This window comes from Dama dama, chromosome 5, assembly GCF_033118175.1.
Source record: "Dama dama isolate Ldn47 chromosome 5, ASM3311817v1, whole genome shotgun sequence".
Lineage (NCBI taxonomy): Eukaryota > Metazoa > Chordata > Mammalia > Artiodactyla > Cervidae > Dama > Dama dama.
Window position 1 is genome coordinate 65,163,681 of NC_083685.1, and position 72,089 is coordinate 65,235,769.

Genomic DNA, 72,089 nt, shown 5'->3' on the forward strand with positions numbered 1-72,089 from the left:
GTGGCTGCAGTCTGATGGTTGTTAAATAGCAGGTATTCATCTCCTTCCTGTGTTCCTTTAGGGCTCCCAGGCTCACTGGAGGGCTGCAATCCCTGATGACTGTGACATCCTTGTTTACTGATATGGCAGGAAATATTCCATTTCTCAAGCCCCTGCTGAAAGTGCCTGGCCAGGATGCCCTGGACTGACTAGCTACCAAGGAAGTTGTGGCTCCTACCCCCAGGAACCCTTGGCTGGGGGAGCCCCGGGTCCCTTAGGAAGCCTCTGTAGCAGTTGGGGGAGCCCTGGGTCCCCCAGGAACCCTCTGTAGCAGTGGGGGAGCCCCAGATCTCCTAGCAGTTCTCTGTAGTTCTCGGGAGCCCCAGGTCCCCAGCAGCTCTCTGCAGTGATGAGAAAATTCTGGACAAGGCCCCAGAAGTGAAGCCAGTGTGAGAAGCTGGGACCCCTGGAGGTCTAAGGGAGCCCCTGGAGAAACCACAAAGCTAGTCTGGCCCCCAGGAACCAGTAGGCTGATCAGGGACTGAGGGGGTTCCTGGTACATGGGATTCTGGTGCCCAAAGCAAGACAATCCCAGGCAAACTGGACAATTTGATCCCCTGGCAGCTTGCATCTTACCTTCATCCCCATCTTACTCGGGAACTCGGTTCCAAGGTGGGGCAGGGGGCACTGTCCTAGGGTGGAGCGACGTGGTTCACTGGGGCATTTAAAACAGCAGATGGGATGCCCCTGGCACCAGGACCTCAGCCGGGGCAGTGTGGCAGGCAGCTCTGCCGGCTGCTGGGGTGGGGGGATGCTGGGGAGCGGGAAGCAGGGCAGGTGGCTGCCTGGGGCTTCGCTTTTGTTTTTCTACTGCCCTCTTTGCCATTCAAATCACCATCTTGGAAGGAGAGTGCCTTCAGAGGAGTGTCTCCTGGGAAAGGTAAAGGACAGAGTAGAACTTCCCTGATGCCTGCTTTACCCAGAGAGCAGAGGGTTGGGGACCCCACATCTTTGGGGGCCCTACACCAGGTGGGGACAAACAGCCCTCCTCCAGGCAGAACCACAGAAAGTCCTGCTAGTCCTCCCTTTCCGGCCAAGCCAGGATGTGTCTCCAGCCTGGGGAGGGGGGTGCAGCCAGGCATCAAGGCTCATCCCTCCCAGCGAGGCCCTCACCTGCCCTCTCAGCCCTGTCCCAGCCTCTCCAACTCCTGAAAATTCAGCCCCTTTCTCTTTGGCACTTCACCCCCTTTGATTTCTTTCTCTTCAGGCCTCTTGCAGCCATCCTTCCCGGTGTTCAGATGAATAAAGTAAGGTCTTGGCCAGTCCTTTGCCCCAAGCCTCCTTCCTGCCTCGGAAATTCTTTAAAATTCCAAGAGAAAGAGGCTAAGACTTTTCACACAGGAAGGGGTAACTTTGATTGCTAGGCTGGGACTCCCATGAGGTAGAGCTTGGTCTTCCTCCTGTCCCACTCTCTCTTGGAGCTGGGCCTGTAAATTTGCAATCAAAGAATACACAAACAAAGAAGACAGCTTTTAGCAAGGTTGGCATTCAATGACCAGGGAGGCTGAGAGAGGAGATACTCACACTTCTGATTTATTTACAAGTCCCATCTCTTTAAAATTTGGGTTTAGTTGGCCTCTTTGATCTCCCTGGAACCATAGCCTCAGGCCATAGTGCCATAATCCAGGCCTCCTAGTGAGATGGGAGCTGTGAGCACACAGCCAGCCAGCCTCCCTCCCGCTCTGAAAGTAAAGCTAAAGTAAACTAACTGTGTTAGTCACACAGTCATGGCCAATGCTTTGTGATTCCATGGACTGTAGCCCACCAGGCTCCTCTGTCCATGGGGTTCTCCAGGCAAAAATAATGGAGTGGGCTGCCATGCTCTTCTCCAGGAGATCGTCCTGACCCAGGGGTCGAACCCAGGTCTCCTGCACTGTAGGCAGATTCTCTACTGTCTGAGCCACTGGAGAAGCTCTAAGGAAGTCCCTTGGAAGCTCCTAAGGGAGCACCAACGTGAGATGAGACCCAATTTAAAGGAACCTTCTCCATCTAGGCAGAATCTGGGCTTTGTCTGTGCTGTCTCAGGAAAAGCTACTTTCTACTCTAGAATCCTGAGGAGCAGGGCTAGATGGCAGCCTGTTTAACTGAGCATCTACTATGTGCCAAGCCTTTTATATAAATTGTCTCGCTGATCCATAAACATCCAGTTTGATGATATTAGACAGAATGAAAATACAGTGATAAGACAGAATGAAATAAAATAATTCACCTAAGTTCAACCCCCCCATGAGAAGTAAAACCAGGAACATCTCATCCGGTCCTTAAGCCTGTGACCCTCTTTCTATTATACTATGCTATGCAGTTCCTGGTAGAAAGAAGATAAAGGAGTCAAAGTAGAAGAGGGAAAGGAGCTCTTAAAAATAGAGTTGTGTTTGTAAATATTATGGATTTTCACTGGGTTTTGGGCTCAAAACTGGCTCGTGAGATTTTGAGTAGTTCCTATTGAACATTTTGAATTCCAGCTACCCCTCCCATGTCTAAATGTATATTCCATGATGGAGTCTGTTGATTTAAACTCTTTAAACCTACTTGTAATATAGCATCAACCTGTATTATATATCTTTTATTGTTAACCACCTGCTCTAACAGTAGTACTTGCTTTTATTTGTCCTACAACTGCTTTTTCTAAGTTTCAAAGGAAACGTTTGTTTGTTCAAGCATTTTAGAATATTCTCTTTCTCTGAGATGTTCATGATCTCTTAAATTTCAAACTTATTCTCTCTTCCGCTTTCATCTTCCAAACCAGAGGTTCCTTCCTTTCTGTCTGGCTGAGCTGATTCTCTGGCCTCATCGCAATGCCACCCTTCCAGTCCCGTCAATGTGACTTTTTGTGCCGATAATATCTCGGGACAGTTTCCCCAGAGTGGTATTCTGGGTTAACCTCTGGTCAATGAGATGCTCATGTCAGCTGTGGTGACGTGTTGAGGCCAGCTGGGCACATGGTTGTAATGAAAAGCCTACTATTTCCTTTTTGTTAATCAGAGGCTGATCAGAAGAGAGCATGCCGACAGGCCAATCCCCCCCAGAAGCCTGGGTCACGTCCCCAAAGTGAGTGGGGTGGAGGGTGGTTGGCCCTCAGCTCGGCCTGCTCACGGCTCTGGGATTCCCAGGTCAGCCCTGCCGCGAGGTGCCGCCTTCATGCCCCAGACAAGTGACAGCTTTCCACCTGTCTCAGAGCTTCAGTTCTTCTTAAATACTGGAAGCTATGAATGGGATTCCCTCATAGCTCACTTGATAAAGAATCCACCTGCAATGCAGGAGACCTGGGTTCGATCCCTGGGTTGGGAAGATCCCCTAGAGAAGCATTCTGGCCTAGAGAATTCCATGGACTGTTTAATCCATGGGGTTGCAAAGAGGCGGACACGACTGAGCGAATTTCACTTTCATGATTGGCCAGGGGCTGCTGAATATCAAGGGAGAATGGATCGTTCCTCAGTCTGGGGCTCAGGGCCTCCTGCTGACACCCTGACAGCCCATGCTGGGGTGAGGAACAAGCAAGTCTGAATAATTCTGTGGCTCCTCTGGGCTGTGATGTGGGCTGCCCCTCACTGAGGCTTCAGAGCCTCCTCCCATCCAAGTTGAAACCCGTGGCCTGAGGTTCAGAGTGAGTATCCCGAGGTGGTGGATTCTGCAGTGTTTGGAGAAGTTTCAGCGGTAGGGGCTGGTCTTGCCACCTGCGAGTGTGTGTTCTGGTCTCCTGGAGCTGTCATCTACCTCTTTCCAGCACCAAGGAGCCCAAACTAGATGTGGGAAACCCTGGTACTGTGAGTTGAACTGTGTTCCCTGCCCCAAATGTATGTGTTGAAGTCCTTACCCTCAGGACCTCAGAGTGAACCCCTATAGGAGAACAGGGTTGATGCAGAGGTGGTTAAGGTGAGGTCATGCTGGAGTGAGGTGGGCCCCTAACCTGATGTAACTAGTGCCCTTATAAAAGGAAATTTGGACACACATACACACACACACACACACACACACACAAACACACACACACACACACACACATACACAGAACATCACGTGAAGATAAAGGCAGAGACTGGTGTGATGCTTCTACAAGCCAAGGAACCAAGCCAAACCTCACCAATAAACCATCAGAAGCGAGGAGAGCCAGTGGGAACAGAGCCTCCCTCATGGCCCTTCAGAAGGAAGCAGCCTTGCTGACTCCAATTCTGGCCTTCCGGGCTGGGAAACAATGGACTTCTATTGTTTAAGCCACCCAGTTTGTGGTGCTTTGTTACTACCATCCCAGTAAACTAGCATACCTGCATTAGACCATTTTCTTGACTTCAGAATTTCTCAGAGCCTTTAATAGAAATTAGATTTGTGTGCAGTGATTTCCAAATTTCATCTTAGGACACTTTTGGTCCACTGGGCATCTAGGAAGGCTAGTGTGAACAGGCACACACACGCTCTGGAATACACTCCTTGTGTGAGTTGTCTACGTTCCTCGAGTCTACCCAATAGAAAGAAGAAGATGCTGTTTCTAAACCACCTGGTGTCTTGGGTCTTGGCGCCCGAATCACTTAACTTCTCTGTGGCCCTGTTCCCACCTTCATGCAGCCAGAATAGTAGACTACTTGGAGCCTGACCACAGCAGATGCTCTGTACACATCGGGGGACCACCTCCAGTGCTGTTTTCAGAAATAGCCCCATAACAGCTCTTGGGTGGGAGACGTGATGGAGCTGGGTCTCCCGCCAGTTCTGCTGTGGAGCCTGGAGCGCCTGGAGGCTATGGGTGGGGAGAAGCAGCACTTGTGTCTGGCTTGAATCTAGTAGCAGCAGGGGCAGCCAGGCCCCTCTCTGAGAGGCCTTAGGGGAACTTTCAGGAGGCAGATTCCCGTGGTCCCTAGGGCTGGCCTGGGGACGTCAGCCTCCACCACTGCCCCTCTGCTTGCCAGCATCCAAAATGGCTTGCTCTTCACCCAAGGCCTCCATTATCTGGAATGTCCAAGCTTCCAGACAGAAACCCAGGCCAGGGAACTCTTGGAAGGGGCCAGGGCTGGCAGCCTGGAAAACAGTGGTGGTGAGCCGAAAATAACATTCACATACACAGCCAGGGAGTGTCGCTTCCTGATTCCCACCTCAGGATGGATGTGGCAGATAAGTGGGAGGAGCAGGAGATGTAAGGGCAAAGGGTTGAGGGCCACTGATTGTTATGCTGCAAATTCCCCGCCTCCAAAAGCACCCAGCTGCTCCCAGGGCCCCGAGTTCAACGCACAATAGCTTCGAAGCCAACGTGCAACCGTCCACACCCAGCCAGGGGGAGAGAGGCTGGGGGAAGGCTTGGCAGCAGCTGTGCCCATGAACGCAGTGACTTCAGGCTGGTGATCCCCTCCCACCCCAAAGCCCCCAAGAGACACTCCAGCAGCAGAGGAAGAAGAGGGTGTGTGAGGAGATGAGAAAAACACAGTTGGAAAGGCAGGTGAGGCCAGACTGCTGGGGTCTTCCAAGTCCTGACTTGTTTATTTGTAAAGGATTTCAGGCTATTCCTAGGGCTGTGGGAAGTTATGTTCTTTGCATAAATGAGTGACGTATCAGAGCAAGGCTTCTGATGCTCCGAGCGGCCGAGAGTGGAGGTGGAGACCCTGGAAGGGACCGAGGACAGGAGGCCCCAGGGTGCCTCCCTGAGAAGCGGGGAGAGTGCCCCCGAGAACGCTGCAAAGCCGAGTGCTGGAGGATGGCAGCGGGCAGTGTCCACGCTCGTCCCTCCTCACGCCTTCCAGAACAGCTGGACTTAGAGGCCTGACGATCTCATGCCGGCGAGATCCCAGTGCAATAGAATGCTCTATCTCTGCTGGCGAGAAAAGGGCTGACCCTCTTCTGCTTGCTTCTGACAGAGGCAAACTCAAAACTTTGATCAAGGGGTTTCTAAGAAACTGCCAAACCCTGTTTCAAAGTACTTGTAAAACTGCTCTGGGAAACTATCTGATAGTTTCTTACAAAATGTGGCACATACCTATCCTATCATCCTAGGTATTTACCAGAAAAAATAAATAAAATAAAATTTTAAAAAAGAGGTCTCATGAAGACTTATCCAAAAATGTTCACAGTAGCTTTATTCACCAGAGTCAAGGTCTCTATCAACAAGAGAGTGAATAAACAAATTGGGTACAGTTCTACAATGAAACACTGCTTAGAAATAAAAAGGAACCAGCTACTGACGTGCGCAACTTAAGGAATGTCACAGACATGTGAACAAGGCCGGATGTAAGTGAGGACTTACTGTATAAGCCTATTTATATGAAGTTCAAGAACAGGCAAAATTAATCTAGTGTCATAGAAATCAGAGCAGTGATTGTCTCTGAGAGTGGGGGATTAATTGGAAAAGGGCAGGAGGGAGCTCACTGGGGTAATGGAATTTTCCCACATTTTATTTGGGTGATGGTCACACCACAGGGCCATAGAGCACTTTTTGTTTTTAACTCGGCATCTGGCAGGAATGGCATTTGTTGAACCATCCCCTGGGAAACTTTATTCAGACTCCTCTCCTATATTTGGTCTAGGTTCAACGAACTTATGTATCAGAAAGAGGAGAAGATGTTGTTTTAAAACCACAGCCTGAGCCTCATGTTTTGGGTGTTGGACCCCAAGTCATTTAACTTCTCCCTGCCTCAGTTTCGATTTTTACATTTTTTACAGTTCGAATAGGCAGTCCACTCAGGGTTAAATAAAAGGCATGATGAATTACACCAACTTTTCTCAATAAAGAAAAATTACTTAAAAATTTAAGCAACATCCGACTTCCAGTTTCCATTCCAGCATGTAGGAAGCTTAGAAATTGCCATTCTGTCCTAACAACAAATAAACACCTGAACTGAAAAATCAATAACTGTTCTCAGATCCACAAGAGAAGTGAGGTCACAGAACAAAGTGATGCCCTCCACATTGGCGAGACTGGCAGCAAATACCAAGAATCACAACTTGCTGGAGTAGAGACCAGTACTGGGGGAGGAAAGCCTCAGCTGTAACCGGTGAAATGCTCAAGGCTCCATGTGGACAACTCTGAGAGTTAAAAATTCACGGGAGTGGAGGGACATACTTTTGTGAGATTTATCTCCTGGAGCTCTATCAGGTTCTGACAGTGATTATCAGAGGGGAAAATAATCCCCTTGTGTTTCCAGCAGCGGGAGGGGGAAAAGAACCATTTTGAAATATGCCAAAGCACTCTGCTCTTCTTAACAGGGCCTGACCTCAAAAGAAACTGTTTAACTAGAGCCTAGCCTAAACCTCCTAGCCTGGTTTAATCAGAGCCTAACCAACTTGGAGGAAGGGAAACACCCACATCCAGCCCTCTCTACACATCCTGTCCCACCTAATGGGGTAACACTGAGAAGCCCGGTCTTGAGGCATAAGCTCACCAAATGACTGAGACTTACCTATAGGACCATAGACACTTCCCCCCCACACCTTGTCACCACAACACTTTGGAGGTTCACACCAGAGTGGTTCTTTTACCCACTACATCATGCCCAGCTATCAAGAAGAAAATTACAATACATACTAAAAAGCACTGATGGAAGAGACAGAGCAAGCCACAGAACAAGACCCAGACATGACAGTGATGTTGGAACTATCAAACTGGGAATTTAAAATAACTGATTAATATGCTAAGGGCTGTAATGGATAACATAGACAGCGTGCATGAGCAGATGGGCAATATAAACAGAGGGGGAAATCCTGAGACATGTTAATCACTCAGCTGTGTCCAGCTCTTTGTGACCCCGTGGACTGTAGCTCTCCAGGCTCCTCTGTCCATGGAGTTCTTAAGGCAAGGATACTAGAGCGGGTTGCCATTCCCTTCTCCAGGGGATCTTCCTGACTCAGGGACTGAACTCAGGTCTCCTGCATTGCAGGTGGATTCTTTATCATCTGAGCCAAAAAGGAAAAACAAAAAAAGAAATGCTAGAGATCAAGAATACTGTAACAGAAATGAAGAATACCTGTGATCGGCTTCCTAGGCTGGACACGGCTGAGGAAGGAGTCGCTGAGCTTGATTATCTCAATAGAGACCTCCCAAACTGAAAAGCAAAGAGAGCAAAGAGTGAAAAAGTGCCATACAATCTTCAAGAACCGTGAGACAACTACAAAAAAAATGTAATAGATAATGGAAATACCAGAGGAAAAGGAAGGAATAGAAGAAACATTTGAAACAGTAATTATGAGGATTTCCTGAAATTAAAGTCAGATGTCAAACCACAGATCCCAGAAGCTCAGAGAAATCAAGCAGGACAAATGGCCAAAAAACTACACCTAAGAATATTATTTTCAAACTATAGAAAATCAAAGGTAATGAAAGTACCAGAGGAAAAAACCACCTGCCTTACAGAAAAATAAGGATAATAATATATAATATATATAAATAATATATAATATATAAATGTATAAAATATATAACATTAATATATAATTAATATATAATAATAAATAAATATAATAATAATATATCTGACTTCTCAGAAACCATGCAAGCAAGAAGAGGGTTGAGTGAGACATTTTAAATGTTGTGAGAAATAAATCTCCCACCTAGAATTCTGTACTCTGGAGTTATCCTTCAAAAGTGAAGGAGAAATATAAAGACAAAAGTTGAGAGAATTTGTTGCCAGTAGACCTGTCTTACAGGAAATGTTTGAAGAAATTCTGTAGAGACAGACAATGATATAGATTAAAAATTCAGATCTACATAAAGAAAAGAAGAACTTTGGAGGAAGAATAAGTGAAGGGAAAAGATTGTGTCTTATTATAGTTTTAATCTGTATTCCCTTGACTACTATTTAAGTTAACCTTCTCTTTTCCAAATTAAAAAATAAAAACAAATTAAACAAGATTAACTGTGGTTCTCCCGAGCTATTAGCTCCATCATGGTCCTCCATCAGACCTTGATCAGGGCTCAGAGTCCCCACCTTTTAGAATGGAGTGGGGTTGGGTAGCCTCTTCCTTACCTCTCTCCTCTTCCACGAAGAGCCTAATCACCTCTCACTTGCTTCCCAAAGAGCCAAAGGAACAACCAAAGAGAGAGGAGGTGAAAGACGACAACACAAGTCTCTGTGTTTGCAGGATTTTCTACCTGCTTGGTGTCATGCAATCCTTAAAGCCGACACATGTGTTGCAGAACAATCCTGTTCTAAAGATGAGTGATTTAAGTGTCAGCTAAAGTGTCAGAACCTGGATTTGAACCTTGGTCTCCTGGCTTCTCCTGGCCTCTTCTACCCAGGAGCTTTATAAAACAGCAATGGGAGTGGTTCACCTCAGTTTCTGAAAACACTGAGTTTCAAGGATGTCTGTCAGAGGCAAAGAGCTTATTTGCATGCAGACAAATGGGCATAGAGTCCCTGAGAGAGCCAGCTGTAGGCAGAGGTCAGTGAATGCCCCTGAGCAGATTCACGCTGCAGAAGGAAGGCTGTGGGCTGGCTCCAGTTCATCCTGGCAGGTGTGATGCTGAGACGGGTGCTCAGCTGGGGCCCTGGTGGTCTGCATCTATGAAGGCCACTTTTCTCTCTTTCACCCCTGTTCTTCTGGGAATCCTCAGGGTGGAGGCAAGCACATTCTAGAAGATTAATCTGGAAATATCTGGAGAAACAGGATGAGAGAGTTCTGGGGTGCGGCCTTTGTCAGAATCAGCCCTGTTCAGCAGACAACAGGTTACTCCTCTCTTTCCTCTTAGCCTCTGGTGCCCCATGTGGCACAAAATCCATTGAACCAGAGCCCAGGAATAGTCACACTCTTGCCTTCTTTCCCATAACTCACTTTGGGGCGTTTCTTTTTTTTTTTTTTTTTCATTTTAATTGTTCACCAGGTAATTGAGGTCTAACTAAAGATCAGAACTTTATGGCTATTTTAAAAGACAGATTTTAAGCCCAAGGATGGGAAATATGCTTGAGAATAAAATGAATGCATTCTATGGATAGACTACTGCATGGGACACTTGACAGGGATGATATTGAAGACACCTAGCAACCAATAAGCACAGACACTGGTCAACTGTAACAAGGCTCTGAAGCACCAGATGTTAACCCTTTCATTGCTGGATCTAGGGGAGATGGCTGGGAAAATGGGGGAACGGCCAGGGCTTCAGGGGAGGGGGAACCCCTGGGGGCTCAGTTTATTCACCAACTGGTACAAAAGTATTTCTGCTGGTTTTTTGTTTGTTTTGTTTCTCGGCTGTGCTGGGTGGCTTGTGGGATCTTACTTCTCTGGCCAGGGATGGATCGAGCCTACACCCTCGGCAGGAAAAGTACCTAACTACTGGACCACCAGGGAATTCCCGGTATTTTAACAATGGGTTTGCCTTCCCCTAAGTAGAAAGCTGAATCCTAGTGCTGAAGCTGGCCATTTGGGGATGGAGATGCTAAACCTAAGAGAAATTAAGAAATCCAGTCAAGGTCATGTAACAATGTCCCAGCTCAGCCTATAACCTTGTCTTTAGATCCTCAACCTCATACTAGTATAAGCATCCCTCGTAACATTCCAATGTTTCATATTTAGTCTATCAACTCATAGACCTTATCAATACTATAACATTTTAAGTTATTTACAATATAGGAAGCAGGCTAAGATCATGTCAATATGTGAAGTATTACCTAGACCAGGGGGTGGTAAACATTTTCTACAAAAGGCCACCCTGCAAATATTTTTTGGTGTGTGGCTCACAAATCTCTGTAGCTCTGTTGCTGTAACATTAAGACAGCCATACAGATGAGTCAATGAATGACTGTGGCTGTGTTCCAACACAATTTTATTAATGGGCATAAAAATGTGATTTTTGTATGATTTTCATGTGTTGCAAAATATAATTATTCTTTTGATGTTTTTAACCATTAGAGATGGAAGAAAACTGAAAAAACATTCATTCATTAGAAAACCTCCTTACCTTGCAAATCATACAAAAACGTGGTGGGCTGGATTTGGCTCATGGGCTGCACTTTGCTAACCCCTGGGTTCAAGGTTCACCATCTCCCCGGCACAGTATTAACATACAACAAGAACCAGTAACTCACCTGATAGTCTCTATACATGAGTAAGCCTGTGAGAACCTTTGAATTCTAGAAATCTGTTTGTGGGTGTCTGGAGGTTGCCTGCGAATGGGGGAGCTGACCGGCTCTGGGGGCTGTGTGTACAGAACTGCCTTGGAATCAAGAATTGAGGGAACCAGGCCCGGAGCTCCCCATACCCGGGGCCCTTACCTGGTAATTATCCTGCCCTGCTTCTCTCTGTACTTACTTGGGAAGGGGCTCACAGGGGTCAGCATTTCGCCTCCCTCCTAATCTTCATCACTGCGTTATTCTGGGAGGTTGTATAACAAGGTACCTGAGTACACGCTCTGCTCATGTGGGTGACCTTGGGCGAGTTATTACAACTGTACTCCCAGGGCTGCCTTTTCTCCACTGGTAACATGATGCAGAGTAACTGAGTCAACATGTAGAAAGGACTTATAAAGTGCTCAGTCAAATACAACTATGAACATCCTTGTTCTGTTTCTCTCCTGTCTCTCACCTGAATCCACCCACTGGACTGGATTATGAAGCATCAAGCTGGCTTCTGGGGACATGGCTGCAAAGCCAGGAGAGACTCAGCCCTGGCCCTGGAGTCCTTCAGCCTGTTCAAGGGTAGATTTGTTTCAGTTAGCTATCGCTGGGTAACAAAACACCCCAGAACGTAATGACTGAAGACAACAAGCATGTATTTGTTTACAGCCCTGCAATTTGAGCAGTGTGCAGTGTAGACAGCCGGTTTGCTTCTGTGTCACTGAGTCTTAACTGAGTGGCTCCACTGGAGCTGGAGGCCGCATGATAGCGTCACTTGCTCTCAGCAGGGGTGGCTGGAGCAGCCAGGGGCTAGCTGGGCTGACCCCTCTCCTCCAGAGCCTCCCTCCCCTCATGGCCTCTCTCTAGCATGGTGGCAGCGCCTTCCTTGAGGACAAAGACAGACACAGGAAGGCACGTAAGGTCCCAACCTAGAAGACATGGTATCATTACCACCCCCTTTCTTTGTAAAAGCAAGTCACAGGGCCAGCTTGATGCAAGTGAGGGGACACAGTCTCAGTGTCTTGAGGGAGGGAGCACACAGGAGTGGAGGAGCTGTGGGCAGTCATTTTTGAGGGGTATCTACCAAAAGGATGTAAAGAGATAGCGTGAACAACTTAGGAGCAGCATTCAGACTAGCTGGACCCTTTATAAACCAGAACCTAGACACTAAAATAAGTATTTTAACTTTATTTTTAATTTTTTCCCTCTTCTTCTTCTTTTTTTTTTTTTTTCGGCCATGCAGCTTGTGAGATCTTAGTTCTCCAACCAGGATCAAAACTGGGCTCCTGGCAGCTGAGTCCTAATCCATGAATTCCAGGGAATTCCCTCTCAAGACATATTTGAAGACATTAAAGAAAGATTTCTTTCTCTGTTGGTATGAAAGTTATCTTAATTTTAAAATTTATCTTTCAAAAGCTTCGTCCATCTTACTGAAAAAAAAACTAAAATAATGCTAATGAAAAATAAGAATTTTAATCACTTTCTGTAACTCAAAAAAATTTTGCATGACTCTCTACTTTTATACATTCCATTTTTATAATGATAAAAGTTATGTTATAGAAATGAGAAACAGAAAACCTTTATATAGGCTGTTCACAAACCATATTCAGTTATTTTTACTTATCACAATATCCAACATTCTTTCCATGTCCGCTACATGGCTTTCATAATTACTTTTTCAATAGCTACTATATTGTTCCATTGTGTTAACCTGTCTCATCCCATTAAATCTTTCCCCGCCTGGTCATCTAAGTTGTTTCTGCTGTGAAATATTTTTTCATATTTTGACACAGCCTTCCTGTTTTTTTTTCAAATAGCTGAATGATATTTCATTATGTTTATCTATCATCTTCTATGAACACGTGTTCCTTTCGTGGTGACCATCTTGGCTGTGTGTGCAGACTGGGTCGGAGCGAAGCTGGTCACAGAAACACATGCTGGGACCAGGAGAGGCTGCATCTGTCACTCAAAAGCAAAGGCAATGGGGGTGTTGGGGTACCAGGATCTGAGCAGTTCCGTCACAGAGCAGTTTGATCAGCCCTGCCAGACATTTACCTCTGCTCTTGTTTATCCATCAGTTATGCACGCCTAAACTTTTGTCCCAGGATGTCTTGAAATGCCTCTCAGCTTCCTATTGTTGTTATTTTTTACATGTTATAAGAAGCCTATAGTATCATGGTTCTTTTTTCTTCTTTTGCATGATTTTATTAAGATAAACTCCTAGGACTGAATTACAAGGTCAGAGTGCACTGAGTATCTTTTTGGCTCCTGCTGTGAATGGCACAATTGCCTTCCAAAGCTGGCGCTACATTCTGGTGCTATTGTTCGACATTAGCATTGAGAATCAGCCCGAATATGAATGGGCGTCTCCAACAGGTGTCCCCACAGTTCTCCTCTATGTGCTCTGATCATAGCATTTATCACAGTCTTTGACTGATGGTTGACTTGTCTACCTGTTCACCTAGTTTCCAGATCCCTAAGGAAAATAGGCATCTTCTCCATCTTTAAATGTCCAGTCGTAGCAGAGTGACTAGTCCTACAGAGAAGAAGTGAAATGAATACTAATTTAATAAATAAATAAGATAATTATTTTCTCAGACTTAGTTTCAAACCCATCTCCCTGAGCAGTGTCCATATTCCTTTGGACTCAGTTTGCTCATCTCTAAAATGGGGATAACAGCTACCTTGCTGGATCTGGGTAGGCATTTGAGACAGTGTTTCTGAAAGGTCTAACATACAGCCTGATGCAAGAACAGGCAACCTTTTCTATTAGGATGTCATGTGCTCATACATTGAATTCCCCTTTGTAAGAACATTTATATATTTCTTCCATTTATATGTTAAGTTCTAACCATTTGTCTAATAAATTTGAATGAAGTCTTCTTATATTTTAGTTTTTTAGTCCTTTGTCACGTCAGTTTAAAATATTTTAATTGTATCATTTTTATTATAGAGGGTTTGCTGTTGCTGTTTAGTTGCTAAGTCATGTCTGACTCTTTTGTGATCTCAGGGACTGTAGCCCGCCAGGCTCTCCTGTCCCTGGAATTCTCCAGGTAAGAATACTGGAGTCGGTTGCCATTTCCTCCTCCAGAGGATCTTCCCGACCAGGGGTTGAACCCACTAAGCCGTGTTTCCTCTGACTCCTGCATTGGCAGGCAGTTTCTTTACCACTGCACCACCTGGGAAGCCCAATATTTGGGTGATCACTGTTAAATCTGCTATAAGTACTTTTAAAAAACCCAGAACACTTCATTTCTTATTCTTTGAGAAAAAGAACATTATATTACCAAATGACTTTCAAACAAGGGGGTAAAGTCAGGGTGAGGGTGGACTCAAGCCAACAGTTGAGGGTGGGCTCTGTTGGGAGAGCAGAGTAGGGGACAGCCAGCCTCTGAGCTCTGATTTAGACTGTCAATGCCACCTGGAGGGAAATGGCCCCATTTAAAATTCTATCCATTGGTGTCCACAGAAGCTCATGCTCTTGGGGTCTGGAGTGGACGTATCTTTTGCCCTCAATGGAACAGATGAATAGTTAGCTACCTCATAGACAGAGTCTCCAGCTAAAGACCCTGCCTCCTTTTCATTTTGCTATGAACTTGAGACTAAGCTCTGGTCAGAGATCTGCAAATGAGAATTTGCTAAGTGGAATTTCCAGAAAAGTTCCTTCAAAGTGAGATAGGTATCTGGGTAGTACCCCCATTGACCCGTTTCCATCCAGGCACTTCCTACGTGGAGTATAGGTCTGGGTAGTGCCCCCACTGACCCGTTTCCATCCAGGCACTTCCTACGTGGAGTATAGGTGCAATGACTGGGGCTCCAGCAGCCATGTTGAGCCATAATCTGACCATAAAGCTAAGAAGTCAAGCTCTAGAAATGATAGTGCCCTGAAGAGCCACTGTACTAGCCCAGGGATGCATACCTTTGTGCTTATTTTATGAGAAAAAAATAAACCTTTCACTTACTTAAGCCACTTTGGTTAGTTCTTATTAATAACAGCTAACCTCCATCTCTAATGGGCTTCCCTGGTGGCTCAGGTAAGAATTTGCCTGTAGTGCAGGTGACCTGGATTCGATCCTGGGTTGGGAAGATCCCCTGGAAAAGGAAATGGCATCCCACTCCAGTATTCTTGCCTGGAGAATTCAATGGACAGAGAACCCTGGCGGGCTACAGTCCACGGGGTCACAAAGAGTTGGACATGAGTGAGTGACTGACACTACGTAACTAATCTCCATTTTTAATAGATACATTTCAAAATGTATCCTATTCTTTCTTCATCAACATTTGGCATGGGTTATAGCTTTCAGCTCAAACGTCACCTCTTCAGAGCTTCTCTGAAGCTCACCTTCAGTCACCTTCTCTGACTGGCCACTGTATCTAAAGTTGCCGCCCTCCACCTTATCACTGTTCTTCCCCATCACCTCAGTTGGTGGTCCTGATTGTGCCTTTCACACCAAAGATGATCTAACATGTTGGTTTCGTCACTTGCTTGTTGTCCATCCTGCTTCCTTGCATGATCACGGGGACTAGGCCTGTCCTGCTCTCTTCTGTCATGGGGAGATTTCTTGGCCCGTGATGGGTGCTCAGTAAGGGCATGTGCGCTGGGCGAGTCTGTGCAGGCACCAGGACGAGACACTGGGCGTAGGCGGGCCTGTTGATAGGCCTCGTTAGGGGAAATCCAAGAAGCTCGAGTGGAAAGCTTGTCATGCCAGTGGACTGGAGGCCAGGGTACAGAGTGGAAGGGAGAAGCTGACTTTCCCTAACCCCTGTCCTTCAGAGTGGGAAACCACCCACTCAGGGCCCATCTGCTTGGACAGACCTGAGTTCACACTCATCACCTGCATCTCTATTACACAGCTTCTGTGCCTGCACCGCGGGATCTCAAATTCCTAAACCAACTGTGTCAGGATATAGCTTCGTCCCACGGGAAAATACTCACCATGATCCTCCACAATGATGGCTGTTAACTGACTGAGCCGCCAACAGCCCTAGTGGCAGGAGGCTTTTTCTACCTGGAAGATCTTTGACAGAAATGGTTGTGGTTTCCCCCTCTTGTGACTTGATTAAATCCCAACTCAGTCTAGGCTGCCAGTACAGGTCTCATTCCTCCAAGGAGCCTTCCTTGATTGCTCTGGTTCACCTGGGTCCTTCCTGTTTACCATGCCCTGACTCTCATTTTGACATATCATTCACTGTTTTACTCATTTGTTCATTGCCTTAAAAACTCCTATTTAAGGCCTCCCCTGAGCTGGGTACTACGTTAGTCCCTGAGTTACAACAACCAAAAATAAACACAGTCCATAATGATCACATATTAATTCTTTTCTTTTCTTTTTTTCTTTTTACTTCTTGGCCATGTCAGGCAGCATGTGGGATCTTAGCTCCCCGACCAGGGATCAAACCTGCGCCCCCTGCATTGGAAGTGCCAGTGAGGTGCTGACCACATACTAATTCTTGAGATGTTTCCAGTTTTCAGGGCCTTGGTGATCATCAAATCGTATAAAAAAGCCCTAAAGTTAAATGACATTCACAAAGCAGATGCAAAGTAGCTTTCAGCCAACATTGCCAGCACTTGTCTCATACCAGCATGGTGATGGCTGCAGAGAGAGGTTTGCTGTAGGGCAGATCCGCTTAACTCTTTTGGGGGCAGTAGACCTGCATACACATCTGTGGTCTGCTGTTGTGTGGGGCTTCCCTGGGGGCTGGAGCTAAGAGCAGCCCTGCTGGGAGGTCACTGTCGTACCTTCTGATGGGGAGTTGTTAAGCTCAAGCGTAGGAGAAGGAGAACCTCTGTTAGCCACCAGAAAGTCAAGGTTTAGGTTCTGGGCAACCAAGAGACAGAAGGGAAGGAAGTTTGATTCTTTCAGTGAAAACCCAAGAGTCTGCAGCAGGGTCACAGAAGAGTCCTGATGGCACCAGCAGAGGGGCAGGGGGCTTCCCTTCTCCTGTGGGTGGGAGGGAGCTGAGTCAGCACACATCACGCCTCTCCTTGTCCAGCGAGATCAAACACGCTCTGAGCACAACTGGTCAGTCAGTACACTTGTGCCACGCCCTCAAATACAAATGCACCCAGATGCCACTGTGACACTGCTTCGTAATCCGGAATCCAAACAACCACAAGTTCACACAGCCAGACTCTTTTCTACCCTTGACTTATGTCAGCAGGAAGCAACTTCTACATTATATCACAGAGCCAGCAAGATGGAGCCAGGGCTCTTCTCATCAGAACCTCAGCACTATATCCATGGATCGCTCACACTCAAAGTGACGTACCTGAGGAATAAACCCTGATTCTTAGGAGGCAACTGAATCAACATGGATAAGCCACATTGGGTCATATACACATCATATATCATGTCAGGTATATTTCATTGGAACATGACTCCTTGAAAATGGCATGACCTCTTTGGCTTTCGGTTGATTAGAATGTTGAGCCAACCAGGCCAGCCCACAGCTGACCTTGCTGGACAGGCCTGAGGTTCACCCATCTTGTGATGACTTGTCTGTTTTTAATCCTAGCCTGGCTTCTTCCTGCCACCCAGAGCTCTTTGGCCTGCTCCAACCCCTTGCTGTGTGCTCAGCAAACATAATTTCATTTCAGAGATTAAGCAAAACATAATTAAGAGCTCAAATCTCCTAGAGGAAAGAAAATCATAAACAGTGACACATCCCAGACCAGATTACCTGCTGCTTTCACCATGGGTGCATCCGCCCTTCACTTACCTGGGTGAGCACTGGGAGCTGGCCTTCGTGGCCCTGTGGCCATGGATACATGGGCCTGGTGCTTTGTGGGCAAATCTCTGTCTGCCATCTTTCCCTCGGCTGCAAACTCTCAGGGATGAGGGGCAGAGTGTCTCGTGTGCCTGCTCCTGGTGTGGGCTCCACCCACACCCATGGAGACTGTAGGACAGTTGTAGGTGGAAACCACAGCGGGTCTCTGGGGCCAGCGAAGAGATAATATGAGTCTGTCAGAGTAATAACACCAAAGTGGAGATGAAGCAGCAGGGCTCAGACTAATGGGTATCTGGAGGCTCTGTCTTCTGCAGGCAGCCTGGGGAAGGGGTGAGAATGAGTTCCCACCCAGAGAGTTCAGTGGAGCTGCAGCCAGGGAATTTGCCAGCCCTAGAGTTCCAGAAGGCCCCCGCTGCTTCATCCACTGCCTACTGCCCCTCTTCCTCACCATCTATTACAGGTTGAATGGTGTCCCCCAAAAGGTACATTGAGGCCCCAATCCTCAGTACCTCAGCTTCTGACCTTGCGTGGAAATAGGGTCATTGCAGATGTAATTAGCTGGGAGGAGTCAGACTGGAAAAGGGTGGGTCTCTCATCCAATGCAGCCGGGGTGCAGGCCATGTGAAGACAGACACTCGCAGGGAAAGTGGCATGTGATGACCAAGGCGTGGACTGGAGGGATGCAGCTACAAGCCGAGAGCCACCCAGAGCATCAGAGGCCAGGAGAGGAGTGAGAAGGACTCCTCGACAGGCTCAGAGACAGTGTGGCCCTGTGACTCCTTGATTCCAGTCTCTGGGCAGCACCACCTGGACTGTGAGACAATACATTTTTGTTGTTTGAACCCCCTCAGTCTCTGGTACTTTGTGACGGCAGTCCTTGGAGATAAGTCCCCACCCATCTCGCTTTTGAGATGCTATGCCAGAGGTGAATTTACTGTGATGCTAAGAAAGCATGAAGTTAACAAAACATTGTAACATATGACAAAGTATACAACATAAGTCCGTATAGTCAAAACTATGGTTTCTCCAGTAGTCATGTACAGATGTGGGAGTTGGACCATAAAGAAGGCTGAGCACCGAAGAACTGATGCTTTTGAATTGTGGTGTTGGAGAACTCTTGAGAGTCCCTTGGATAACAAGGAGATCAAACCAGTCAATCCTAAAGGAAATCAACCCTGAATATTCAATGGGAGGACTGATGCTGAAGCTGAATCTCCAATATTTTGGCCACCTGATGTGAAGAGCTGACTTATTAGAATAGACCCTGATGCTGTGAAAGACTGAAGGTGGGAGGAGAAGGGGATGACAGAGGATGAGTTGGATGGCATCACCGACTTGATGGACATGAGTCTGAGCAAACTCAAGGAGATGATGAAGGCCAGGGGATCCTGGGGTGCTGTAGTTCATGGGGCCTACCTTGGCAACTGAGCAGCAACAACAAAAAGCAGGAGACTCAGTCCTTTTCCAAGGTCCTGGAACTCACTGTGTGTTTGTAATTTTGACTATTTTTCTTAAAGGGTGTCATTCTCATAGTGTATGAGTCATCTTCCACGGACCCCGGCTCTTTCCTGGTCCCTCTGTTCACCCCACCCCTGGGCATAGCCTCAGCCGAGCAGACTGCAGGCCCCTGTGGGGTCCACGGATGCTCCTGATTCCACGGACAACATCGCCAGCCCCGGAGGCTCTGGAAAGAGAGGCCAGTGTCAGGTTGTCCTGTTTGTGGGGGCAGAAGGCTGAATGGGAGGACTTCTCAGAGTCACTCCTGCATATTGGTGTAGAGCGACCTTCCCCCAGAACCTGAGTGGGCAAAAGCTCACATTTACAACAGGCAGCCTCCATGGAACAGGGCTCGGCCCTGATGGAACAGTTGAGCCCAGGGGAGAGAGAGGCCCATCACTGCTCTCCTTGCAGGCTGTCCTGCTGCGAGGCCTCCCTACCTCCCCCTACCCCTATCCTCCTTCTCTGCATCCACATTAGCGGGGGTGGCAGATGTGGCCCCCAGCCCCTACAGGCACGGGCACACTTGACACATCCCCGGGCTCAACGCGACTGCTTTCTCATCCTGTTGCCCATGTCGAGGCCGACCCCAATTCAAACCAGTACCACCCACATGCCCTTGGCGCTTAGTCTGAGCTGAGCGGTGGGGAATCCTGGCTGAATGGCATGTGGGCCCTGGGATTGAGGAGTTTGTTTTCTGCTTAGTCGTTCAGTCTGGTCCGACGCTTTTGCAACCCCATGGACGGTAGCCTGCCAGGTCCTCCGTCCACGGGATTCTCTAGGCAACACTACTGGATGGGGTTGCCATCTCCTTCTCCAGGGGATCTTTCCCCACCCAGGGATTGGACCTGCCTCTCCTGCATTAGTACGTGGATTCTTAACCACTGAGCCACCCAGGGAGCCCTGGAACGAGGAGACAGATCCAGAAATACAGCAAAGCTCAGAGCTATAGCAGGTTCCATTCCAAACTATGGCAAAAAAGTAAGTCACACAGAGTTTTCTGGTTTCCCAGTGTATCTGAAAGATACATTTAAGATTTCCCTGGTGCTCCAGTGGTTAAGAATCTACCTGCCAATGCAGGGGAAACGAGTTTGATTGCTGGTTCAGGAAGATCCTATGTGCCAAGGGGCAACTCAGCCTGTGAGCCACAAATGCTGAGCCCTCGCTCTAGAGCCCACGCTCTGCAACGAGAGAAGCCATGGCAATGACAAGCCTTGGTACCTCAAGTAGAGAGTAGCCCTCACTTGCCACAACTAGACAAAACCCACACAACAACAAAGACCCAGTGCAGCCAATAAATAAATAAATGATTAAAAAGCAGAAGTCGCGTTTATACTATACAGTCGTCTATTCAATGTGTTAGTTCTGAGTTAGTTTTTATGTCTACAAAGCAGTGTACGTACCTTTATTGCAAAATACTCTATTTCTATAATCCACACGGGGAAAGAACAGATATGTGTATACGTATAACCGAGCACATTGCTGTGTAACTGAAACTGACAACATTGTATGCGCCAATTTAAAATAGAAAAATTTTAAATAGCTTACTACTATAAAGTGCTAATCATATCATGACAGCCCAGGATCGCTGCACCTTCAATTTGTGAAAAATGCAGGCTCTCCAAAGTGCAGTAAAATAGGGTATGCCTGCAAATGACCACGCAACACAGAAATAACACCAAAGAATGTGGCAACTGCCCAACAGGCAAGCACTGTGCCACCTGGCTTCTCAAGAGGGCAATTAATTTCAATTTGGGTGGGGGTGGGTGAGGGTTTTACGAAGGAGATGCTGCAAGGTGGTGATTCAAAGTATGAAATCGTCAGAACTAACAATGCTGACCAGCGAGAGAGGAGCATGTTCCCCCGGGGGCCTGGCGCGCATCCTCAGAGGCTTGGTCATGGGAAAGTCCCTGGACCTCGCAAAATGAGGTGGGGTAGCAGGGACGCGCAGGGCGGGGAGGGCCGCCGGGTCCTACTCAGAGCCGGAGCAGCTCAATACTCTAACCCCAGGCTCGGCTGTGCCGCGGTGAGTGTACCGACCGCTCACAGCCCCGGGTGGGGTGAGTGCCGGGCACATGCAGGCACTGGCTCGGCCCCTTCCCTCTGGGAACAGATTTCCTTCCATTTCCAGAACAGCCTCTCACAGCTGCGCCTCTTCTCCCTGGATGTTGCAACAAAACCACCTGCCCTCCCATGAAAGAGGGCATTGTTTCCACCTGGGCCACCCCCAGCAGGGTGGGGGGAGAAGAACCCACGGAGGAGAAGCCCAGTCTGCCGGGCTGGGGCTTCTCAGTGCCAGGCCTGAAGCAAGCAGCGGGTGTGGCTCCCATAGAAGAAACAACTCCCCGGGCACCACAGACTCAGACACGGGGCTGCTGTTTTCCTCAAGGCGTCATCATCGCTGGGAAAACTCCCCTGAGAGCTCACCCAGCTTTGGGGGATAAAGTGTTTACACGAGGAAAACGCGTAAAGAGATTTTGTTTTGTTTTTCTTTAGACACTTGAGCCACCCACAGTCATAGTTAAATAAAATAAACAAAGCAAAATTCTCTAACCACAGTCCATGCAGAAAGAGCGAAGGCAACTGTCCTGAGGGTGGCCAGGTCAGAGCAGGCCCGTGGGGTCAGACCGGGGGGCACAAACTCCAGCCTGCTTTCACCACCAGCTGCCCTGGGCTGGGGGTGTGACCAAGTCTTTAAAAGGCTGGGTAAGGTGCGGATTGTTTGGCCGAGTATCTAACCTGAGACCTCCACACAGGAAGGGTATACAGACTGTGTTAGTTCTGAAGGGAGGGTAGTGTCTGCGCGCATGTGTGTATGCATGCGTGTGCTTCTGTGTTTGTATGTATGTGTGTTTTCTCATGTGTCTGTGTCTGTTCACGTGTGTATCTGTGTGTGTCTGTGTGCCAGTGTGTGTGTCTGCTTATGAGAAAGAGAGGGGAAGCACCAGTTGAGGGCTGGTTCATGCAGGGACTCTGGGCGTCCTGGTGCCCCTCTCAGCCCCGCTGACCCACTGTCTCACTCGCTGCCTCTGCCCTTCATAGACACATGCGTTCTTTGACTGCCTCAACATTTCCTGATGGCAGCGAAGGGATGGCAAGTTTTATGTTGGAGGTTGTTTACTCGTGGAAGTTCTGGAAAGGCAAACACGTAGGTGCTGCGTGCACGGAGCATCCTGCCTGCACAGCGGGCCCTCGTTAGGGCCCAGGGCTGCTCTCGCTGGCTGGATGGCTGGCTGGCTGGCTGGCGTGGCCCTGGCAGCACTGGTGGGCAGCGTGTCTCCTCTGTCCCCTCCTTTCCTCATGATCTTCTCTCCCCATCCCCCTTCCTCATCATTGTTCATCCTCCCACTTTCCTCCCCACCTTCTCGTGGTATCTTTCCCAAGAGAGAAGCAAGCGCCAGCGCTGACCACTCACAGGAAGTTTCTGAATTCTGCATCTGGTGGGAACACATTTCACCCCAAAGCTCCTTAACAGAGCCACCCCTGGGGCAGAGCAGGAGCTTGGGGAGGGTTCTGGGGAGCACCCCAGCTGGACACTCAGCCACCACAGGCCAAGAGGACCCTTCACCCCAAACAACCCTCACAGGTCTGCGCACCTGCGGGCACTGCGGGTATCACCTCAGCCCATCTGGCCTCAGAAATCAGGAACCACCTTTTCTATACCAGGGTCATCTCCATCGGCCATGAGGACTGGTGCGATTTCTTCTGAAAATGATCCTGTCACCCCAGGAAGCCACGTGGGGGATTCATGGTGGCACAGCCAGAGCCCTGGACTGTGAAACTGGCCTGGGTGTCTTCCCAACAGCCTGTCAAGCCAGGTGTCCTCAGCTGGTCAGAGTCCAGGGGTTCGCTTACTTCCTCTTTTCCATTAACTCACCAAAATTTATGTCATTTTGTTGTGGTTAAATATAGCCATTGACCCTAAGAAAGTGTGTAAGAGGTGAGCATGCACCAATCATAAAAGTGTCAAGTGAAAGCTTTTCCTTCATCACTCAAGGGCATGATAGTAACACATTTGGAGTCACATACATTCATGTTTCATGGGTGTGTACATTTGTATGAAACTGCGGGTGGAAAACCAGCGCAAGAGAGTGGGGACAGTTGTGTGACTGAAAGTAGGAATGACCCAATGTGAACAAAAGAGAGACAATAGAAAAAAGGGACAGATCCTCAGGGACCTATGAGACTACAACATGATTTGACATTCATGTAAAGGACTTAGTGAAAGGAAAGAAGACTGTGAGGAAGAAAAAGTCATTGAAAAATAATAGCTGAAAACATCCCAAATTTGGCAGAAAGTTGAACAAACTTCAAAGACGATAAACCCAAATAAGTCCATGCCAAGACACATCATAACTAAACTTCTGAAAACTAAGAAAAATAATCTTAAAGTGAGCCAGAGGAAAACAATGTCTTACCTATAGGGGAAAAACAATTTGAATAAGAGTAAATTTCTCATCAGAAACCATGGCAGCCAGAAGGAAGTAGCACGATATTTTTTAGCACTGAAAGAAAAGAACTGTCAACCCAGAGCTTTATACCTGGCAAAAATATCTTTCAGGAATGACAGGGAAATAAAGACATTATCAGATAAAGGATAACCAAGAGAATTTGTCATCAACCAATTTACCTAGAAGAAGGGCTAAAGAAATTTCTCTTTAAAAAAGTTAATGATAAAATCAAGAATTTTGGAACATCAAGAAGGAAAAAAAATCACAGTAAAACAAAAATATAGGTAAATGTCATAAGCTTTCCTTTCCCCATTAAAGTTTCTAAATAATGTTTAATGATTGAAGCAAAAATCTTAACATCCCTTTCTCAACAATTGATAAACCAACTAGAGAAAAAGTCAACAAGGATATAGAAGAACTCAACAGTGCCATCAACCCATAGAACTTAATCTACATTTATAGAACACTCCACCCAACAACAGCAGAATGCACATGCTTTTCAAGCTCCCATAGAACAGAGACCAAGGTGGCTTATATCTTGGACCATTAAAAAAGGAATTTGAAGAAATTTAAATCATATAAAGTGTATTCTCTTGCCATAATGGAAACAAACTACAAATCAATAACAAAAAGATAACATGAAAATCTCCAGGCATTTAGAAACTGAGCAACACATTTCTAAATAATTCATGGGTCAAAGAGGTAACGAAATACAAGGAAAAGAATGGAAATGAAAACACAACATATCAAAATCTGTGGTACATAAATAAAATAGTGCTGAGAAGGAAATTTTTGGCACTAAATACATATATTAGAAAAGAGGAAAGGAAAGCAATAATTTAATAATTTAAGCTTCCACTTTAACCCAAAGCAAGCAAAAGAAAAAAATAATAAAGTCAGAGCAAAAATTAATAAAATTTAAACAGAGAAACATGTTTCTAAGTAAAGAAAATCAATGAAAAAAAAAGAAAGAAACAGTTGGTTCTCTGAACAGATAATAAAATGGTAAACTTCAAGCAAGACAAAAAGAAGACACAAATGACCAACATCAGGAATGATGTCTATATCACTATAGACCCCACGACCTCAAAAAGAAAATAACAGAATATTGTAAACAACTGTATATCAACTTTGACAACTTTGATGAAATGAACCACTTCCTCAAAAACCACAAACTATCATAAGTCACTCAACATGAAATAAATCATTTGAATAATACTATAACTATTAAGGAAACTGAATTTGTAATTAAATAACTTGCAAAAAGCTCTCGGCTTAAATTCACCAAATGGAGAATTTCACCCTTCATTTGAAAAAGAATTAATGTTAATTCTATATAATCTTGTCTAGAAAATAGGAGAGTGAATGCCTCAAAATTCATTCCATGAAACTAGTATTACCCTGATTCTGAAATCAGACAAAGAGGGTATAAAAAATTCAGACCAATGCTCCTCATGAATGTAGATGCAAAAATTCTTTATAAAATATTATCAAATAGAATTTAACAATATGTAAAAAGAATTGCTCACCATGACCAAGTGAGGTTTATTCCAGTGATGCAAATTCGGTTTGATATTTGAAAATCAATTAATGTAATCCTTCATATTACAAAGAAGCCCCTGATCATATCAATTAATGCAGCAAAAGCATCTGACAAAATTCAAAACTCATTCATGGTAAAAACTCTTGAAAAACTTGGAATGGAAGGGGACTTCCTCAACTTGATAAATAGCATCTATGAAAAAGAACCTATAACCAACATCATACTTACTGATAAAAGATTGAATGCTTTCCTTCTAAGATCAGAAACAAGGCAAGATTGTGTACTCATATCATGCTCATTAAGCATAGTGCTGGACATTCTAGCTAGTCTGACAAGGAAACAAAAGGAAATAAATGGCATATAGATTGCTCTAAGAAAGACTGCATTAAGAGGATAAAAAGATCAGAATGGGAGAAAATATTTGCAAACCACATATCCAACAAAGGACTATTATTTAGAATATAAAAAAGAACTCTCCAAACTCACCAGTAAAAGAGCAGACAATCTAATTAGCACAGGGACAAAAAATATGAAGAGACTTTCACCAAAAAAAGACATAAAGATAGCAAACAGGTGCATCAAAAAATGTTCAACATCATTAACCACTAGGGAAATGCAAACCTAAACCACAATGAGGCATCGCTACAAACATATCTGAATGCCTAAATAAAAAGATACAATGACAACAAATGTTGATGGGGAGACAAATCAGAGAAATTGGATCACTCTTACATGGCTAGTGGGAATGTAAAATGATACTGCCTCTCTGGAAAACAATTTGGCTGTTTCTATAGAAACAAAACATAGGACTACCATACAACCCAGCAATTATACTCTTGGACATTTATCCTAGAGAAACAAAACTTAAGTTTACACAGAAACCTGTACAACAATGTGTATGGCAGATTTATTTGCAGTAGACGCAAACTGAAAGCAACGCAGATGTCCTCCAGTGAGTGAATGAATGACTAAACAGACTATGGCATAGCAAAAAAAAAAAAAAAAAAAAAAGAAGACGAATGAGCTATTAATACCTGAATGTAAAAACCTGAATTAATCTCCAGAGACTATACTGAGTGAAAAAAAAAATGCAATTTTAAAAGGTTATATATGATTCCATTTTTATAACATTCTTGCAGTGATAAAATTGTAGAAATGGGGAAGAGACAAGTGGTTGCCAGTTGTTAAGGAAGGGGTGGAAGTGGGAGGAAAGTATTGGTGATGGAAATGTTCTGTATCTTAACTATATCAATGTCAACATCCTGGTTGCAACAGAGTTTTGCAGTATACTGAGTAAATGTAATGTAATGTAATGTAATGTACCTGATAGCATTCTGTATTACTTCTTACAACTGTATATGAATCTTAAATATAAAGCTTAATTTAAAAATTATGAAGATGACAAAGAGCTTGCTTATGTTGGTTATATCTATTGATATTTATATTAAAAACAAAAAAAGACATTTAAAAATATTAATTCATTGAAAATAACATCATACCAATACATATTAATACAAAAAGCACATTTTGAGAAATAATTATTTTTTTCAAAACAAAGGAAAATCAAAAAGTGGCAAAGTTTTGCATTTTTCAGATCACTATAGTTTTTGGCTTAATTGAAGACAGGTGGCTTCTCATATATGCTTCTGCAGTCTATCACCTCCAACATGTTGTTTTAGTTGAAGTATGTGAGGACAAGTCAGTCCCACTTTGATATTAAGTTACCAAAGACAAGAATATCTTAGTGGCCTTTTCAAGTAATTGTAGATACTCTTTTTTGATATCAATACTACACAAAAAGTTGACAAGTGATAATATTTTTAATTAGCTGTGATACAGAATCTGAGACTATGTCAATGAATTTTCATTCTCTGTTGCTTCAGAATCCATTTATCCACATTGCACTGGGAAGGAATCCATGTTTGAATTTTGGCTTTCTGGAGACATGAAAGGTGTGTGGGACCACCAGCGGTTCCTAGAGGACACTTTGAGAACCATTACCCTAGAGTTCTTATTCTGAGACCTGATACAAGTACCCAATAAATACATCAACTTGATGATGGAATATTGAAACCTTTTAGTTTAAAAGACGGCCCAGACACTGGGCAGATGAAATGATTAGAGGTAGCAGAAGTCAGATAGAAAATACATATATTGTAGAACACATGGTCCTTGCCTCTGGCACTTCCCCAGTGCAGACCCCATCTGTCTCTCTGCCATGACATTATCATGTGTCTTCAGAGAGAAAGGGCTTTCTGCAGTACACCAGCCTAATAGGTGACGGTTCAAACACTTTTGGGGTTCCCAGGTGGTGCTAGTGGTAAAGAACCCACCCACTAATGCAGGAGATGGAAGACGCATGGGCTCAATTCCTGGGTCGGGAAGAACCCTGGAGGAGAAAATGGCAACCCACTCCATGGGAGTGGGATTCCTGCCTGGAGAATCCCATGGACAGAGGAGCCTGGCAGGCTACAGTCCATAGGCCCGCAAAAAGTAAGACACAACTGAACTGACTTAGCACACATGCACGCACATAAGCACTTTAAAAAAGACTTTTCCCTCTCTTTTTATAGTTGAAGATGTTGAGTGATTGAAGTTAATTACACAGGGGATCAGAATGAGGAGCAGGTGCTGGGGCTCATGACCCTCTCCCCCACCCAGATCCCCAGTAGAGCAATGAAAGGCCCCTTTTAGCAGCTGCTGACCAGCTTATACTTGGCTTTTCCCTTAACGGCTAACAGCAGCACAACGGTTCCCCCATGGATCTAAACCAATGAAACAAAGAATCCTTTCCCTTTCCCAGTGAATGGTAACCCAGGAGAACTCACTGCCACAAGTTATTATTACAGCAAATAACTAAGCAAGGATTAAAAACAAGATCAGACTCATCTGAATAGGGGAAATCATGGCAAGCTTTCAAATCTGTTTGCTTTGAAGCAGTAAATAGTCACCAACTCAAATCTGGGGAGAAATCTCAGTAAGAGATGGTCAGGTGTGGTTTTTTGTTTGGTTCTGTTTTTTTAGGAAAGGGTTTGCATCTTATTCATAAGTATTCTGGGAAAGTCTGAGAAGAGATTAGCTGTGAAACACTTGGGACGGTTCTGATAGGTTTTTACTCACAACTATAGGAGCCCAGCGGGCTACAGTCCATGGGGTCATGAAGAGTCAGACAGAACTGAACACACACACTCACACAGAAAACCAGCACTGCTTTGCACCCTCCAGGTTGTCCCTGAGGGATGTGCCGCGTCTGGTGAGAGGCTGACTTCTCCCTAGGTCGGGCTGTGCCTCAGTCACTACCTGCCATCCCTCCTGTCAGAACCTTACGTCTTGCAGAATTAGTGCTCAGATAGTTGTTAATTTAATGAATCACTTTAGCTGGCTAGACGTTCAGCCATTGTTAGTCAACATAGGGACTTGTCATTCCAGGCTGTTCTAGAGTTTTACGGAAAATGTCCTGGGATTCCATACAGGGGAAAATTCAGTTGTGCCTGATGTCGCTTTTCTGAATTTCCTAATTTATTTTAGTTAATTTAATTTGTCAAGCAGAAGGACTTCTAGGATCAAAATCATGTTTGAAAATGCCTTTCCTCTCTCTTCCTTCAGGACCTCACTGCAGGCAAGAGTAGCCTAGTGTGCTACAGAGTCGGAAATAATTTAGAAGGACAGTTTTCGTCTCTTTGCTTGTTTTACCTATTTTTTGGCCTTACCAACTGGCATGCATAGATCTTAGCTCCCTAACCAGGAATCAAACCTGGGCCCCCTGCAGTGGAAGCACAGTGTCTTAACCACTGGATCACCAGGCAAGTTCCCAGAAGGACGGTTTTTTAGAGCAGAAATTGTCTTCTTGGTGTCATGCCAGTCAGAAGCCAAAGGTTCCAGTCCCACAAAGCATCTTAGAAATCACTGCATGCATTGTAGTTCTTTTGATGGAAAAACTTGGATCCAAGATTATTATCCTCTGTATTTTCTTTAAATCCTCATGGGTTTTGTGAGTATACTAATGCTTTAGGAGAAACCTAAGTAAAACTCAATTATAACAGTTATAAGTATGATAATGACAGTAATAAAAAGTCTTATAATAAAACATTTCCAAACCCCAGCTGGTGGCCTACTTACAACAATTACCTAGTTCTCAGGTTTGTTATAATAAGATTTGACTCATGTTTGGGAATCCCTAAATATATGAATAGAAGATTTCACTATGATTTGTGGCCATTACCAGGAGGTATATGTGTATCATAGCAACTAGATTTTTATTGGGTTGGCCAAAAAGCTTATCCTGGTTTTTCCATGACATCTTATGGAAAAACCAAATGAACTATCTGCTAACCCAATAGCTCAAGTTGACTTCACTCATTTATTCTTTTCACTCATTGAACAGTTAGCTATTATAAAATAGGGTATCAAAGATAATTTTTAAATTAAGAACTGTGCATGCCTTACTGTATGTCAGACACTACTATGGATCCTTTACCATATTCCATCATTTAATTTCCTAACAACTGTATGCTGCAAGTATTTGTTTATCTCTGCCAAGAGTTTATAGTCTTCTGATGGAGATGAGTACTTAGATAAATAGAGAACAATGTCGTAGATGCAGTGGGAGAGCTGTTCCAAGGGATTATGCAGAAACAAGAGAGAAATGCGACTCGATTTTCCCAAAATACAGGGGATGAAGAGAAAGTAAAAAATACTTGAGCTAAGTTTTATTTCTTCTTTCATGCACAATTAAACTTTTCATGGTTTGAAAACATTCATTAACATTTTATCACAGATAATATATACCACTACACTCAGTGTATTTCTAAACATTAAATCATTAGGCTCTAACAGTATATCAGTTTTCTTCTAAAAATGTTTATAGATCTGACCTCAGCTGTTTTGAGCAATCTGCTGATAAATCTGCATGGAGCCCTGAACTTTATTCTTTGAGAAGTAAGAATACATGTTTATTAGGTGAATTATTAAAAAGCAAATCTGGATAACAGTCTGAAACACATTGACCAAATTTACAAAATGGTGCTCACAGCCCAAATTTGGAATCCAGAGGGGTTTTTTTTTTTTTTTTTTGGTTTGACTCTCTAAAAGGTTTGCAAAAATGCGTCAGTGTTGAGACATTTGGGAAACTTCAAGTAAAAATGCATAAAATGTTTTCTCATGAAAACCAAGATTTCTGATTTCTCTTTAGAGAAAATAGAATAGTTGGTAACCTGGGTCACTATTTGGAAGGCTGGCATTAGAGACAGAGGAAGTGGTATAAGAAAAGAAGATGTGTGAGATGTGTGTTGGCGGGGGGAGGGGTGTGAACTGCAAGTGATTCCCTGAGGTAGGAGTGTAAAATTTGAGTCAAAAGGAGTAAAGATGAGGTTGAAGAGGCCCATTGGGTCAGATTTTGGCAGGCTTTGCATGTGGTGTTAAAGAGTTTGAAATTCATCCTGCAAATGATAAGCAGGGTTTTAAGTAGGTGAGTCACACTGTCTGATTTTTGTTCCAGCCAGATCATCCTAATGGCAAGTGAAGGGAGAAGTTGAAGACACCCAGCCTAAAGACTGGAAGATAAGTTGAGAAGCTGAATAAAGATTTAAGAAAGATACAGAGTAGCTTGAATTCTGGTAGTGACTGTGGGGATGGAAAAAATACAGAAAATATTTGAGATATGTAAAGGAGCATAGGAAAAGTTCAGGGTTTTACATCATATGGAGCAAAAGGATGAAGAAAGAGAGGAGGGTACCTCCTAGGATTCTAAGCGTGGGATGGGTGGTGTCTTTAGGATAGGAGGTGATCACAGAAGAAAGCAGTGTAGAGGGGAAGATGATGTCCACTCCCAGGCCTGTGAGTATGGGTGTGTGGGCGGCCAAGTAGAGACATGCAACAGGCAGTTAGCTATAGGCACTGTCTCAGTCTGTTTGGGTTGCTGTAGCAGGAAGGTCTAAGATTAAGGCTCTGGTAGCTTCTGTCTGGTGAGGGCCCACTCCTTAGTTCGTAGTCTTCTTGTTATGTCCTCACATGGTGGAAGGGGTGAAGGAGCTTTCTGGGATCTCTTTTATGAGGGCACTAACCCCATTCATGAGGGCTCCACCCTCATGACCTAATCACCCCCCAAAGATCCCACCCCCAAACACCATCATATTGGGGATTAGGCTTCAACATACTAATTTTGGGGGCACAAAAACATTCATTCTATAGCAGGAGTTTAGGGCTCCATGAGAATGACTTATTTAGAGGTCAAATTTTGGTTGTCATTAGCAAATCAGTGGTTGTCAAACCAAGAGGGTACTTAAATCCGCCAGGGAGAGTATGTAGCTAGGGAAGAGCATCGTGGAGGATGAAACACGGAGAACACCATCTTCTGACGCAATGGCATTCAGCTCTAACTACTCAGTATGTTTTTGCATCTCAGACAAAGTGTGATTTCTGCCTTTTCACCAGAATGGCTTTCTCCTCTTCATCATTTCCCTTCTCACATTCACTCCTTGTTGTCTTACTCATTGTTATCCTTGCTACTTCATCATTTCACTCCCTTAGAGTCTTTGTCATAAACTATATCATGTATAAAAAGAGGGTATTTAATATATGCATGATATAAAGAAGGTCAATAAATGAAACATAGTATCAGTTTAAAAAATAGAACATTTCAGTTGTAACCCTCCCCTTGTCCCTCCTCCCCGGGGTAATAACCACTATCATGAATTTTGCAGTTTTCATATAGTTTTATCACACGTGATTATCACTAAATATTTTTCTTTTTGAGGGGGAGTGTCTGTAAAAATGACATGACTGTCTTTTTCTGTAATAGCCTTGTTGATTGTGCTGTGGTTCATTCTTTCATTTCTGTTTGGTCCATTGAATGCTGTAACATCAATTGTCCTGCTAATAGACATTGGGGGCATTTTGGAGTTGTTGCTGTAATGAATGGCGTCTTTATAAACATTCTGTTTTTAAAAATGTATTTATTTGGCTGCGTAGGGTCTTAGTTGTGGGAGGCAGGCTTCTCTAGCTGTGCACATGGGCTTAGTTGCCGCACAGCATGTGGGATCTTAGTTCCCTAACCAGGGATCAAACCTGCATCCCCTGCATTGGAAGACGGGTTCTTAACCATTAGACCACCAGGGAAGGCCCCAGACATTCTTATCTGCGGGGTCTGGTGAACATCTGTGCCTCCAGTTATGCCTAAATTTAGAACTGCTAAATTGAACTGTGTGGGCAGCCATACTCTTCCAAAGTGTGGTTGTACCTGATTAATAATCTGACCTGAAGTTATCACACTTTTTTAGAGCTGTTTTTTTGTTGTTGTTGTCAAGATACTTATGTTAATTAAACAATTTTTAATTGAAAAAAATTTTCTCATTTGTCCTAATACTCAGTGACTAAAGCAACAAAAAAATTTTTTTCAGTGTTCTTTTTTTGTATTTCAACTTTTCTGTTCCATCTTCTTTTCCCCTTTTTCTTCCCACTTTTCCTTTTTTGATTCATTCTAAGGGCCAAAGAACTCAGCTTTATACTTTGTAGGCCCTGGGTTTTTTGGGTTTCTTTTTCTGCTCTTCTTACTCACCCCACCTCCACCCCCACACCCCCCCCGACAGGAAATTGAGGAAGGTCCCCAGGGTCCAAGAACCTAAATTCCCTGTGGATTCACGGGGCCAGAGCAAAATCCCCACCATCAGAAAAGCAGGAGAGGGCAGGTTGCTGTTGGCCTCTGGAAAATCCCCCCAGCCCCAGAGCTCCCTGTTGGACCGAGCGCAACCTGTTTTGTTTTTTCTTCTTACTGGGTGTCATCTGTACCATTAGCCCTTGGGGACTAGCGGATATTGGCCTGTTGAGCTCCCTGGAAAGGTAAACAGCACTGGGACCTACTCAGGATCTCCCACGGGTTATTTATGCATGCAGTGTGACGCTCTGAAAATAGCAACATCAGCGCTGTGAGGCATCCGGAGGTGAGCGGGGCAGGGCCGCCATGCTCCTTGTCAGGCAGCTGACAGAAAAAGAGCGGACCAGAGCCCGCCCACGAGGGCGGAAGCAGCAGCCGCTTCCCTTCGTCCGGGAGCCCGGGAGCCGCGCAAAGGTTGCCCGCCCCAGGGAGGGCCGGGGCCCCTCTGCAGCGGAAACGCTCTCCTTGACCTCCAGCCGCCTGGCACTGGGGCATCGAGGCTCTGGGCTTCTGAGGCGCCTCTGTCCTTAGCGTCTAGGGGATCACTGGCGGTGAAGGTGTTTCTCCCTCAGGATCTTTAACCACAGCAAACTGAGAAGGCCCCTGGATGCGTTTATCCTTAGCTTCATTCCCTGTGATTCCTCTCCTTGCCCAAACACTGTGTTAACACCTGGGCAATACCTGGGTCTCACCCTCAGAGATTCTGATGTAGTGGGGCCAATGTGAAGTCTGGACGTCAGGATTTTTCAAAGCTTTCCAGATGATTCTAACGTACCGCCGAAGCTGAGAAACACCACCTAGGCTCAAAGCTGAAGGGTTTGGGGATACCAAGGAACCATGTGTTATTTCTGTTTTGCTTTCATTAACTACCATTTCTTGAAGCCCATTCATTAAGTGCTGACAAGATGCCAAGCTCTGAACACACCTTAGCTCACAATGATTTGCTCTGAGTTAGGAAAACAAAGGCTCGGAGAGGTTAGGGGATTTGCCCAAGTTTACACAGCAAGGTTCCTTTTAAATTCTGATCTTTGTGACCCCACTGCCTGTGCTCCAACCTGTTTACCAGTCTGCCCCAGGCCACCTCTCTTCTGCAGACACATCACGGAGGGTTTGGGGAATGAGAGATCCCTTTCACTCAACGCAGCATGATTTAAGAGATGAATGAGGGAGAGACGAAGAATTCCAGGGAGTGAGGAAAGAGGAGGGAGGGTCCTCAGCCACAATCCGGAGCCCAGCGTGCGGTGGGGAAGGCAGGCCTGGGCAGGGCTCCGCCTTGGCTCTGATGGCAGAAACAAGTGTCTCATGACCAGACACCTCAGTCTGGGACTGTGAGATCAGCTCGGAGGTCGCTGGAAACCCTTGGCCACCTGCAGGGCACGGCCGGGTCAGTCAGGGAACAGGACACACACAGGAACTGGTGCTATCTTTAAAGTTTTTCTTATTACCCATTTCTTGTGTATTCATTTTATGATGAGAAAAATAAACATTAAAAACACTGTTATGTGAGCACTTATTCCACAGTCTGTTGTTCTTGAATCTACAGTCTCTTTCAAGGCTCTTACCATAGACTGAAAAATCTATCTAAAAAATCAAAACTATAGAGCCTGAGGCTGTCTACCAGCATGTAGACCACTTGGTCACCTAATTTCTGCTCAGTTTGGGGGCATATAAAGGGTAGAAATACAAATCTTCTTTTGAGCTTGGAAATTTTATTCCCATACCCAGGCTCTCAGCTGGAGTCTTTTTCTTGGCTGCCCATCACCAGAGTTTAAACTAGTCTTGGAGCCAATGCCACAGGCTTCCTCTGCAGTGGCAGCAGGGCGGCCACGCTGCTCTCTACAACCATCTCCCTGCAGGGTTTCTGTTCTGCCGCTTTTTTATCTTGAACCAGAGATTCCCTTTCCTGATTTTCCAAGGCAGGGATGCATTTGCTTCTTTCTTTCCCTTCCTTCTCCCCCAAATGGACCTGGGACATTCTTTTTTTTTTTTTAAGTGTTTGTTTGGCTGCACCGGGTCTTAGTTGCAGCACACAGGATCCTCACGCTTCACTGTGGCATGTTGTATCTTTAGCCGAGGCATGCAAACACTTAGCTGTGGCATGTGGGATTGAGTTCCCCGACCAGGGATCAAACCCAGGCCCCCTGTCTTGGGAGCATGGAGTCTTAGCCACTGGACTACCAGAGAAATCCCTGGGCCTGGAACATTATCTGAAGGCACCTGCCTGGCACTGCTCCCTTCCCGCCAGGGAGTTGGTTTCCTTGTAGAGTTGTCATCTTCCTGTTCTGCCATCATTACCCCAGACTCCCCTGCGTGGGCACCATCAGTGTGTTATGTTGAGAGCCAAGACGTCCCAAGGAGTCATGAAGTATATTGAAGGCCTGAAACACCTTTTAAGGAAAGTCTTCCTAATGACATTACAAAGGACAGTAGACTTCCTTAATGGCACCCAGAACATGATTTAGTTTGCTGTAATGATTCAAGTACCTCAGTCATCCAGGTCATTGAAAAGAGATCTTGAAAAAGAGGGTATCCTATGAAGTGTGACTTAGGCGTGAGTGCATATGTGTGCCTTTGTGTGTGTGTGTGCGCACGTGCAGTCACACAGAAGAGTGAAGATGTTTGTGTTGATACTAAAGGAATCAGTAGCCATGGTCACAGGGTCTGGCTGAGCCTCTGTTGTGTTAACCAGCGGACGTGTTTCTCAGGACAGCAATTGCCTCCTGTCCCCAGCAATGAAGTGTGCAGACTGGCCGATGGTGGATTCCTGAATCACCCAGCAACTAGGTGGGTGAAGGGGGTGAACCATCATCTCTGCCAGCCTCCCCTTCCATGTTCCTCGGCGGACACTCACTGAGCTAAGCCTGAAGGTGGAAACCCAGCAGTAACTCAGGAAGAAGCGCTTTTTCCTTTGGTTGACTTCCCCCCTGAGAGGCCTAACATTGAGAAATGAAATGCCTGGAGGAGATCAAGATGCTTTTATGACCACAAGGAAGACTCTTAAGGCTGAAGGTGAGACAAGCTTAGCTCTAATCAGGCCCACATGACCATAGATGTGGCCTTGGCCTGTTTTCACTTCCTTGTGTGGAACTAGATGGGAGTGTTTGTTCCAGTCTGAAGAAAGGGGGAGGCATGAGAAAGTGCCTGTGCGGTGGAGATGTCACCCTAGGAAGACACTTGACTCTCAGATGGGAAGGGTTCCAGGCAGGATGCCCAGACCACGCCCTGCACAGCTCCTGCCTCACCTGCACACAGTCTGTGTCCACCAACGGGCAACTGTAACTCCACTGGGTTCACAGTAATCCTCAGTCCCAGTGGCATTTTAAAAATGTGGTCCAGGGCAGTGTTTTTCAAATAATCGGCCATAGACCCCTGAGAAGTCTGCGAGGACATTTAGGAATCTACACATTCCAGGAGGACTTTGTTTTTGTTCTTTTTATTTATCTGCTTGTTTTTGGCTGCACTGGGTCTTTGCTGCTGAGCGCGGGCTTTCTCCAGTTGCAGGGAGCTGAGTCTACTCTTGTGGTGGCATGCGGGCTTCTCATTGCAGTGGCTTCTCCCATTGTGGAGTGTGGGCTCTAGAGCCCAGGCCCTGTACTTGTGGCACATGGGCTTAGATGTTCCGAGACATGTGGAGTCTTCCCCGACCAGGGTCAAACACGTGTCCCCTCCATCAGCAGGCAGATTCTTACCACTGTACCACCAGGGAAGCCCTCTCGGAGGGCTGTGAAAGGTTTGGATTATCTGACAGCCATCTAGAACAGAAATATGACGGGATTGTAGAGCCTGTGTCTGCTTTTGTGTTTACAATCAAAGCTTCACCATATTAACTGAGAAGTTAATATGATCACAGTTAACTTTTAAAAAAATCCTAACAGCATTCATGCAGAGAAGTGCACTCTTTCCCAAATCCGTCAGAGGCCCTCTGTTCAACTTTCTCTCCCATCTTTCATTGCTGGGTCAGCGGCCTCACCACAGGGGCAATGACTGAATTTCCGTCCTGGGGAAGCCCCACAAAGGTGGTGGGGATGGAACTGGGCCAGGAGGAAAGGGTGGGATTTAGCTGAGGAGGGAGGAAGGGGCCTGGTGAAGGCAGGAATGTGACGCCTTTCAGGGTCTACTCACTTCCAATCCAGACTGTTGTAATTCCACAGGGAGACCCTTCACATGGGGAAGGTTTGATAGTGTTGGAAGTTAATAAACTGTACATAATTTTAAAAAATTATATCAGTCAGAATCATTACTTCTACTTACCTTCACTTTAAGATAAGGTTAGGGATGCATTTTCCTCCAAGATACACATGTTAAAAAATTAAACTATTTTTGTATTGGAATCTGGCTTTCCATTCATGCTTTGGAAGACAAAGGTAGTTCTGCTTTGAACTCACTTGGGAGCTGACTGTTTCATAACAGGCAACTGGTAAACATTTAGAAACACCATTTTGTTTAACTTGGAAACCACCATAAATCCATATTTTGGTTTCCCCCACATCACTGGGTTCCACATGGCACATCAATTTGGAGAGAGGATTTGGTGGGGGGCTTACTCCTGAGAAATGAGGAGGGGGCTCTGTAGTTTCCCAGGCTAAAGGCAGAGAGTTGGGGAGGCCAAGAATGTGCAGTTGATCCATTTACTTTGAGGAAATGGTCTTGTCCTCCTTCACCTTCCCCAGCCTTTTTCTTAGATAACACTGTGTTTTTTTTCTGGAACTGCAGCATTTGATTCTATGCCATCTCTTCCTTTTATCACAAAACCTTCTCATCAGTGATATTTAATGTTTGAAGTGTAATCAGCTAACTTGAGGCAGCATCTGTTGGAAAGTTTCCTCCACCCACAGTGTCACTTCCCGTGCTGGATGGCTTCTTCCCCAAGCCCCCGGGATGTCCTTTGGCCAGGCCCCTCTCTGCGTACTTACTGCACAAGCAGTCAGCTTGAAATCATCCTTAGGTGCCAAGTCTCCATTTACTTACATTCTTTGATAAAAGTCCAGGACACAGCAATAGAGAAATCCTAGCACAGCTCCGCCACTAACTGGCCAGGTGACCTTCCAGAGGCAGGACTGTAGGCACCTCAAGTCCTGGACATGATCTTGCCTTTACCTTCCAACTCTGTTACCTCCTGCCTCAGAGCCTCTGTCCTAACTGGCAAGAGCCTCAGCGGAGTCCACACCTCCACCAGGTTGGACCAACTTCTGCTAGTGGGGTGTGGTGACAGGCCAGGCAGGTCTAACCAGGAGGTGGTTCTGGTGTTACCCAGCTGTGTTAACCTGGAACAAATGACTTCACCTCTCTAAGCCTCAGTTTCCTCATATGTAAAACAAGATTATAATGGTACTACTTCATATGTGTAGGACTAATGCAGATTAAATGAGACATGTCCGTAAAACATTTAGCACAGTAAGCTATTGATGATGGTGATGGTGATGATGATAACTCCGAATCTCATTCCTCTGGAGTATTTTGAGGGACTTTAGCCAAGGGTAGCCAGGAGAGAACCCTGTCTTGGCTCTAGACTGGATCCTCTTTCTCTTCCCTCTCTTGGGGAAAGTCATCCATGCTAGAACATACTCTATGATCATGTCTTGGTATCCTGACTGACATCCTAGTTGCAGAGAGCAACAAGTCATTTCTCCCACTGATTCACAGAATTCAACATGACTCTTACTGCCTTGCCACATGTCTCCTTTCTGTCTATGGCTTGAATGCACCTGTCACTGCAAGAGGAGGAACTCTTACCCTGACTCCCTCAGAATGCCCAAGTTCAGGGCTTCCAGCCTCAGCCTTGGCTCTAACAGTGGAGATTGGGGAGCTCAGATCTTAGAAAGGATGGAGCATCCTGGAAGACTTCCTCCCCTCCAACCACAAACCATTCCCATCCCAATTCAAGAGCTCTGTTGAAGTTTGACCACTTCCTTTATTTCCCGACAACTTTTTTCTGCAGAGGCTCATTTCCCTTTTGAAACTAAGTCGTCCTCCTTGAGCTGGAGTTTCACTATGGAACTCCATACCCCTCCGTGGATAGTTTACAAATGTCCTCTGCAAAGTCTGGGGCTTCTGTAGAAGTTTGCCAGAGACAATTCTCATGAACTAAGTTAAAAGTGAACTTTTGGCAGTTCCTGTGTCCACCATATTTTTCCCAGAAAAGTTTTCCATTTTCCTTCCCTTTGTCTAGATTTGACTAGAATTATCCTTGCTATCAACTGAGGTGTAATAGATTCCTATCTTAAGGAGGTTTTTCTTGAAAAAATTGTATATATGTCTGTATATGTGTGTGTGTATGTGTGTGTGTGCTCACACAGTGAAGAGGACAGATTTCAATTGGGTGACCTGGAGAATTTTTGCATAACACAAATATGCACATATGTGACCTCCTAGATCCAGATATGAGATATTTTCTGCATCCCAGAAGCTCTCTAATGTTTCCTGATGCTGCCTCCTGTTAATGCCAACCACTGCCAGATGAGATTAGTGGTTTCTACCACTGTGGATCAGTCTTGCCTGCTTGTGAAATTCATAAGAATGGAAGCGTCCGACAGGCACCCTTTAGAGTTCGCTTTTCTTTGTTTATCTCACACGTCTATGAGATTCCTTCATGCTGTGTGTGGCAGCAGTTATTTTTAACTTCTGTGTGCTTTTCTATGGTACAAATGTTCCATAATCTCTCCATGCCACTGTTGATGGACGTTTGAGTTATTTCCAGGTTTTGACCATTTTGAATTTAACTGCTGTGGAAATTCTCATATATATCTTTTGTTGGGCAAGCTTATACCTCTCGACGGTAGAGGAATTGTGGAGCCTAGGTAAGCTTAGATTAGCTGAAGTAGAGATGGCCAAATAGTTTTTCCGAATGGTGGTAGTCATTTACATTCTCAGTGGTGAAGTATGAGTGTACTGCTTGTTCAATGTCCTTGTCAACACTTTGCCTTATTGGTCTATTAATTTTAGTCATTCCTGTGGGTGTGTAATAGTATTTTATTGTGATTTTAATTGGCATCTCCTAATGTGGTACTGACGCAAGGTAGCCTTTATATGCTTATTGGCTATTTGGATATTCTGCCTTGCAAAATACTTGCTGAAATCTTTTGCCCATTTATGAACTGGATATCCTTTTCTATTCATAGAAACTCTTCACATACTCTGGACACTAGTGCTTTGTCAGATGAGTATACTGCAAGCATCTATCCATCTGTGGTTTCCCTCTTCACTCTCTCAATGGCATCTTTTAGTGAAGACAAGCTTCCTAATTTCAGTGTAGTTCAACTGATCAACCATATTTTTAATGGTTAGTGGCTCATGTGCCCTAGTTAAGAAATCTTAGACTATCCCTAAGGTCACAAAATATTCTGTTTTCTACTCTGGAAACTCCATTGCTTTACTTTTCACATTAAGATCTATAAAAATTTTGAATTGTTAAGTAGGAAGTCAAACTTTATTTTTCTTATACAGAAATACAATCAACCCAGGGCTATATATTGTAAGGACCATTTCCCTCACTGAATTGACGGAGTGCTCTCATCATAAATAAAGAAATTGTTTATGTGTAGGTCTGTCCCTGGGATCCCAGTTCTGTTCCATGGTTCTATTTGACTATCTTTGTGCCAAAATAATGCTGCCCTGGTTACTGTAGCTTTAATAATAAATCTCTATATCTTCCAGTGAAAATCCCCTGGACAGAGGAGCCTTGTGGGCCACAGATGAGATCACAACAAGTTGGACACAACTGAGCAACCGAGCACACATCTGATAGTGAAAACCTTCCAGTGTTATCCTTCAGGATTGTGCTCGGTATTCCAGGTTGTCATGTAAATTTTAGAATCAGCTTGCCAAGTCTTTCTCTCACTCTCTCTCACCACTTGATTGGGATTTCATTAAATCTATAAATCATTTGGGGATAAAATTGACAAATATTGAGATAATGTATGTCTCCACTGTTTAGGTCTTTAGTTGCTCTCTGTTCAGTTCAGTTCAGTTGCCCAGTCACGTCCAATTCTTTGTGACCCCATGAACCGCAGCACTCCAGGCTTCCTTGTCCATCACCAACTCCTGGAGTTTACTCAAACTCATGTCCATTGAGTCGGTGATGCCATCCAACCATCTCATCCTCTGTCGTCCCCTTCTCCTCCTGCCTTCAATCTTTCCCAACATCAGGGTCTTTTCAAATGAGTCAGTTCTTCACATCAGGTGGCCAAAGTATTAGAGTTTCAGCTTCAACATCAGTCCTTCCAATGAATATTCAGGACTGATTTCCTTTAGGATGGACTAGTAGGATCTCCTTGCAGTCCAAAGGACTCTCAAGAGTCTTCTCCAACACCACAGTTCAAAAGCATCAATTCTTCAGCACTCAGCTTTATTTATAGCACAAATCTCACATCCATATATGACTACTGGAAAAACCATAGCCTTGACTAGACAGACCTTTGTTGACAAAGTAATGTCTCTGCTTTTTAATGTGCTGTTTAGGTTGGTTATAACTTTCCTTCCAAGGAGTAAGCGTCTTTTAATTTCATGGCTGCAGTCACCATCTGCAGTGATTTTGGAGCCCAAAAAAATAAAGTCTGTCACTGTTTCCATTGTTTCCCAATCTATTTGCCATTAATTGATGGGACCAGAGGCCATGATCTTAGTTTTCTGAATGTTGAGCTTTAAGCCAACTTTTTCACTCTTCTCTTTCATTTTCATCAAGAGGCTCTTTAGTTCCTCTTCATTTTCTGCCATAAGGGTGGTGTCATCTGCATATCTGAGGTTATTGATATTTCTCCCAGCAAACTTGATTCCAGCTTGTGCTTCCTCCAGCCCAGCGTTTCTCATGAAATGCTCTGCATATAAGTTAAATAAGCAGGGTGACAATATACAGCCTTGACGTACTCCTCTCCCTATTTGGAACCAGTCTGTTGTTCCATGTCCAGTTCTAACTGTTGCTTCCTGACCTTCATACAGATTTCTCAAGAGGCAGGTCAGGTGGTCTGGTATTCCCATCTCTTTCAGAATTGTCCACATTTTGTGGTGATCCACACAGTCAAAGGCTTTGGCACAGTCAATAAAGCAGAAATAGATATTTTTCTGGAACTCTCTTGCTTTTTTGATAATCCAATGGATGTTGGCAATTTGATCTCTGGTTCCTCTGCCTTTTCTAAAACCAGCTTGAACATCTGGAAGTTCTCAGTTCATGTACTGTTGGAGCCTGGCTTGGAGAATTTTGAGCATTACTTTGCTAGCATGTGAGATGAGTGCAATTGGGTGGTAGTTTGAACATTCTTTGGCATTGCCTTTCTTTGGGATTGGAATGAAAACTGACCTTTTCCAGTCCTGTGGCCACTGCTGAGTTTTCCAAATTTGCTGGCATATTGAGTGCAGCACTCCACAGCATCATCTGTTAGGATTTGAAACAGCTCAACTGGAATTCTATCGCCTCCACTAGCTTTGTTCATAGTGATGCTTCCTAAGGTCCACTTGACTTTGCATTCCAGAGTGTCTGGCTCTAGGTGAGTGATCATACCTTTGTGATTATCTGGGTCATGAAGATCTTTTTTGTACAGTTCTTCTGTGTATTCTTGCCACCTCTTCTTAATATCTTCTGCTTCTGTTAGGTCCCTACCATTTCTGTCCTTTATTGAGCCCATCTTTGCATGAAATGTTCCCTTGGTATCTCCAGTTTTCTTGAAGAGATCTCTAGTCTTTCCCATTCTGTTGTTTTCCTCTATTTCTTTGCACTGATCGCTGAGGAAGGCTTTCTTATCTCTCCTTGCTATTCTTTGGAACTCTACATTCAAATGGGTATATCTTTGCATTTCTCCTTTGCCTTTTGCTTCTCTTCTTTTCACAGCTATTTGTAAGGCCTCCTCAGAGAGCCATTTTGCTTTTTTCCATTTCTTTTTCTTGGGGATGGTCTTGATCCCTGTCTCCTGTACAATGTCACAAACCTCCATCCATAGTTCATCAGGCACTCTGTCTATCCAATCTAAACCCTTGAATCTATTTCTTACTTCCACTGTATAATCATAAGGGATTCGACTTAGGTCATACCTGAATAGTCTAGTGGTTTTCTCTACTTTCTTCAATTTAAGTCTGAATTTGGCAATAAGGAGTTCATGATCTGAGCCACAATCAGCTCCCGGTCTTGTTTTTGCTGACTATATAGAGCTTCTCTATCTTTGACTGCAAAGAATATAATCAGTCTGATTTCAGTATTGACCATCTGGTGATGTCCATGTGTAGAGTCTTCTCTTGTGTTGCTGGAAGAGGGTGTTTGCTCTGACCAGGGCATTCTCTTGGCAAAATTCCCTGCTTCATTCTGTACTCCAAGGCCAAATTTGCCTGTTACTCCAGGTGTTTCTTGACTTCCTACTTTTGTGTTCCAGTCCCCTATAATGAAAAGGACATCTTTTTTGGGTGTTAGTTCTCTCAGTGGGGCTTCCCTATTGGCTCAGATGGTAAAGAATCTGCCTGCAATTTGGGAGACCCAGGTTTGATCCCCGGGTCAGGAAGATCCCCTGGAGAGAGCATGGCTACCCACTCCAGTATTCTTGCCTGGAGAATTCCATGGACAGAGGAGCCTGGCCGGCTATGGTGCAAGGGGTCTCAAAGATTCAGATGTGACAGTGGCTAATACTTTCAGTAATATTTTCTTATTTTCAATGTGGAAAAAAATTTAATAAAATTCAACTTTTTACTTGGCATACTTCTTTCCTTTTTATTAGCAAGGAGTAGCATCGGACACGACTAAAGTGACTTAGCAGCAGCAGCAGCAATGCAAAAGCTATTGAAAATCAAATTCCATTTCCAGCCTATTGATGATAGACCTCAAAGATGTCTAGAGGCCCCATGGGAGCGTTGGTCTGACTTCACAGTCCTCCTCATTGCCTGCCATATCCTGGTCTTCCGTAGACTAGAGAGTCCTTCAGGCCTTCCCACAGCTCTCCATCTAACTGTCCTGCTCTGACATTGCCATTTTCTCATCCCTCCAGACTGAGTTCATTTTGTTATTTACTTACAGTCTGATTTCAGACTGGATGTTTGTCTGCAAGCTAGCTTAAGTGAAAAGACAGTTACCAGAAGGTCATAGGGGGCTCATAGGACCAATGGGAGGCCGCAGGGCTAGGGGCTGAAATGGGCAGACATCACTCGCTTGGAAAACTGGGTCATGAGAAGCCCAGTGTGGTCTCTCAGCAGGAGCTTGGTCCACAGGCTGCTGTGGCTGCATAGGAAGAACATCCACCAACAGCTCTTCTGTCCTTGTGCAACTTGCTCAAGAATGAACGTTCCAGAAGAGAGGGTTGTCTGAGCCAAGTTGGAATTATGTGAGAATCTGGCTGATTTGCTCTTTGCACTGGGAGATGGGCGTGGGAGGAGGCAAGAATGATCTCTCAGCTGAACTAGATAGCATGAGGACTTACCTGAAGGGTAAGCAAGGAGCTCTTGTTAAAGGGGAGAGAGGGACGGTTGGAGGTTGGAGGGCTGAAAAATAACACTGTTATCCTAAGGAGAGGGTAAGTCACTTGAGGGTAGTCCTAGGGCCCTGAGTATAAACTGGGAACAACAGTGCTGTGATTGTTGTTTACAGCAGTAAACATAGTTCAGAATGTGCTCAAAGGATTTATCCTCTGGTGGGGAGTCCCTAGTCCTCAATGTAAAGTGGAACATAATACCTCAGCCCCTTCTCTGGGTAACCTTCATGATAATCCACTACAGCCATCGTTTTAAATCATTTTAAAGAGGAAAGAAAATCATCTTAAATCATTTTAAAGAGGAAAGAAAAGGTAAGGTTATTTACAGAATGAACTTAACCACGTTAAAATAGGTAAAACAAGAAATATATGCATTAAATACTGAGTGAGAATGTCTGGATTATGAAAGTGTAGGCAATTTTGATTTACATTTTTTATTTCCCATATTTTCTAAATTTTCTACAATAACCATATATTACTTAATGGCATTATGGTCAGAGAAACTCATCTGCATATTTATTCTATAGAATTCATTGAGAAATACTCTCTGGTCAGTTTTATAAATATTTCATGAGTGACTGAAAAGAATACATAGCTTTGATTTCTTGAATGCAAGTTCTCTTGATATCTACTATTTTTTCCAGAAAAACAGCATAATGTTTATAGTGATTAACATCCTCACCTCTATGTTTTCCTTACATTTTTAAGTCGGATAACTTTGAATCCCTTTTTGAAATAGTAATTTTAAAAAGTAAAAATAGGGCTTCCTTGGAGGCTCAGTGGTAAAGAATCCGCCTGCCGGTGCAAGAGACATAGGTTCGATGCCTGATCCGGCAGAGCCCACGTGCCGCAGAGCAGCTGAGCCAGTACCCGCAGCTGCGGAGCCTGCGCCCAGAGCCCAGAGCCCGGACTGCACTTGCTAAGACTGCGCTGCAACCACTGAAGCCCCGGTGCCCGGGAGCCTGCGCTCCGCAGCCAGAGGAGGGACGCGCCACAGCCCGGGAGCAGCCCCGCTCTCCGCTCGAGAGGAAAAGCCGCGCCACGACGAAGACCAGCACAGCGAAAAACAAATAGATAAAAAGTTTTAAAGTCAAATGATCTGTACTTTAACTTTTAAGCGAACATTTTGTTGACTATGCTGTCTGGAGAGAAGAACGTACATCCTAAAGGTACGGCCTGATGAACTTCCACAGAAGGAAGCGCTCGCGTGTCAGCACCCAGGTCATTAGCGCTCCCCGCGCCTTCCTCTCCTGCGCCTCCCGGTCACAGTCCCCTCCCACAGTACCCGCCATCCTGACTTCCCACACTGTTGGTTGATTCTGTGGGTTTTGAACTTTCTATAAATGCAATCATGGAATACTTATTTGTGTGTGTCTGCCATCTTCTATTCAACTTTCTCTTTGTGAGCTTCATCCATATTGTTGTGTGTAGCTGTAGGTTATTGATTATATTGATATAATTGATATTGCATAAATTTATCATGATTTTTAAATCCACTCTACTGTTGAACGTTTAGTCCCTCCACTTCCCCCCAGTTTTAGGCTACTATGAATAGTGCTACTATCAGAGTTGTTGCATGTGTGTTTTGATGAACATGTCTATGCTTTTCTGTTGAGTATATACCAGGAGTAGCACTACTGGACCATAAGGTGTGTATATAACCAGCTTTAGCAAATCCCGCCAAGCCGCTTTCTACACTCCCTCCGTCTCAAGCGATGCTTCACAGTTCTAGTTGTCCCAAATCTTTCCCAGCACTTCACGTTGCTTTTTCTATTTTAGCCATGATTATGGGGGTGCAGTGGCATCTTGCTGTGGTTTCAGTTTGTGTTTAGCAGTTGGCTAATAAGATTGAGCACTTTTCATATGTTTATTACACATTACCCTTTTCGTAAAATGCACATTTACGTACCCCTTTTCCTGTTTGCTAATACCTATCAGATTATGCTTGATAATTGGGCATTCAAATCTTCTCTGTCTTTAATTATTTTCTGTATCCTTGATTTATCAGGGCTTTCCCCCCCCCCCCAAACATTAGAATCACCTAGCAGCTTTAAATAAATGTTATTTCTGGAACCTTATCCCTATGAAGTCAGGACTTCAAATTAGTTAAAGCAGTTGCAGCACCAGCACTGGTATTTGGTAAAACTTTAAAACTTGATTTCAATCTTACCAAAGAGTTGTAAAAATAGTGCGAAAAATTCCCATATTTCCTTCAACAATTTTCATAAGATGTTTACATTCTATCTCATTTGTTTTATTACTTATTTCTACATCTACATTTATTTTTATGCCTATATCTAGGTTTAGATTAAGATCTAATTTATTCTCTGAATCGTTTGAGAGTTAGTTACAGATATCATGCTCTTTTACCTCGGTCTAGCAGTTTTTGAGAGAGCCTTTTTTTTTTCCTTGTAGTTTGGTTGATTTGTACTTTGGAAATTTTCAAAGTTACGTTGTTAGGTTCAAACAGGCTATGTTTGCTATATCTTTTTAATGAATTGTTTCTTTTTTATTGAAATGTAGTTTATGTGTAATATTATTTAGTTTCAGGTGTACTACATAGTTGTTTGATATTTGTACATATTATGAAATGATCATAATCATTTATAATAATCCTAATAACCTTCTGTGGCTTATTTAGTTTATAACTGGAGGTTTGTGCCTCTTAATGCTGTTCACCTATTTCAACCTCTTATCCCCTCCCACTGGCTACCACCATCTCTTCTGTTCTCTGTATCTACGAGTCTCTTTTTCACTGTGTTTTGTTTCTTTGTCAGATTCTACATATAAGTGAAATCATACAGTGTTTATCTCTCTCTCTGACTTACTTCACTTAGCACAGTGCTCTCTGCTGCTGCTGCTGCTGTCGCTTCAGTCGTGTCTGACTCTGTGCGACCCCGTAGATGGCAGCCCACCAGGCTCCCCCGTCCCTGGGATTCTCCAGGCAAGGACACTGGAGTGGGTTGCCATTTCCTTCCCCAATGCATGAAAGTGAAAAGTGAAAGTGAAGTCGCTTAGTCGTGTCTGACTCTTCGCGACCCCGTGGACTGCAGCCTACCAGGCTCCCCCGTCCGTGGGATTTTCCAGGCAAGTGTAAACTGGAGTGGGGTGCCATTTTCTTCTCCTATAGTGCTCTCTAGGTACATCCATGTTTCAAATGGCAAAATTTCATTCTTTTTATTGCCGAGTATTCCATTCTGTGTGTGTATTGGGTTGGCCAAAAAGTTCATTCAGATTTTCTGTACCGTCTTGTGGAATACTCAAATGAACTTTTTTGCATTATATACATTAATATTTATATATGTGTATATATAAGAGAGATAGATAGATACATGCCACATCTTCTTTATCCATTCATCTATCTATAGACATGTAGGTTGGTTCCATATTTTGGCTATTGTAAATAATGCTGTAATGAACATTCATGTACATTTTTTTTTCTCTTGTTCAATTTTTAAAAAATTGAAGTATAGTTGATTTACGATGTTGTGCCAATCTCTGTTGTACAGCAAATGACTCAGACATACATTCTTTTTTATATTCTATCCCATTGTGATTTATCACAGGATATTGAATATAGTTCCCTGTGCTATACATTAGGACCTTGTTGTCTATCCATTTTAAATGGAGTAGTTTGCATTTATCAACTCCAAATTCCCAGTCCATGCATCTCCCGCCCCTTCGCCCCATTGGCAACCACAAGTCTGTTCTCTGTGAGTCTGTTTCTGTTTCACAGACAGGTTCATTTGTGCCAATTTTAGATTCCACATATAGGTAATACCATATGGTACTTGTCTTTCTCTTTCTGACTTACTGCATTGCGTACAATAATCTCAAGTTGTACCCATGTTGTTGCAAATGGCATTATAGCCCTGGCACTTATTTATGTAACTGGAATTTTGTACCTTTTGGCTGCCTTCATCTAATTCTCACTCTCTCCCCCTCCTCCTTTTTAAATTTTAGAGTCTCATTTATATATTCCAACAAATTTATTAAATTTATTTCCCATCATTAATTTTCACATCCTATATCTTCTTCTGCTTTCAGTTCCTTTCTTGCTGATGTGCATCCCTTAGTAGTCCTTTGCAAATCACAACTAGTAATGTTTTTAAATCTCTGAATGTCTGAATGTCTCAGCCTTGAGTGATACTTTAGCTACTATAGAATTCTATTTGGACAAACATTTTTTCTCTTTTTTTTGAACATAAAATTCTCATGTTTTATTGAACCCATTATCACTGATGAGAATCCAACTATCACTCTTTTTTAAAAAAAATACAACCTTAACTCTTTAGTATCTTTTATAATTTTTCTGTGTGTTTGTTCCGAGCTTTTGGTACTATGTGTCTACATGAAAGATTTCTTTTTATTTATCCAACCCATAATACAGCTACTGTCTCAACTTAACGATATTTGTCATTTTTCAATTCTGCAATGTTCTCAGCTAATTGAATACTATGTCTTCCACTCTTTCCTTTTGGAGATTGCTAGGGCTTTTCATTACAGACACTCGGTCTCTTCAATTTTCTTTCATATTTTTCATCTCTCCATCTCTGTGCTGTATTCTAGGTAATGTCCTTAGATTTATCTTCAAAATGATTCTCTCTTTGACTGTTTACAGTCCATGGTATCCATTGATGTTTCAGTATCAATAATTATGGTTTAAGATGATTAATTTTTAAAGAAATATGTCAATACTTTTTATAGTCTAGCTTATGACATTCAATATCCTTTCAATATTTTAGGCATAATTATTTTAAAAGCTTTTTCACATTTTCCCCTATTATTTTTCACTCTTGACTCTTCCCATGGTGGTTTGTTTCCTGTGTGACTTCCAACTATTGGCTATGAAATAATCTTTAGGAGTATTGTCTTTGTAGGCAATTCCATATGCCCTGGATTGCAGAAGCATTTTAGAAGCTGCTTTCTCCTTTGCCTCTCCTGATTAATGGATTTTGAAGCAATTGTTAATGCTAATTTCTTGGTTTGGGCTCCTTATATCACAGCCTGCTTGGCACATGTCTGGGTTGTAAATGTTGTGAATGATGACTTTTCTACCCACAGGACCAAGTGGAAAACAAGTTCTCTCAATATTGCCCTAGTGGGTGGAGTTCTTCTAGTCTCTTTCATGATGCGTAGCCATTGTTGAATCTCAATTTTATTCCAATAGCTCAGTTCCAGTTCCCTTTGCATATGGGGCATATGGCTTGTACTCTTTCTCTCTATGCAAAATCTAAAGCCTCAGTTCCTAATGGTTAAGGCTTAAATCCAATTCTGACCTCCCTATGAGTTATTTTTATTTCAACTCCTACTTACTATTCTGGCTTTGAACAAAATCTCATTTTAGTCCTGGGAATATCTATGTATTAGGTATATATTTAATATGGTAATAGTCCAGAATTTCTCTATATTTGAAATGCATGGATATTTCTTTGCCAAGTCAGTATGCCATATTGACTAAAAGTGCATGTGTGTCTGTGTAGAGATGATACCAGAGAGGTAGCAGCAGGACCAGAGAATGATTTTGACATAGAATCCAAGAGAGGAAACAGCGTCAAAGAGAAGCAGATGGCCATTGGTTGCTATTAAGCAAAAGCAAAAAAGGAAATACAAGATGTGAATACAGGATCTAGAAACGAGTGACTCCTGAGCTTGCTATTTGGTCAGATTTCAGGAGAGAATGAGGGTGGGGAAATGGAAACAGTAGAATCTGAGCTCCAGTCTGGAAAGTGCGATCGTATGGGAAGAAAGGAATTACAGAGGTTCCCTCAAGGAACCTTGTGTGAAGGTTTGTTTTTCAGAACAAGGGAGACCTCAAACTAGCATCAGTGATTCACCTGTCCATCTGGCAGGACATCTATTCTTCTAGTCATCCAAATTTTGTTTACTTCCTGTATAGGAAGATAGCATTTGTTTTTTATTTGATGAAAAGTTTCTCCAGTCCAAATGGACATCTCAAAACTCTCTTTATGATCTCCTCTAGCCTCTTGGTTTGAATTTGGCATCCTTCACCTGAGAGTTATGGTTCTGGGTCTTGGCTTCTTGGTGAAGTAGACAAGGACATGACAGATGTGATAAAATCAAATTCCGTTATATCTAAGCCACATGGTTGTCACAAGGTGACCCATTTCCATAATGAGTAGGAGTAGGGGCGAGGAGAAATGGGGAATTATGTAAGTGATGTGCTCTATCACCCAGTCATATCTGACTCTTTGTGACCCCACGGGCTCCTCTGTCCATGGAGTTCTCCAGGCAAGAATACTGGAGTGGGCTGCCATTTCCTCCTGCAGGGGAGCTTCCTGACCCAGGGATCAAACCCGTGTCTCCCGTGTTTACTGCATTTCATGCAGATTCTTTACCGCTGAGCCACTGAGGAAGCCCTGTGTAAGTGATAGAGAAAAGAAAGAGAAAGAGGAAGAGGAAAGAGATGAAGAGGAGAGAGGGCAGGGCAGAAGGGGAGAGGGTGTAAGTACATTGACTGATTAATTGAAGAAGGCAAGGGCAAAACCTATTACGTTTGAACTTCTGTGAGGCTACAGACACTGTAACACTACATGCCTCGGCAGATATGCTCAATCTAAAGATATTCTCTGGCTGCCCCCAAACTATTCTTAAATGTATCTAGTCATTATAACCGTATAGCAAACCTTCTCAAACTAAATAAATCTGGTGACATTTGGAGTCCCTTGGACTGCAAGGAGATCCAACCAGTCCATCCTAAAGGAGATCAGTCCTGGGTGTTCATTGGAAGGACTGATGTTGAAGCTGAAACTCCAATAATTTGGCCGCCTCATGAGAAGAGCTGACTCATTTGAAAAGACCCTGATGCTGGGAAAGATTGAGGGCAGGAGGAGAAGGGGATGACAGAGGATGAGATGGCTGGATGGCATCACCAACTCGGTGGACATGGGTTTGGGTGGACTCCGGGAGTTGGTGATGGACAGGGAGGCCTGGCGTGCTGCAGTTCATGGGGTCACAAAGAGTCGGACATGACTGAGCGACTGAACTGACTGAATGCCTGCAGAGCCCCTATGTCCAAAAGGGGTCCTCAGAACCCACGTATGATTGTTGCCCCCATCTGCTCTCTTTGGACTGAGACACTCCTGCATTTACATCTCTTCCTTGACTTTGCTCCTTAGTAGCTTTGCTGGTGAAATTTTATTATGTAAACCTCGCCAAGAATTTTATCACTGAGTCAATTTCAGATATTTTTAATTGGGTTGCAATGCTTCCCAGTGGCTCAGGGGGTAAAGAATCTGCCTGCACTGCAAGAGCTGCAGGAAGCGTGAGTTCAGTCCCTGGGTTGTGAAGATCCCCTGGAAATGGTAACCCACTCTGGTCTTCTTGCTTGGGAAGTCCCATGGACAGAGGAGCCTGGTGGGCTACAGTCCATGGGGTCACAAAGAGTCGGACATGACTGAAGCAACTGAGCGTGCACACACACGATGTTCTCCACGCGTGAATCAAGTGGGTGAACAGAATGAAAGCTGACATCATTGTCAGAGGAAACGGGTGGGATGTAGCCTGGCTGAGCCAAGAGCAGTCTTTATGAGCAGGCCCTTGGGCTGAAGCGGTATTGAAAGCCCAGTTGGTGGTCAAAATCCTTGGTTACAGCTGAGCTGCTGAATATGGAAACCAGCAAAGCACTGAGCAGCCCCCTAAGCCGCAGGTCTCAGAGGCAGTCTATTCAGCGTTCAAACAGGGAAGACTGCATCTGAATGCTCTGGAGAACAACCTCAGAGGAGCTTTTCGCTAATTGAAGTTTGGATGGAAGTGCAAGAATCGCTCTGGGAATCTCCCCAAATTAATTAACTGCTTGGCTGAAATGAATAAATAGAAAGCTTAAGAAAGGGGATTCCACTTTTTCTGTCTTCTCACGGCTGGTAGGTCTCACTCAAGGGAGACTCAAAGGAAATTCTGGAATAGAACAGTGGGTTGACAGAGTCGAGTCAAGGGCAGGGGCTGGCCAGGTCTCTATGGCCCAGCGTCAGCCCTCATTTGGCTTGGCACAGTCTCTGCCAAAGAAAGGTACCTTTGTCTAACCTGCCACTTGTTCTGGTAGACCTCTTCTTCTTTGCCCATCTCTCCCAACAAGCCCCCCATGCCCAGGCTGAGTGATAGCCATCCTCTGTGTCCACCTCCATCACAGCACGAACCAGCCTGTGCTGATTCAGCCCTGCTGTCGCTCGCCATTGGACCACACACGTCTCCATGACAAGGTATGTGTCAGATGTTCTTAGACCCACGTGGGCTGGGATGTGGCAGTGCTCAATGTGGTTTTTTAAAGTTGTTTTTTTAAAATTTATTTATTTTTAATTGAAGGGTATTTGCAGTATTGTGTTGGTGTCTGCCATACATCAATGTGGATCAGCCATAGTTAAATTTTTTTTTAATGTGGACCATTTTTATAGTCTTTATTGAACTTTGTTACAATAGTGCTTCTGTTTTATGTTTTGGTTTTTTCAGCCAAGAGGCATATGGTATCTTAGCTGATACCATTTGAATTTACACCCCTGCATTGGGAAGCAAACTCTTAACCACTGGACCACCAGGGAAGTCCCCAGTGTGTTTTGAATTGAATTTTCATTAGAGACTTATTGAGATGTTTATATGGTTTCCTTTGTTACTACTACAGTTAGTTGCAAAAGAAAAGTCCCAAAAGGTAGGACTTGGCTAAGCATGTGGGTCATTGTGTATATTTTAATCTTGCCTAACACGTTGCTCATCACCAACTAGATGTGTGTCAGGGTACACTGGAACTACCCAGCTGGGCAAGTATTTTCTAACCTGGAAGCCAGGCCCAGCAACAAGGAGAAAGTTTTTGTCTCATGCCCCTGGACCACAAGTGGTTTGCTCTAAGGCAGGCTGGAACTAGTGGTGCTAGTGGTAAAGAACCCACCTGCCCAGGCAGGTGACAGAAGAGACATGGTTCGATCTCTGGGTTGGGAAGATTCCCTGGAGGAGGGCACAGCAACCCACTCCAGTATTCTTGCCTGGAGAATTCCATGGACGGAGGAACCTGGCAGGCTACCGTCCATTGGATCACTCAGAGTTGGACACTACTGAAGCCACTTAGCACTTCTGTTCTCTACAGATTTCTCATTTAGGGTTTTCCTTTCCTGAATATCTCTATCCTGAGAATCTAGGTACCATAAAAGTAGAACACCATCCTTGAAAAGTTTCTTGCAAATAATGTCTTCTCTTAGAAGATCTTCTATGTGAGGGGTCTTGGCAGAGATGAGGGGTCACGGGCGTCCTGGGTTCCATGCCACACAAGCCACAGACGCCACTCTGTCTGGTCACCACTCTTCTTTCTTGATTATTAGAGTCCACTGAGGAAAAAGTAAGTGTGACTGGGAGGGGATCACACTTAAAGCATACCAGCAGCTAACACTGTATTTTTATCAGTTGGTGCTTGGCTGGATGAGTTAATAACCTGGAAGATGGCTGCCCAGGGAGGGACACGGTGACGAGTGGACACGCTAGAGAAAGGGAAAGTGCAAAGATTCCCGGCCCCTGCTTTATGATTTTATTCAGAGTTTTGACTGGTCAAAATCACCCTCCACACCTCATATACCTCTATTCTTCATTTACCTTGAGTATATGTGTCCCGGCTGCAGCCTCTCACCTAGGAGGTTATGGAGCAGGACAGCCTCAATTCGCTGAGGAACCTTTCTCTGCGGAGACAAGGAACCAATTATACAACCAAATTAGCAAAGTACACCAGGGGCAAATACAGTAGGGCTGCCAGATAAAATGCAGGATGCCCAGTGAAGTTTGAATTTCAGATACCATGAATTATTTTTAATGTTGACTAGGACAAACATATTAAAATTTTTTAAGTTGTTATGTGAATATACTCAATACAACTGAACTGGATACTTAAAAGTAGTTAGGATTGTTTAAAAAATTATTTGATGTTATGTGAGAGTCTGGTTTAATGGGGTGTCTTGTATTTTTTATGAACTGAATCTGGCTTTTTTTCCCTTTGGTGGGACTGTGGGTTTGTGGGTCTCCATTCTCCAACCAGAGACTGAATCTGGGCCACAGCAGGGAAAGCAGGGAACCCTGGCGCCCAGACCACCAGGCCACCCCCTGGCAATTCTAAAATGAGGAGGAGAACTTCCCTTCTCTTCCCCTCCGCTGGAAGCCATGGTAAATGTAGTCCAGAAGATTCTGCAGGGCTCAGCAATTTGGCTCCTGAGGTGCGGCTCCTGATGGAGGCTGTGGGGCCAAGAGTCCGGGATGAAGGCTGGGCTTCCAGATGCACAGCCGCGCTGCTTCCCGGGGTCCACCAGCTCCGGGGCGGCCCGGCGGGACAACCCCTGGTGTCATAGGCCCACCGGGGCTGCCCAGAGGGAGGGAAGAGATTGAGTCCCAATTACCAAACGATCCTGCAAGACAGGCCCTGACAGAAGTCAGAGAGTAATGGCCCTAATACACCTGTCATCGCTCGGCCTCGCTCTGGCGGACACACCCCATCTTTAAGCTGCGGGGCCATGCCGAGGCGCACGTCTGCTGTAAGCAGACCCAACCCCACAGAGGGAAATCTGGATCTGCTGAAAATGCAGTCGTGAGTGATTATTTTATCCTGTTGTCAACAGGAAAGATGATAAGCTTTCTTTACTAAGTAAAACTCCCCTAATACATTTAAAATAGGATACCATTTGGAAAAGTAAAAAGAAAATTAAAAATAGAGGAAGATTGATTGGCATACCACCTTGAGAATAGCCAGGGATGGCAAAAGCTGGTTGTTCCTGCAGGAGGGCCAGCTCCCTGGCGGACATCCTCTGGTGGACAGGGCGCCTGGTGGGCATGAGGCGGGCTTAGCGCCATGTGCAGATGGCTGCTCAGCAGGCAAGTCGCTTTCCTGGAGGTTCACAGAGCCAGTCTCCTTATGTTCTTTCTAGGCGGCCTGCAAGTTTGTGAGGTCAGGCAGCTATTTGTTTCCATTTGTGTGGTGCCCTTCAGCTGATGTGGCTGGCAGGAGAGGGAGAAGGATGAAGAGAAGGTGGAGTGGCGAGGTGCGGGGCACTCGCTGGGCTGGGGGTGGGGGGTGGGGGTGGTCACAGGAGAGGTAGCTTGCTCTGGCGGAAGGAGGGTGCAGACAGGTGAGGGAAGCCCCAGGCTGTGGACTGAGCCGGGACTGCTTTCAGAAACCACCATTCAGTCAGCATCAGGTGACTGGCGTGCCCCACACACAGCACCAGGGCAGCAGAAAATAGATGCAGCTAGTGATGAGGATGATAATCCTAGACAAAATCCTGTCTCTTGTGTCATGGATTGATTTGTGTTCCCCCGCAAAGATATGTTGAAGACCTAACCGGTTGCACCTCAGACTCTTATTTGAAAATAGAGCTCTTGCAGATGTCATCAAGCTAAGACGCCACCAGACTGGAGTCAGGTGGGCCCTAACCCGTTATGACTGGTGTTAGAAGTAAAGAGACATGTGACAACAGAGACTCACAGAGAGAACCCGTGTGATGTCCAAGACAGACTGGAGTGATGTGGTTGCACACCAAGGGTCGCGGAAGATGGCCAGCAAACCCCCAGGAGCTAGGAGAGAGGCCCAATCGGGGTTTCCCCCTGAGCCATCAGAAGGAACCAATGCTGCGGACGCCTTCATTTCAGACCCAGCCTCCAACACTGGGAGACAATACATCTCTATTGCTTTAAGCTGCCCAGCTTGTGGCTCTTACTGAAGGCAGCCCTAGGCAAAGAATATCCACCACGGTCACATCGGCAGTGCATTGTTACCGTGCGGCAGGCATCATGCCAAGTGATTTACACAGTTACATCACGTATTTTTCACCACAGCCCTAAGAGAAAGGACGCGCTGAAACTGAGGAAAAGGAAGCCTGGAGAGTTCTGAAGTCAAATTACTTCAGGTAGAAACTTAGTCAACAATGAGAGAGGTACTTTCAGGTGAGAAACCTGCAAATCAATCTTCAGAAGCAATAACTTATTTCGTCCAGGTATTAGGTCAGCCCTCTTCAGCACTCAGAGGAAAGAGGTTTAAGCTAGTAAGTCACTGGATGAGTGACAATGGGCTGCAGTAACAAACGAGCCCTGAAATCCAGTCTCTGGAAGTGTCCGCCACATTCACTTACGAGGCTAGGTAAGTAGAATGGCAAGTCTAGATGGCAACTGAAAGGAGAGCCGATGAGAGCAGCTGTGGTCACTTCAAGTTGGGAAGGATTCAATTTATGACTGCTTAAGTAATAATATTGCTAAGAAAAATAACTAGAGTTCATAATAAAGAGAAAATTTCTTGACAGTAGCTGGCCAGTGTAATGTTAGTGGCTAAGCTTCGGTTAAGCGTGTCAGAGATTAAACGTGGGTAAACAGGATACCATTTAATTGTTTTGCTTCATGTTATTTCTAAAATATTCAAAATTGATCCCCTATAAGTAAATACTGTATCTTGACAAAGTCTTTTTCCAACATATGCATGTGTGTGCAAGTCACTCAGTCATGTCCAACTCTTTGCAACCCAATGGACTGTAGCCCGCCAGATTCCTCTGTTCATGGGATTTTCCAGGCCAGAATACTGGGGTGGGGAGCCATTTGCTTCTTCAGGGGATTTTCCCAACTCAGGGATCAAATCCAGGTCCCCTGCATTGCAGGAGGATTCTTTACCATCTGAGCCATCAGGGAAGCCCTTTCCAACATATAATATATTATATATGTTGGAATATATTATATATTCCATATAAAGTATATTATATATAATATATTATATGTTCCCAATGTATAATAAGTATCCAACATAGATACTTATTATATGTCTGTTGAATGACTAACCGAGATGAATGATAGGTACTATGAAATGAGATATAGCTCTTTTCTTCTTCACATAAGGAACAGGCAAAAACAGAACACAAAACAACAACACTATGCCCTGGGATGCTCTTCTTCTCTGAAGTTTGGGTTTTCATGCGCCAGGAAAATCAAAGAAAAAACTGGACAAGTTAGCCAGTAAAGACATTAACAACATTGGCCATATACTGACACCATCAGTAATGTGAATCAGAACCCAAAGCTGGACCCTGCATTAGAAGAAGAGTGATCTTTAAATTGAATACATTCAGGTTTTGAGAAATCTCACGGCATTGTCCTTATTTCCCTCACGTTGTCAAAGCAAAATTTGTCCATCAGCGCGGAGCTGAGCCCCTGCCTTCCCTCCAGAGTCTCACAAACAGAACCCCAGGCGTGGGGGGACAGCCCTTCCAGGGCCTGGCGCCAGCGGGGGACAGGGGCCGGACCTTTCTGGAGGAAGGGGGTGGGGTGCGCCCCGGCACGTGGCCCCCTCCCCCGGTTCCCAGCTGCCTCCCGACCGGCCCGCGACCCCCTTTCACAGAGCAGGGCAGAGCGGGGTGTGGAATTAGCCTTCTCCTGGGACAGCGCCAGGCCCGGCTCCTGGACGCCCGCCCTCGTCTCCCCTGTGAACAGTTCTCACAGGGATCAGTCTGCCGTCTCAGAACTGAGCGCGCTCTTCCTTTCCATCTCTCTGCCACCTGGGAACCTGTCGGCCCTGCAGCCGCTGGACTGCCTCCTGGCCCCCTGGCCCCGCAGCTCCCCGTGGCGCTTCCTGGCAGAAAAGAGGCGACAGAAACAGGAGCTCAGAGCCCCACGCTGGGTTCTGGGGGCTGGGTCATGCGGCCCGGCCCTGGGCCCTTCTCTCTGTTTGCCCCTGGTCCAGGCCATCGCTGAACGCCCTGCCTCCAGCCTCCGTGCGTGGGAAGGGTGCTTCCTGCTGACCAGACAGTAGACTCCAGGGAAGGAGCCGTCTTTATTCTCCTAGGCTGGGGGATGCACGCCGTAGAACTGGTCATGAGAAAGGAATGCAAAGATGAGTACAGTGGACAGTTACAAGAATTTTTTTTTTTATTTGAACACAGGGGATTGCATGTGAAAGGCTCTGGGATGCAGCAAGTACATAGCTTTTAATTAGTTGGATGACATGGCCATTGGGTAGCCAGGTAAATGTAGCAATTAATACATCTTTATTTCTTTACAGATCAGTAAACTAGAGAAGCAGGATCCAGTGCTATGGTTTTCTCCTTTTAACTGGGCTCTTGTTTAGATACATGTGTGTGTGTGTTCCTAAGTTTAAACTTTCAGAGTTATATAACCATTCCCCTTGGCTTATAATCAAGCTTTCAGATTAGCTGGAGGTGCCCTGGAGACGGGGGAGTTGGCATGGGGCAATGTACGTGACCCTGTCAGGCTTCCTGGTCACCCCCTGGAAATGTGTTTGCTTGTAGGTCACGGAAGAAGGCTGCCGGCAGGTGGGTCCCAGTGCCCATTTTTGAGGCTCTGGGCCAATGCTTTGAGCAGCTCGAGTTCTCAAAACTGTAATCACGAAAGGTGGAAATTTCATCACACTTTGCCCTTTGAAAACATCCCGGAAATTCAGTATGTCACTGAAATGTCTATACTACCAGGAGCTACTTGAGAAAAAGTCAAGTTTTCCAGTTATTTAAATTCTTCTTTCAGTGGTGTGCTCCATCCTGAATAGGAACTGTGTGGATCTTGGAAGCATCACCTTGTGCAGCCCAAATCCTAAGTGTTTCCTTTCTTCTCTTGCTTGCTAGAAGTTACCATCTCCCAGCTGTCGATTAAAATAAAAATTATGACTGTTTCTGTAGGGTTAGTAAACATGATGGAAGAGAGATTAGAGATAGCACTCAACATTTCAAACTTCATTTGGTGGGATGCCTATCTGCCATTGGTAGAACATACAGCTCCCCTAAAATCCAAACCAGCTAGTCATGCCCTGGCCTCCATGGGCCACCAGAGTTTGTGAATCACAGTTTAGGGCACCAAGCTCTTAGATCCGTAGTGAGAGGCCTATAGAAATGTAAATCTCCCAGCCACCTCTCAGCTCTCCAGAACCTAGAAAAAGCAAGTGGAGTCTAGGGAACCTCCAGGCATTATTTCCCTGCTCCAGAGGGGACTGGGGAAGAGGCCTAGCCACCAGCTGCTGGCGGAAGGCACGCATTTCAGTACAAGCAAGGCACCTTGATCTTCGCGATGTACTTGGTGCAGAGAAGGCCTTCCAGTGCCGATCACTGTGAATCAAGCAGAGATGTGACACTCCAAAGAGCCCCTCCCAGCCTTTAGTTCTCAGTCTGATTTGCAGTTTCAATGGGAGGTTAGTAGGACAAGTAAGGAAACAGGCAAGCAGCCCAAGAATGTGAAAGTGGTTCTTGTGACTAAGATAGACCAGATTAGTGTCCCTTGACCTTTTATTTTTCAAAAAAGAATAGCATCATTTTTCTTATCATTACAAATAATGTATTACTCACTGAACAAATTCAAACATTGAGAGAACTATTAAAAACGAAAGCTGAACTCTATCACCCTGAGATAACAACTGTTACAGTTTGGTGACCATTTTTCTGATAACTTTGTGTGTGTTTGTGTATGTGTGTGTTTGTATGCCTAGAAATAAATTTACTCAAGGGGATAATATGCTTGCTTTTATGTAACTGCCTTTTTTAGCGATCAACAATAAATATAACTATTTATCAAGACTACCTCATAGAGTTGTCCTTTGATTCCAAGACATTCCTGCCCTCAGGATACCAAAATCCCCCAATGCTCATGTTGCTTATATAGAACTGTGTAGATTTTGCATATAACTTAAGTTCGTCTTCCCATACACTTTTAAGTATCTCTAGATTACTCATAATGGGCTTCCCAGGTGGCACAGTGGGAAAGAATCCACCTGCCAATGCAGGAGACACAGGACACAGAGATGCAGATTTGATCCTTGGGTTGGGCAGATTCCCTAGAGAAGTAAATGACAACCTGCTCCAGTATTCTTCCCTGGGAAATCCCCTGGACGGAGGAGCCTGATGAGTTTCAGTCCATGGCGTCGTGAAGAGTTGGACACTACTGAGCAGACAGCACACACACAAACAGATTACTTTTACTACCTAATGAAATGTGAATGCTATGGAAACACTTCCTGGTACATAGCAAATTCAAGTTTTGCTCTTTGGAACTTTTTGAAACTTTTTTTCCTGAGTATTTTTGATCCCAGATGATTGAATCCATGAATGTGGAATCCATGGATATGGAGGGCTAACTATATTCCACTGTATGCTGTATCATAATTTATTAGCCAACAACAATTTGACATACACTTAGTTTTCTTCTAGTGTTTCACTGTTATATGTTACACTGCCATGGACATCTTTTGGATATTTGGCTGATTATTTACTTAAAGGTGAATTTCTAGAAATTGTGTTACTGAATCAAAGGGAAAGTTTATATCAAAGGTTGATACAGGTTATTATTCTGCCCTGCAGTTTAGAATCTCATCAGAATACAATGGTGCCCATTTCCTCATACACTTGCCAACAGCAGGTTCTGAGATACTTTTTAAACTTTGCTGATCTGATGAACCCATATATATATGTATGTATATATATATGTATATGTACATATAAAATAGGATTGCTTTGCTAATTTATGATACTGAATACCTTTTTTTGTAATGAAATAGCTCCCAATGTCCTTTTTTAAATGAAATAGCTCCCCATGTTCATTTTTCTAAAAGGGTATTATTACTTTTTTTTTTTTCAATTGTAAAAACACTTTATGTCTTAGAAATTCACTGTCATATATTTTTAGAATGTTTTAGAAAGACAAAAAATAATTTGTCTTTTGGTTCTGGTAGTTACAGAAGCTGTTTTTAATGAGGTAAAATTTACTAATATTTTGAAGAACTGATTTAAAATATTATAACCATGATTTGGTTGTTATTATAGTGTATGTATGGTTCCTAATAAAAACATAAATCTTTGTTCTACCGAAAGTTCTCCTTTTATGTAATTTTGTTCTTTTATGTAAGGATCTAGTTCCTTGACACACAAGTAAGTTGCCAGTTGCTTCCATATCATTTACAAATGATTCATCTTTTCCCTTTTTGATTTGAAATGTCTCCTTTATTACATATTAAATTTTCATTTATTGCATGGGACTGTTTTTAGACTTTACCTTCTTCCATATATTTGATTATCTACTTATGTGCCACTAACTACATTGTTTTAATAGTTTTATAATATATTTTGATATTAGGTAAGTACCCAGTCATTATCCATCTTTTTCTCCCCAAATCTTTGACTATTCTTAGGTCTTCTATTTTGACTTATTTTTAAAGTAACTTCTGTTGTTGATTTGATTGAAGCATATAGAAAGGTACACAAGTCAAAGTATATAATTTTTTTTTTTTTTTATTAGTTGGAGGCCAATCACTTCACAACATTTCAGTGGGTTTTGTCATACATTGATATGAATCAGCCATGGATTTACACGTATTCCCCATCCCGATCCCCAAAGTATATAATTTGACTGATTCTCAAGAGTGAAACCATTCATGTTCTTACTACCCAGGTCAGGAAACAGAGCATCCCAGAACCCCTAGATCTCCCCTTGTGACTTCCGGTCACTAGTCGCTCACCAAAGGTAACCACTGTGTTGATCTCAATCACCACGTTCATTTTACTTTTATTTATTTAAAAAATTTTAAACTGTGATAAAATACACATAGTATGTAATTTACCATTTTAGCCATTTTTAAGTATACAATTCACTAATGTTAATGCTCAGAATCACATTATTGTACAATCAATCTCCAGAACTCTTTTCATCTTTTAAAATTAAAACTCTATACCCATTAAACCATAACTCTCCATTTTCTGCCCTCCACCCATAGTCCCTGGCAACCAGCTATTCTACTTCCTGTCTCTGTGAATTTGACTACCCTAGGTACCTCACAGAAGTGGAATCATACATATTTGTATCATTTGCTGGCTTATTTCACTTAGCATAATGTCTTCAAGATTTAGCCTTGTATCAGATTTAGCACATGTCAGAATTTCCTTCCTTTATACTGCTAAATAATATTCCATTCTATGTACATACCACACTTTGTTTATCATTCTTCTGTTGATGAACTCTTGGGTTGCCTCCACTTATTATTGCAAATAATGCTGCTACAAACATGGGTATACACATATTTCTTTGTCACCTTGCTTTAAATTCTCCCAGAGGTGGGATTGCTATATCACATAGTAATCAGTTCAGTTCAGTCGCTCAGTCATGTCTGACTCTTTGGAAGCCCATGGACTGTAGCACGCCAGGCTTCCCTGTCCATCACTAACTCCTGGAGCTCTCAAACTCATATGCACAAAGTTGGTGATGCTATCCAACCATCCCATCCTCTATCGTCCCCTTCTCCTCCAGTCTTCAATCTTTCCCAGCATCAGGGTCTTTTCCAGTGAGTCATTTCTTTGCATCAGGTGGCCAAAGTATTGGAGCTTCAGCTTCAGTGTCAGTCCTTCCAATGAATATTCAGGACTGATTTCCTTTAGGATGGACTGGTTTGATCTTCTTGCAGTACAAGGGACTCTCAAGAGTCCTCTCCAACACCACAGTTCAAAAGCATCAATTCTTCGACACTCAGCTTTCTTTATGGTCCAACTCTCACATCCATACGTGACTACTGGAAAAACCATAACTTTGACTAGATGGACCTTTGTTGGCAAAGTAACATCTCTGCTTTTTAATATGCTGTGAAGGTTTGTCATAGGTTTTTTCCCAAGGAGCATATAGCAATACAATTTTCAATTTTTTGAAGAACCACCACCACATTTCCCATAGTGACTACATTATCTTTCGACCCACCAAGAGTGAATGAGAGGTCTAAATTTCTTCACAGCTTCTCCAACACCTATATTTTTATGCTTTTTTAAAAAATATAGTAGTCACCTTAATGGCTGTGAAGTGGTTGCCTTTGTTTTGAACTTTGCATAAATTGAATCATTAAAAACATATCATTTTGTGTCTGACTTCTTGTTATATATGTAATATCATTTTTGTATCATCCCTTTTATTGCATTGAACAATATTTAATTAATTTTCAATGTTTTATAATATCCTATAGTTCATCCAGTCTAATGTTGAGGGACTTTGAATTGTTTTTATTTGCTTGTTACCATGACTACTACTGCCATGAAACTTTTTAATGTCTTTATGTGCACACAAATATGCATGGCTGTTAAAATATACCTAGGAATGGAATTTCTGGGTCATAATGTATCCACATATTCAGCTTTAATAGATGCTGCCAGTTTTCTGAAGTTGTACTAATTTGCACACCTTCTAACAGTGTATGAGATCTCTCTAGCTGCTCCATATCCTCACTGACATTTAGTTGTTTAACCTAACCATTCTGGTGAGTAAAAAGTGGTATCTAATTATAGTTTAAATTTGCATTTCCCTGATGAATAATGAGGTTAACCAACTTTTCAGATGTGTATTAGCCATTTGGATATTCTCTTGTGATATGCATGCTAAGTTCTTTGCCCATTTTTCTGTAGCATTTTCTTCATTTTTTTCCCCCTCAGTAACTTAAAGGACTTCATTCATTCTGAATGAGCCCTTTGTTAAAAATATATATTGCATTTCTTTTTTCAGCCTGTGGCTTGCCTTTTCACTCCTTCAAATGGTATCTTTTGATGAACAGAAGTTCTTTATTTTCATGTACTCTAATTTATCTATGGCTAGTGACTTTAATGTCCTATTTAAGAAATTTTAGCATATCTTAATAGCACAAAAATATTCTCTTGTGTTATCTTCTAAAACTATAAATGTTTTAGTTTTCACATTTAGATCCACAATCCAGCTGGGCTCTTGTTTTGTCGGTTTTTTAATCATGTGAGATAGAGATTAAGAAGAGGTTTTCTCCATAAGGATATCCGTTGACCCAGGATCACTTATTAAAAAGATGGTTTTTCCCCCCACTGTACTACAGTATCATCTTTGTTACAAATCAAGTGTTGGTTTGTTTCTAGTTTCTCTATTCTGTCCATTGATCTGTTGTTTTTCTTCCTGTTTGTTTTTTTTTTTTCTTTCTCATGCTAGTACCACACTGTCTTAATTACCTAGCATTATAATTTGTGTTATCAGGGTGAGTTTTTCAGCTTTGTTCTTCAACATTGTTCTGGCTATTCTTGGCCTTGGCCCTTTGTATTTCCACATATAATTTAAATTCTTGTCAAATTCCATGTCTTAAAAAAATACTTCCAGAATATTTTCAAGGTTTATATTGAATCTATGGATCTCAAGGAAATTGATATCTTTACAATATTATTTGCTCCAATCCACAAACATGGCATATCCCTCCATTTATTTAGATTTTATTCGCTGTCTCTAATGTTTATAGTTTCTGTATAGACATCTTGCACACCTTTTGTTAAAATTATTTCCAATAATTTGATTTTTAAATTCTATTTAAATGAGACATTTTTAATTTAATTTTCTAATTATTTATAGTGGATATTTAGAAATATAATTTATTTTGTGTATTAACCTTGTTTCCAATAGATTTGCTTAATTTATTTATTAATTTGAGAAGTTGATCTGTAGATGATCTGGATAGATCATTAATCTTTAGTCTTCTTTACTCTTCAAATATTATCTTCTAAGCTACTCCTTTAAAGATGACACATTTTTCCCTAAAAATGACTTTAACTGCATTCCACGTGTTTTATTATATAATATTTTCATTATCATCAAGCTAAAATATTTTCCAGTTCCTTTGAGATTGCCTCTTGGAATACAGTCATATTGAGGAACTATATTTTTTGTTACTGATCTCTTGCTCTGTTCACTTTTTTTCTCAGCATTCCTGAAGAAAGGCACTAAATTATACTAAGTGGGTCATCTGTAAGTCCTTGTAGCAAATTTTAGATCTCATTCTAGCTTGGATAACATTTTAGCCATTTCTTTTTAATTTGTTCATAGTCTGCATTACTGCTATTTCCTATCTTTTCAAATGTTCGACCCTATTCCTGCCTCCCTCATTATAGCTGATGACCTAGATCTCTGAATGTATTAAGGTTTGAATTCATTGATGTCTCCACCTCAAGACTTGTCTGTCTTATCTATCTTTTCCTTTTCCTCCTTTACTCCTGACTCAGAAGACACATCTCTCCTGTTTTGTCAAAGAATCTCTGACAAAATCTTAACTCAATTGACTCCTCCTAAGCCTTGAAGTGAAGTGTTAGTTGCTCAGTCGTGTCCAGCTCTTTGCGACCCCATGGACTTTAGCCCACCACTTTAGCCCACCTCTATCCATAGGATTTTCCAGGCAAGAATACTGGAGTGGGTTGCCATTCCCTTCTCCAAGGGATCTTCCCAACCCAGGGATCAAACCCAAGTTTCCACATTGCAGGCAGATTCTTTACCACTGAGTCACCAGGGAAGCCCTTCTAAGCCTTGCCTACCAATAATTACTCTTCTTTTCCTGAATCTCTTCATCTCCTCTGGTTTCTTATTTTTTGTCATTGAATTCACTCAAATCTCCCCATCTCAAAACAAACAATTCTTGCTTCAGTCCTGTTACCTTCAATGACTCCTATTTCTAAGTGGTCAGAATGGCAAACTGTTCAAAAAATCTTGTCTCAGCTTCCTGAGCATTGATTCACCCCTTGAAATTTAGCTTCTGTCATCATCACTCTACAGAAACTCTTTTTAATAGCCTCCTTTGGAATCCAGATAGGAAAAGAAGAAGTGAAACTCTCACTGTTTGCAGATGACATGATCCTCTACATAGAAAACCCTAAAGACTCTACCAGAAAATTACTAGAGCTAATCAACTAATATAGTAAAGTCACAGGATATAAAATTAACACACAGAAATCTCTTGCATTCCTATACACTAACAATGAGAAAACAGAAAGAGAAATTAAGGAAACAATACCATTCACCATTGTAACAAAAAGAATAAAATACTTAGGAGTATATCTACCTAAAGAAACAAAAGACCTATACATAGAAAACTATAAAACACTGATGAAAGAAATCAAAGAGGACACAAACAGATGGAGACATATGCCGAGTTCATGGATTGGAAGAATCAATATTGTCAAATGGCTATACTACCCAAAGCAATCTATAGATTCAATGCAATCCCTATCAAGCTACCAATGGTATTTTTCACAGAACTAGAACAAATAATTTCACAATTTGTATGGAAATACAAAAAACCTTGAATAGCCAAAATAATCTTGAGAAAGAAGAATGGAACTGGAGGAATCAACCTGCCTGACTTCAGACTATACTACAAAGCTACAAGACAGTATGGTACTGGCACAAAGACAGAAATATAGATCAATGGAACAGAATAGAAAGCCCAGAGATAAATCCACAAACCTATGGCCACCTTATCTTCGACAAAGGAGGCAAGAATATACAGTGGAAAAAAGACAACCTCTTTAACAAGTGGTGCTGGGAAAACTGGTCAACCACTTGTAAAAGAATGAAACTAGAACACTTTCTAACTCCATACACAAAAATAAACTCAAAATGGATTAAAGATCTAAATGTAAGACCAGAAACTATAAAACTCCTAGAGGAGAACATAGGCAAAACACTCTCCGACATAAATCACAGCAGGATCCTCTATGACCCACCTCCCAGAATATTGGAAATAAAAGCAAAAATAAACAAATGGGGCCTAATGAAACTTAAAAGCTTTTGCACAACAAAGGAAACTATAAGCAAGGTGAAAAGACAGCCCTCAGATTGGGAGAAAATAATAGCAAACAAAGCAACAGACAAAGGATTAATCTCAAAAATATACAAGCAACTCCTGCAGCTCAATTCCAGAAAAATAAATGACCCAATCAAAAAATGGGCCAAAGAACTAAACAGACATTTCTCCAAAGAAGACATACAGATGGCTAACAAACACATGAAAAGATGCTCAACATCACTCATCATCAGAGAAATGCAAATCAAAACCACAATGAGGTACCATTACACGCCAGTCAGGATGGCTGCTATCCAAAAGTCTACAAGCAATAAATGCTGGAGAGGGTGTGGAGAAAAGGGAACCCTCTTACACTGTTGGTGGGGATGCAAACTAGTACAGCCGCTATGGAGAACAGTGTGGAGATTCCTTAAAAAACTGGAATTAGAACTACCATATGAGCCAGCAATCCCACTTCTGGTCATACACACCGAGGAAACCAGATCTGAAAGAGACACATGCACCCCAATGTTCATCGCAGCACTGTTTATAATAACCAGGACATGGAAGCAACCTAGATGCCCATCAGCAGACGAATGGATAAGGAAGCTGTGGTACATATATACCATGGAATATTACTCAGCCATTAAAAAGAATTCATTTGAATCAGTTCTAATGAGATGGATGAAACTGGAGCCCATTTATACAGAGTGAAGTAAGCCAGAAAGATAAAGACCAATACAGTATACTAACACATATATATGGAATTTAGAAAGATGGTAATGATAACCCAATATGCAAAACAGAAAAACAGACACAGATGTGCAGAACAGACTTTCGGACTCTGTGGGAGAAGGCGAGGGTGGGATGTTTCGAGAGAACAGCATCGAAACATGTATATTATCTAGGGTGAAACAGATCACCAGCCCAGGTTGGATGCATGAGACAAGTGCTCGGGCCTAGTGCACCGGGAAGACCCAGTGGGATCGGGTAGAGAGGGAGGTGGGAGGGGGGATCGGGATGATGAATACATGTAAATCCATGGCTGATTCATGTCAATATATGACAAAAACCACTACAATAATGTCAAGTAATTAGCCTCCAACTAATAAAAAAAAAAAGGAAAAAAAAAAAAAAGAAAATTCAGTGCATACTTACAGCAAAATAAATAAATAAATAAAATCAATAAATGTTCAAAAAAAAAAAATAGCCTCCTTTGACCTAAATCCTAAGTCCAATGGCCTCACCCCAGTGTTCAACTTCTTTTACTTTTCTGTAACATGATCAAGTACTTCTTGATTCTTCTTGGCTTCTCTGACATTTTTTCTTGTGTCTCCTATTTCTCTGACAGACCCTTCCATGTCCCTTGCATTCTCCTTCCATCCTGTATAGATGTTCGCCATGTCTCTGTTCTAAGCTATCTCCTTCTTTCCGTCTCTCCCCACTCTTTCCCCCTTTCACTGGCCCATTCACATTCACGACTTTTTTTTATTACCTTAGGGTAGGTGACTTTCCCCCAATTTATTTCAAGTTCCATTTTTACTCTTGACTTTTAATTCCTGCTACTTATTGAATGTTTGTCCCTGGATGTCCTACCAACCCCTCAAATTCAGCATGTCCAAAATAAGATAGTTTCTTCTCAAATATTTTTCTTGACTATCCTCTCTCTGTTAAAGGTACCAAGAAGCTCCTAGTAACTCAGAACTAAAATTCTATAGTCATCATTGGCTCCTTCATCTTCTTGTTCCATCCTCCAACAAATCTGACACTATGTTCTGTTACTTTCCAAAACGCCCCTTCCTTCAGTCATCACCACTCTAAGTTATTACTTTTGCAATAACTTAATGTAGTTTAATTCTTGTTTCTACATCTTGTCTAGCTGGTTTGATGCCACTAGACTAATGTTGTTTAATACATGTTAAATGAATAAATGAATAACTGAAGCACAGATTTAATTATGCTTCCTGATGGTTACCTCCCTATTGTTGACTAAATGAAATTCAGACACCTTAACCTGAGTTCCAGACTCTTTGAATCTAGTTCTAGAATCTATCTCTATTTTTCCAGCTCTCAGTTCAGTTCATTTCAGTCGCTCAGTCACATCCGACTCTTTGCGACCCCATGGACTGTAGCATACCAGGTTTCCCTGTCCATCACCAACTTCCGAAGCTTGCTCAAACTCATGTCCATTGAGTTAGTAAAGCCATCCAACTATCTCATCCTCTGTTGTCCCCTTCTCCTCCTGCCTTCAATCTTTCCCAGCATCAGCTCTAAATCTTTTCCAGGTGTAAATCTTTCATATCCTGTATGTTTCAGTCAAATATGCTATCATTTTTCAAGCTGTGTCCTGCAATACAATAGTACCCTTCAGGAGGTTAGTACTTGTTTGTTGATTTTTTTTTAAGTTCTTTGATAGTTAAATGTAACCAATGTCAAAGAGCTTTCCTGCACAATTCTCAAAGCCTTTACTATTCTAATATACACTGTGAATTTCCAATTGAGGGGAAAAGTATGTGCTATTTCTCAATGCTATTTGACCATGAACCCTATTTAAGGGACCATCACTTATCTCACTAGACACTAATGTTCCCAGGAACACATTTTGAAACAGGCTGATACAGATGTTCCTTTATTCCCCAAACATACTCCCTTCCTAACATCATCCTCTGAGACTAGAATAGTGATTCTCACCAAAGTCAACTTTGCCCTCCAGAAGAAATGCAGCAATGTCTAGAGACATTTTGGTTGTCACCACTGGGAGGGATATCCAGTGGCTGGAAACCAGAGATGCTGTTCAATGTCCTATAATGACAGGACAGCCCCACCAGCAAAGAAATATCCAGACTCAAAATGTGAATAGTGCCAAGGCTGAGAAACCCTGACCTGGAAAAGCCTCACTTTCGCTTCCCTGGGCCAGGGAAAGCTGTACCCATTTCTTAAAGTCTAAGTTCAGTTGCTCAGTTGTGTCCGACTCTTTGCAACCCCATGGACTGCAGCATGCCAGGCTTCCCTGTCCATCACCAACTTTCTTAAAATCTAGATCAAATATATTCTCTTCAATGAATACTTGATGTTACTGCCTAGGTTGTCCTCCCTTCTAACCAGCCACAGCACTTTGTAACTTTTCCCCACATAGCATTCATCCAACCCTTCCCGTATTATACATATTTATGTACATTTATAACATCTTATACTAGACCTTAATGTTTTTCAGTACAGAGGCAAAATTGTGATCATTTATTCCCTTTCTCCTAATAGCTGGCAGAGTATTAGCAGTCACTTCTCACTTGAAAAACAAAACGGGGGCTTCTCTGGAGGTCCAGTGGAGGTCCAGTGGGTAAGACTCCACGCCTCCACTGCAGTAGTGCAGGTTCAATCCCTGGTCGGGAACCTAAAATCTCACACTGAAAAAAGAAAAAAGAAATAAAAAATGAAAATTAATTTCACTTCCATTTCTGTCACCTCCTAAACTTAACTGTTCGCCCTGTCTTGTCAGTATTTCCTTCACGTTTTCCCCACATCTTTGTTTTTCCTTCCGTGACCATTGCTACTGCCTGGTTCACACTTTATGGCCCCAATGTCCTTATTTCAATGACAGGGAGGGGAAAGGCTGTCAAGGAGAGAGCTAACTCTGAAGTCTGCTACTCCTTGAGTTGACCCCAGGCTCTCCCCTTCCTACCGGTATCTGTACCGAGGCAGAGTACTCGCCTTTCCCAGGAACTGTGTCTCTTCCTGCCAGTGTGCCTCTGTCCACCTTGCAGAGTTTCTGTGAGGCTCAAAGGCAAGTTCAGAAAGGACCTGAAATACAGTGGGTGCTCAACAAGGGAGCTCTCGTCGTCAGTCACTTCTGAAGGGTGCCTCCTACCCCCAGACTCTGCTCCAAAGCCTTTTCTTTGATTCTCCATCACCACAAAGTCCAAGTTACTGGGATTCAGTGCTCTGGAGATTGATTACCGATTTACTGAGAGAATTAATTGTTAGTGTCAGTTGCTCAGTCGTGTCTGACCCTCTGCGACCCCGTGGACTGTAGCCCACCAGGCTCCTCTGTCCATGGATTCTCTAGGCAAGAATGCTGGAGTGGGTTGCCACTTCCTTCTCCAGGGGGTCTTCCTGACCCAGGGATTGAACCCAGGTCTCCCGCATTGCAGGCAGGTTCTTTACCAACTGAGCCATCAGGGAGCTATTTTACTGAAAGAAATTTATCTTTAATTCCAAACCCCCAACTTCTGACAAACGGGTCCAGTCACTGCTTCAAATCGTCCTGAGCATGCTCAGCTCCACAGGCTGCACTGGGGCTCTCTCTTGGAAACCTCTCTTCTTTGTTCAGATCCTACCCATTCTTCCAGCTCAGTCCACCTCTTCATTCTGTAAAGTCTCCGTGACTCTGATCAACAAGGATCCTTTTCTTTTCTGAATATTCAGAATCCTTACAGTCTTCCCTTAATAAATCAATTAATCTCCACTGCCTAATAGATTCTCATGTAGGGAACTCCGACAACCAACTTCTACGATTACCTCATTTTTGTGTGTTCTCTTGCTTTCTTATTTTAGATTGTAAGTTGTGTGAGGACATAGCCACATCTTACCAAGTTGCCTTGCGCACACTAGAAGGCTCCAAAAATATTCAGTCCAAAACACTCAGTGTCCTCTTAACTCTGAGCAAAGAGTTGGACATGACTGAGCAACTTTCACCTCACTAATTCTGAGGAGCCTTAAAATGTCTCTTCTCTTAAACCTCATGGCCTCCTTTAGAGGGTCCCTTTGGTATAGGCAGAAATGGAGAGTGATACGGATTCAACAGGGGAGCCAGGAGAGGAGGTCAGTGCACCCAGGCTCTGAGAAAATTCTTCTAAACAAGAATAAAGGCAATCAGACACTAACATCTTAATTAATAATTTTAATGGCTTATCCAAAATAATCCTCTTGATTTGGAAGGATTATGTTCCACTTGACAAAACTACCAACCCATGTGGAAAGATGTCTCATGTGCTGCTCTTGTAGTTACAACAGGGCCTGGTGGGACACAAGGGGTCATCCAGCAAAGTGATCCAGCCAAGTGCTGGTGGGAGCCTTGTCTCCAGGCAAGCAAGAGAGCCCTGCACCAGATGCCAGCATCCTAAAACCAACAACAAGCTGGAAATAATTCCAAACCTACAGAGAAGTTTTCA